Source organism: Pelecanus crispus, chromosome 9 (assembly GCF_030463565.1).
Source record: "Pelecanus crispus isolate bPelCri1 chromosome 9, bPelCri1.pri, whole genome shotgun sequence".
NCBI lineage: Eukaryota > Metazoa > Chordata > Aves > Pelecaniformes > Pelecanidae > Pelecanus > Pelecanus crispus.
In genome coordinates this window covers 15424558-15494014 of record NC_134651.1, presented here as the reverse complement: position 1 = coordinate 15494014, position 69457 = coordinate 15424558, and the positions used below count along the sequence as shown (strand labels likewise).

Here is a 69457-nt window from a genome sequence, read left to right as displayed (position 1 = left end):
GTGGGACCCCTTCTCCCCAAGCAGGGCCCGAGCCCCCTCCCGCTTAACTGAGCTGGTCCCACGTGGAGGCTGCCCTGACCTCCTTCTTCCCAGAGAACGGCCGCCCTGACCTCCGTGCCAGGCCCTTCCTGGCAATTAGCAACCAGATAAGCTAATCAACACCTCCTGGCAGAGCACCACCGCAGCCAGGAAGGCGGACCGCGCGCTTGATCCGGTGCTGGGAAGCACCACGAGCTGCGGCCAAGTTGGCCTTGGCAGAGCACGCTCCCTGCCTGCCGCAGGGTGACGTCCCAAGTGACCGAGAGCAGCGGCCGCGGGGAGGAAAGCCCTCACGGTTTGCAGCACACGTGCTTCTCAGCAGGTTACGCTCTGGGGCGCAGGGAGAGGGATTGCTACGTGGCTTCTGAGAAGCGATAAGCAGCCGTGTACGGGTCTTGCATAACGTCACGGTTTGATTTCCAGTGCTGGTGAGCTCCTCCATTGGGAAGAAGAGCCACCGAAACTGGGCTGCGGGCCAGTCTGCGCCCTGTTGCTCATGGAGCACAGAGTCTTCTGCCCTTCGAGTTTCAAAATATGCACATCGCCCTCCTGTTCCCCCAGGAACTCCCACATCTTCACGCCTGTCAGCGCTGCTCTTGCTTTCTGCTGGAGCAGGGATGAGCAGAGCCGGGCCAGGTCCCTCTGACCCTGCTTCGCCGTCCCATGGCTTCGTGGCGGGGGCAAAGCCCCGGCAGCAGTCGCTGTGGGCAGGGCACAAGCGTCCCCTCCAGCCGCTGCGTCCCCCACGCTGCCGGTGCTCAGAGCCGCAAGCTGCCCAGCCTCCTCTGCAAAACAGGCTCCTCAGCAAACCATGCTCCTCAGCTAGTGTTCCCAAGGTGGCAAATAAACGTTCTCGTGTTCCTTTGGCTGGCACGTGGCTTCACCCGCGATGCTGTGCCGGGGGACAGGGGCTGTGGCCCTTTGCCCAGCCTCCCCATGGCTGGCGGCTGGAGGTGCCTCCGGCCCCGGGCTGGCACCCTCAGTGGGGTGCTGGGGAGGTTTGCCAGCCGGGAGCGCCCAGCTGCTGGCCGGACAGGAGGCAGGGAATGCTGCAGGCTCGCTGCACCCATGGAGCTTGTCTCGGGACTGGCCACCGCTGGGAATGCCAGGGCAGTAGCCCGTGGACCGGTATCTGGGATTGCCATAATAAGCATGCCATGGCAGGCTCGTTAGGCCTTCATTAAAATGCGTGGGCATCACCGCACCACTGATGGATGCTTTGCTGCTGACCGGCAGCACGCCGCTGAGGCGCAGCCCCGAGCCGCAGGGAAGAGGTGGCCGGTGGCAGAGGGCTGTTTAGGGGGGATGTGCTGAGGCTGGAGCAGAGGGAAATGACCAGGAAGGGCAGCTGCCTGCTGGAAGGGACGAGGCGCAGCTCTGAATGCGGAGCAGGGATTATGGGCAGCCCAGCCTGCCAAGCAGTGCTGATGCGGAGAACTGAGGGGAAAAGAGGAGCGTGAATTAAATGATTGCCGGGCAATTAATTTCTGGGCACTACCTCTGCTGCCAAGAGCGCTGGGCTGAGGGACTCTCGCTCCATTCCCACAGGCTGGGTGCAGGGACCAGTGCAGCCCTGCTCAGCCATGGCCCCGGTGCATGATGACGGTGGCACAGCGCTGCCCTGCCTGAGGCCAGCACCTTCGGCATCACACCCAGGTACTTCAGAGTGATTTACAAGGAGCTGCCACATCACCAGAGAGAGAAACAACCCGACATGATGTTCCACCATGCTCCTTAGAGTGAGCTCTGAGTAATTACTCCAATTATATGCCAAATCACAGAGAAGCCGGTGGCCTCCACACAGGGACAGGTTGCAAGATCCATCTTTAATCATGGCTCAGGTGTTGTGCTCTGCTGCCTCCAATTTGAAGTGCACGTTCATTTCCTCTTGTGGGTCTCTAATCATGCTGCTTATCATCACCTTTTTATCCACTCCTCTATTTCTAGCATGCATGTCAAAGGAGACAGTATATTAATCAGCCAAGCTTTCTTTATGGCTTCTTGTCAGCAGCAAACTGTCTTCTGAAAAGGAGCAACCAGGTGTCTTCACCTGGATTTGCCTAGAAGAGGCGTCCATCAAAACCCAGCAAGTGACAAGCCCACGAGGACCACGATTTGTTGCTCCAGGTAAATGATGAAGGACGGGGCTCAGCCAGGCAGGGAGAGGCCAGCTGTAAATCCAGATCCCTCCCTGAGACTGTGTTTATGCCAATATTTATGAAAGTTCATCCATAGCTTCTCCATCTGCCCGCAGCCCCGTGCACCCCACCGAGTGGGGCTGGCATGGGGGCAAGCCCCATGGCAGAGGGCCGGTCCGTAAGCATGGATTTTGTCCATAACAGAGCTGCGGGGCTGTGTCACACTCCTTGCCCCACCTGAAATGTGTTCATCCCTAAACTCAGACTGATGAGGGCAGTCATGCTGGGGGCCACCCTGGTGCAGGGATGGGGGACCATGTCACCGGGGAGCTCATTGCTGTGCGCATCCGCTTGTTTCACACAGTCGGGCACCGTCACCTTCCCAGGGTGCCCAGGTGACAGCAGCTGCACCCGCTTCGGCCGCAGTCCTGCCCTCCGGCCGTGTGCCCTCCTTCACCTGGCATGCGGAAGCGATGCATCCCCATCCGTAAGAAAGCAGCTGTGTCCCCAGCGGAAAAAGGATTGGGCCAGAGTTTCTGTCCAAGCTGCAGTGCCTGAGCATGGCCGAGTGGGACGTCCCCCGAGGGCTGGGGCTGCTCAGGCACCGCAGGCTCCCCCTGGGGCAGAAACGGACCTGCTCCTGATTTCTGCGTAACGCATTTCTGGGGAAGACCTGCCTCATGCACAGGGACCTCGCGTGGCTTCAGAGACAAGCCAGCAGGACAGCCAGGTGTCGTGGTTTAGCCCCAGCCAGCAACTCAGCACCACGCAGCCGCTCGCTCACTCCCCCTGCCCCGATGGGATGGGGGGGAGAATCGGAGGAGTGAGAGTGAGAAACACTCCTGGGGTGAGATAAGAACAGTTTAATAATTGAAATAAAGTAAAATAGTAATGCTAATAGTAACAGTATAATAATGATAATAATAATAATGATATACAAAACAAGTGATGCACAGTGCAATTGCTCACCACCCGCCGACCGATACCCAGACAGTTCCCGAGCAGCGATCGCTGCTCCCCGGCCAACCCCCCCCAGTTTATATACTGAGCATGACGTCATATGGTATGGAATAGCCCTTTGGCCAGTTTGGATCAACTATTCTGGCTGTGCCCCCTCCCAGTTTCTTGTGCACCTGGCAGAGCATGGGAAGCTGAAAAGTCCTCGACTAGCATAAGCAGTACTGAGCAACAACTAAAACATCAGCGTGTTATCAACGTTCTTCTCCTACTAAATCCAAAACACAGCACTGTGCCTGCTACTAGGAAGAAAATTAACTCTATCCCAGCCAAAACCAGGACACCAGGTCAGGTGCACACAGGCTGAGGCTACCCAAACCTCGGTTACAGCATTGCCAGGGATGGGGAACTCACCACAGGCTTTGACAGAGCGCCCACGGCAGGGGGGTTGGAACTAGATGATCTTTAAGGTCCCTTCCAACCCAAACCATTCAATGTTTCTATGTTTCTATGCTCAATTTCAGGGGCCAGCTACCCTCACACATTGAAATCCATGCTTTATTTCCAGCCACAGCCTTCTTTCATCCTTGTCTGCCAAACAGAGGCACTGCCAAAGATTTAATCACATCAGAAAGAGCTTTAATAAGATGGGATCAAGTTAGCCCTTTAACCTTTTTTTTTTGGCCCACGCGGATGGCGTCCCGGGAATTTCTCTCCATGAAAAGTCTGTCTTCCCATCCCTCCATCACTCCTCTGCTTCCTCTTTGGGCTGTATCCAGCTTCCCTGCCTCCTCCTGAAATGTGGACCCCACACTGGGCACGGCTCTGCAGGGGGCTGCAAACCCCTCCTGGGTGGCCGTGTTCAGTCTCTTTGCTAGGGAGGCATCTTTTTTTTGGGGGGGGAGGTCCCCCCAGCCTCCCTGGGCACAGCCCCCGCTCTCCTGGGTGTCGGGTGCTGTGCTAGGGGTACAGCCTGCTCCCGGGGCTGTGCCTGCGCCGGGATCGCTTTGCCAGAGCCCAGGCATCTTCTGCCTTCGCTGAGAAACCGAGAAGGTGTTAAATAATGGAGGGCTGAGAATTAATTCCCATCAGAGGCCCCTGGAAACACCCCGGCTGAGCAGTGGTGCCGTGTTTACAGCAAGCCTCTGGGACTTCTGGAGCGTCTGGATTTCCAATGCACTAATGCCGCATGCTTGCTCCAAGCAGCTGGAATTGCCAAACACCTTATGCAAGCTTCTTACATCAGCACCGCCACAAGTTTGGCTGATAGGGGCGATCTCAAGAACATAGACGTGCCAAGATCTCTTTTCCATAAAATGGTGCTAATTGACACTAATGATATTTCCCCACTCCAAACCTTTATCGATTGAACCCGGTCACGGCCATTTCACCCCTCAGCACAGGACTGATGTCAGCTGGACGGGCCTGGGACATCCTGTTTACTCCATGGAGGTACGGGCAGCGCGCCAGCGCTGGGACCCCAGGGGAAGTCCCAGGGACCCACAGGCGCTAATTACCCGGCTCCTTACCCAGCTTCTTTACACTCACTGATGTGTCAGACCTGCTGATTTGAAAATCTAACCTCAGTAGCTATTGTTTAACATCTTCCTGAAGCCTTCATAGGATGGAAAGTGTTTTATAACAATTATATTTTATTTTATAATGTGCTGTATTGTTTGGCTTTTGCCTCTCAAACGCTGAACAGAAATATTTATCAAATATCTCTCCTTTTCTGGGTTGCTGCCTACATGATTTGTCACCCTCTGCCTTTTTGAGCCAGGCAGAGATTTCTCCTTGTGCTCACTGCTTCTTTCATCAATCTTGTAGGCTCCTGATGTACATGCAGTTTGTCATAAACTTATGCTTTTTATTCTGGTCTTTATTTTTGCAGCTGCCTCCACCTCTTGCAAAGTTTGTGACATGCAGACCGGCACCTTCTCGCAGTTGCAGCTTTGGGGAGCCAAACGACGCATGCTGGGGCAGCTGTTGGCCACCTCTCTGGGGTTTCTATTTGCACGCCCCGTTCCTGGCCAATCGTTTCCAGATTTCACGGCGTGGGGCTTTCCAACCCACCGACTGCCCCGCTGGGCTGCAGCATCTGCGGCGCCGTCCTGCTCCCCGTCCTCTCTGTGTGGGCACTGACCTGCGGGTGCTGCTCCCTTTGGGCTCTCCAGCCATGGCAACAAGGCAGCGCCCAGCAGAGCAGAGGTGGAGGTGTGTGGTTGGGCAGGTTCCTGCAGGGTGGGTGTGATGGCTGCCTTTCATCCCCAGGAGAGGCAGATAAGCCTTTCATGCTACCCCCACACATGCTTAAAAGCACAGGAGCCAACACCCAAAACCCATCCTGCATGCAAAGCACAGGGAGGGGGCTCCTCTGGGAGTGGGAATGTGGGCACCCTGCGAGGTGATGCTCCAAAGGAGCAGTCCCATGGGGGGGTGAGTGGCTCCTCGCTGCTGTGCTGTGTGGGGATGGGGCCCCTGCACGCACCTTTCCACAAAGCACTGCTGCTGGGTTGCTAGGACTTTGCACAGATAACATGTTTTGGTTCCAGCAGCAATGAGAAAATAGAAAGAAACCTGCTTTCAAAGGTGTGTCGTGGCAGCCTGAGGAGCCAAGACCTCAGCATGATCTCAAGCTGGGACATGTTCCAGCTCCCTGATGCCCCAAAAGAGAGCACGGCCGGAGCAGGCTGGTGATTCCCCAACAGGGGCTGTGGTGAAGGGAGGGGCTTTCTGCGTTCGGCATCTAGGAAGGGTCCTACCACCACTGCAGGTGGGCAGTATAGCCTGACTATCTCGAACCAGGGTGTGCCCGATGCGCAAATGTGCATGGCCATGGCTGAGGCCATAGGGCGAGCAGCATCTCTCATCGCCATGCCAGGCTCCTGCGGTTCCCTCCCCTGGTAATTACCCTTCCCCAGGAGCTCCCGAACCGGCGTGTGCACCAGTCATCACAGCAGGCAGACCGAGGCAGGGTACAGGTAGCAATTAATTTCTTCTCTACAAATTATCAAATTGCAAACTTGCTTTTTAATTGTACACTCTTTGAAGGAGACCACTGCGTGGCTGGGACATATTTCTGGCTATGGCTCACCAAATAGCTATGTGGCAGCTAGTTTTGGTGGTTGGGAAATGGTGAGCTCTCCAGCCAGGCTAAACAGCAGTATCCCCAGGCTGCCACCCTGCTCCATCCCCTCACTCCTGCCTTGGCCACCTTCACCCCACCAGACGCATGGGTTGCTCTGCACCCCAAATGCCTCTTCCCACCTCCCAGAGCAGAGCCTCATGCAGAAGCAGAGGCCAGTGCAACCCATGGGCTGCCCATCCACAGAGCAGGGACCAAATTGCGTGGCAGCACCCGGGCTGTGCATCCAGCATCATTTGTTTCCTGGCTTGCTCCCCCGCATCCCAAAAAGTCTCGCCACCCATCCCAGCCCCAAGGCACTTCCTGCAGAGCTGCAGGCCCCATGCAAGAGCTCGCGTGCCTGGTTCGCTGTCATCGCGCTGCGCTTGCACGGGGACTCAGTCATAAGAAGGGGGAAGGAAATAGGAAGATGCCCACGGGAAGGGCATCATCCCAGAGCACAGGGCGCTGCTGCCCGGCCACTGCCCCACATACCCACACCCTAGGAAGCTGCGATGACAAATGTCTGTAGGTATGAGCAGGACAAAAAGGCTAACAGAGGTATGATGGAAGGCTGATTTAGCTGGTACAGGGGCTTCTCACAGCTGCACATCAGCAGCTACCTTGGGAGGGCTCTGACGGCTGAGTAGGATTGACAGCTCTCCTGGCACCCAACCCGACCCCACAGCACAACACACCTGTGCATTGCCCTCACTTGCTTTGTTTATTGGCCGTCCACTGGCTCTGTGCACCCCAGCTGGTCCTGGTCAGCGCTATTTATGCGATGCAGGCAGGTACAGATGCTCCCTTGTGCATGAAGGAGGGCTTGTTCTTCCTCATGCTCAAGACCTGCAGCAGCAGCAGCAGGTTCCCCCAGCTCCTGGTAAGCTGGTCAGTGTTTGATCTATCTCACTGTAGAAAAACTGCTAGTGATTTTGAGGTGGCTTTTGTTGAGTGTCACATTTTAGCCCTGAGGTGCTGTTTGGTCTCCCCTTGCAGTGAGGGCTCAGTTCCCCTTCCCACGTGTCTGTGTCCACCAACTGTGCCTGCAATATCTTGCTCTTCGTACCGTTCCCTTTGAAGGCCTGTTTTGCTGGTCAGGCAGCTTTCCCCCATCTTTTTGGGCCAGGAGGCTGGTGTGGTGTTGGACCAGATCACTAGAGGAGTGGTGGTGAGGGGGTCTCTGTTCTTGGAGGTCTCCAAAACTCAAATGTCTTGATCCAGTTTGCAACAGTCCTGCTGGGAGCAGACGGTTGGACCAGAGACCTCCAGAGGTCCTTTTTAACCATTTTATTTTTCTCTGGGTGCTGTGTCCAGCACAGGACAGTCATTTATCAGTGGTCTCACCATTGCAGGGCAGCTTGGTTGCTTTCATCAGCTGTGGCCCCCAGGTCATGTCCTCAGCCATCGCTTCCCCGTACTGACTCTCTCATCCTTCATAGCACCTGCGCCCTCGGGTCCCAGCCTGACCTTGCGTTCGCGGTTTCAAGGTGTATTTGGGGCTGTGGCTGTTCCCTGAGTGATTCAGATCACTGGCACTAGCAGCACGTGCTCCTTGCTGTTTATGGCACCATCAGCCTGTGTCATCTGCTTGTCTTACCAGGAAAGATTTTTCTCGTCATTTAGGTAATTGGTTAAAATATTAAATTATGCAACACCAGGAGCTGATCCCCTAGGAGCTGCTGGTAACAGCCAAATGGCATCTCTAATTCTCTCTTGCACTTCAAACTTGGTCAGAGCATCTGTTTGCATGTGGTGTTTTTGCTCAGATTGTCAGGTGGCATTAAAAACCTTGAGGAAACTGGATTGCAAGGCAGAAGCCCAGCTTGTCAGGCAGGGCTGTAGTTTTCTTCAAAAAAAAAAAAAAAAAAAAAAAACCAAACCAAACCAAAAAAAGGGACAACAGCTCTGTTTTGCAAATCTCTCTCAAGAGCCATGCTGGCAGAGAATATAAGGTGCTTAACTGTGTTTGGATGCCACCTTGTACCTTGGTGCATTGGATGTTTGGCTGGGGGGCAGGACTGGTGGCACCAGGGTGTTCCTTGCCCTGTCCCTCTCCAAGCTGAGGCCCCAGACTGCCTGGTGCTGGGTTTGCAGCCATCCTTCCTGCAGCTCCTGGGTACCACGCTGCGTCGGCTCCTCTGTTCCACAGGCTTCGACACAGCAAAACTCAGTGGCAATCAATTAGAAGCAAGGAGAAGCAAGTTCCCTCTGGGGACTGGAAGGACTGTTTGCTGTCTGCCATCGGTTCCCGGTGGTGCCTTGCTGAGCATCCCTGTCTCGTGCGGAGCTCTGGGGGTAGGCAGTGGTGATGACGCTGTGCCAGGGCTCACCGATGGTGCCCGTGCACAGGGTCACTGCTGTGGCACTGGGAGAAGTGGTATGCACGGTGCCTCTGCCCTGCCCATGGCTGGGTCTCCCCTCCCTGATGGGTAGGTCCCGTAGCTGGACATGCTTTGCTTGGGTGAAGGTTGGAGGCTCCAGAGCTGGGGCAGTGTCGTCATTCCCAGGGCTGACAGACTCATTTCCAGGTTAAACAGCTGAGTGGGTTGATGCAGGAAGTCCTGCTCTGCCTGCAAAACTCATTGCCCCAGCGGGCTGGGGGAGAGGCAAGAGACGCCTGCCGCCCCGGCGCGAGGGAGGATGCGGGCTGGAGCCTGCCGTCCTGCCGCTGGTGGGAAGAGAGTGGCGGCTCACGGGATGAGCAGAGTTCTTGGACCCAGTGAAATCCCATGTGCCGAGGACGGGGAGCCGCAGCCGGGGCTGTGCCGCCTGCACTGGGAGCGCAGGGCAAGGCTCTGGGCAGGAGCTGAGCCAGGACCAGGCAGCGCGTGTCCTGGGACAGCCTGAGCCCTGTCCTGCTGGGGGTGGAGGAGGCGGAAACACGGCACACGTGCAGCTTGTCCCACGGGAGGTGCAGAGGCACTGCGGGCGTGCTGGCACCCAGCGCCCCTGCTTGCGTTAGCACCTTCTGGGAAACAAGCCCTTGCACCGTCATTCCTGCTGCTCTGCACAGATGTTTTCTGGCTGGTTTAGTCTGACTGTGGCTGTGAGTGTGTAACCCTCCTCTGGGAGGATGCTGCTCCAGCAAACGCTGCCTTGCTTGGCGCTGCAGCCTGTCCTGCGGCATCACAGGGGGGGCAGCGGGGAGGGTTTTACCCCTTAGTGGCTGCCCCTTTCTTGTGTCCTTGGTCAGCACTTAAGGGAGCATTGGGAAGGCAGGGGGCTGTTTGGAGAAGTCTCTGCTGATATACTGGGGTCCTTTCCGGCGCCCTGTGGTTAGAGCAGCGTGCCAGGGAGCTGTGCAAGGTCTGGCACGTGCATGGTGCCGGCAGGGATGCCACCCCTGCACCCCCATGCCAGACCAAGGTCTGCTCCGAACTTAGACCTTGGTCTCTTTGCAACTCACTTTGCTTGTGTGCTGTGAGAAAGGGTCTCTCAGACTCTGTTCTCAATTCTAAAAGCTTTTTCTAAAGTGGTGGCTGTTTGCAGACCTGCAGCACGGGGCCTCCCAAAATCAATCCTCCAATGGAGAAAGCCCCTTGTAAGCACTCCTCATCTCTCCTCCCTGGCAGCTCGAACACCCAGAGGAATAAGCTGCACAAGGATGGCCCCAATCTCGATGTAACATGATAAATTATGTAACGCTGTCACAATTACGCATTTATGAAAGAGAAGTAGGGCAGGGAGCTGCCAGAGATGGCTCTGCTCTCCGGGTGAGCAACACCCACGGGCCGCTGCCGAATGAACCGTGATCTGGTGGGGTCACCTCCCTCTGCATCCTTAACGCGGGTTCACTGCAGAATTGGTGGGAGCTTCCAAGAGCCGTTTTTTCCTTCACAGCTCGGGGGGGCGGGGAGGGGAAGCTAACAAAGGGAATAAGCAGGTAATTTCTGCAACCAGCAGCAGGCTGCCTTGCGTGATGCTTGCACAGTGCCTTGGCAGCCCTCGGTAAATCGTTTAACCAGGGCCCTGTGCTGGGTCAGGCCAGAGCCTTTCTGGATCCTCCCACCACCGTATTTGCAGAGCCTTTCTTCACAGTTTCTGTAACCATACACTGAGCACTCATGTTTCATCTTCCTCACTGCACCGGGAGAAGAGTTAATATGCTGTGATCTTTGCAGAGCTTGTCAGCAGTGAGCAAAGAAATGCGGAGACTGAACTGAGTCGACTGGTTTGGGCGATTCGGAGCCTGCAGGAAGAGTCAGCAGCCTGTGTTTCATCTCTGCTTCCTCTGCTCCAAACACAGATGGGAAAAACAGGAGGGGGAGGGAGGAGAGGTGATGAGAAAGTGAGAGACAGGAGGAGTGAGATCTGGTACAACACCGACAGTGTTGTTGGAGCAAGCTAAATATTTTAGAGCAAAACAGTGCTTTGGAGTAATGCAGGATTAGGGACACATTTTTTGGATTTGCTGTTCTGTCGTGATCTGAGGGACTGGAGTAAATTGCACAGTAAATAATTCAAATATTTCTTTTTCTTCCTCGAAGAGCAAGGAATGAGCTCTCTGGCTGGCGCTGGCTCCTGCAGCGGGCTGGCCAGGAGGCTGAGCTCCTGTGAGTGGGTGCGCGGCTGCACGGGGCTGCAGAGGTGCCAGGGAGCTGTGTGAAGGTGTCTGGAAGCCAGTGGAGCCCAGGGCAGGCTGCAGCTGCCTGGTGTACCTGCAGGCAGTGATGTCCCCCATGTTGTGCCTCAGGATGGGCATCTGGGTTATGGACCACTGAAAGTGCATTGCACAAAAGTGATGTATCTGCGATGAGAAAGGAACCAGTACCTGCACTGGGAGAAACTGGGGAACTGGATTTCCACTCCTTATTCCCAAGAGCAGCGACAAGCTCTTTCCCAGCAGTTCTGCCCTGTGCTTTTCGTTTGGACTCACCCAGGCCATTCACATCCATGTCACTGTCCCTGGGAGCTGCAGGCTGGGTCATGCATATGTGCATGGGGCTGGAGGAGCAGAGCTGAGCGCAGCACACTCACATGCCATCACATACCTCCGCCATGGGCCTCTGCACGCCTGGAAAGGAGGAAATCCTGCCAGAGCTTGCCAGACACAGAGGGGACTGACCCAGACCCTCAGCAGACGTGACCTGTTCCCATCCCGCAGAGGCGCGCAGGGCTGTGCCGTGCGCATGAGCTCCTGTGTGATGCCAGCAGAAGCGTGGAGGCACTCATGCGCGTGGGTATGTCGGATCAAGTCCTGAGAGCATTTGTTCAGGGTGGGAGAGCCTGAGCCACGCTGCTACTTTTCTGACTCCTCCAAAGGCTATCAAAGTCCTCCAGGTAAAGCAGGGAAGTCAGGACATGGCAGGTCTAATGTAAAACTGCGGCAGGAGGAGACAGCTGCTTTCAAAAACAACCTTTGCAAGGTCGTCTCTGAGCAAGGCGAAGCAGCAGCAGAGGGCTCGAGCACTTTTCTGCAATTCAGCTCAGAAAGACTGGATCTCTTGCCCTTTCTTTATGGGAAGGAAAGCATGTGATGATGGGTCCCCAGAGCTTTTATTTTGAAGCCAAATGCTTAGAGTGCATGAAGACAGCAAAAGCATTTTTCCTTCAGGCGATAAAAATCAAATAAATGGAGACAGCGTGCTGCAATTCAGTGCCACAGTCAGGACGAGCTGCACTCGTATGTCGGCACCGCGAAGGCATCGATGACAGGAGGTGCCTGGGCCTGGCGGTGTCGGCAGCCCTTCTGCCCCAGACGTTTCCTACCTGATGGGTCAGCATCTCTGCCCTCATGTGCTGGAGCTTTAGCAGCCAGGTTTTCCTGCCTCTTTGTTAAAGATGGGTGTGTAAAGCTGTTGGTAGTGTTTAATTACACCGTACAGAATAAACTCCAGGAGAGGCTGTCTGGTTTAATTGACCCCCCCCATTCAATGTGCAAAGCTGAGTGGAGTTCCTATGGGAATATATATATTTTTTTATTGTCCCTGTGGGAGAAAGGACTAGGATTGGGATGGGGCACTGCCCCACTCTTCCCACCCCCAGTGCTATTTGATAGCACGTGCACCAGTGCTTGCAGCAGGGAGAGGCTGTGTGCTGGCCCTGTCCTGGCAGGGAGGTCACAGCTGCACCCCGTGGGTCATGCAGACGGGCTTTTGGGAGAACGCGGTTGTGCCTTGGGAGTGAAGGAGTGCTGGATGCAGTTAACTTGCCTTTGCTGTACTAATGTCTGCTAAACAAATGATCCTCAGTGCAAATTGAATTGTGAGCAACACTAAAGGCAAGAAATGAGCCAGTGGATTTCGTAACATCTCTGGAGCCCTCATCCTCTCATTAATAGGGTTTTACAGCTGTCATAAGTGAGCCGTCTCCCTGGAAATAAAACATTTTCTTTACAAACAGCCCTTTAAGTGTTGCAGGCTATTTAATAGATGGGGCTTCTCGCTAATTAAAAGAATCATTCCCTTAGCTTGTGTGGTTTGTGGCTGCACTACCTGCCACGGATGCAAACTGGGGCAGGCCAGTGGAGGCCACCAGGTGTTCTGCAATCCTGCTGGGTGACGGGGACCGGAGCTCCCCTCCCACACTGGTTTGGAGTAGCTCACCCCGATCTCTTCCCCGTTTCACAGAAGGTGGTGCGCAGTGCGGATGCGCGGTGCTGCCTTCCCCATCCCTCCGGCCAGGAGTTGGTGCTTTGTTTACCCACATCACAAACAGTGCAGGGAAGACGCTTTTATTTAAAGCCCCTAGAAATGAGAGCGAGATGAAGCAAGGCTTGATGGCATTGGCATAATACCAGTGAGAAATCCATTTAATCCCACCGTGATGAGTTTACTACATCTCCCCATCTGATTTATAGGGCCAGTGCAATGTAGACTTTGAAACAACCAGCAGCTCTGCTCTCCATCCTGGCCAGCTCCTGTCACAGCTCCTGGAGCTTCTGCCAGAGGCTGTAAACCAGCTCCCCGCATCTCCTGGCCCAGCTGGCTTTGCTGGAAGGCTCCCTGCATCTCCTGACTGATCTCAGCTCTGCCTTATGCAGGGGCGAGGATGCAGCTGTCCCACAAGTGGCTGTGACCATGCCGCCCTGCCTGACGCCGTCTCCAGGTGTAAAGGCAAGGGGCAGCGTGCTCCAGGGTGGCCCCTACCCAAGCTGGGGTCCTACGAGCTCATCTCAGCACCTTGGGACTGAGAGCCATGGGTTTGTTTGTGAACCTCTCACTTCCTTAATATGTCTCCCTTTGCACTGGGTTGGACTGTGTCCAGGCAAATGCTTATCTTCCTTCCCACTGGAAGCTGTGCAGGCTCACGCCGGCTGCTGTCTGAGGAACTGCTCTCCATTTCAAAAGAAATCAAGCCAGCTTTGTTTCCAAGCCTCTATTAATCATCTTTTCCAACTCTTCTTGTGTTCTAGCAGTGGGCTCTGCTTGGCCACTTGAGCTGGAGGATATGGGAACCTTGGCTGGGGTTAGCCCTGGTCAAGCCCTGCAGTTTAAGCTCCCTCCTCCTGGCCCTGGCCCTCTACAGAAAACCCTGCCGGGCAGGATGGGTGGCACTGGTCTGGCCAGTTTGCTGATGGTAGGAGTGGGCACCGGGCACTTGCTCTGCTTCAAATATGCTTCTAGGTCGGAAGGTTTCCCATGTATATGAGCTTGCCAAATGAATCATCACTGCAGAAGGACCCGGGGTCTCTCCAAATCATTCACAATGTGAGTTTAAAGGCTACAGTCAACCCCAAATCTGTACCTGGCTATCTGCCATGGCTGCCATGCCGCATCATGGGTGTGATCTGTTCCTGTGTGGGGACCAGGGGAGTCTTTTAAAAAGCAGAAGTGACCATCCTTCCCTTGTTAAGCAGGCATGGCCCCCACAGCTGCCAGTGCTCACAGCGAGAGCTCGTGTGGCACCTCTGCCTGGTCACTGGGGATGCATCTGTGCAAGGAGTGCTCCAGACTCAGAAAAGTCACCAGTCCGAGCCCTGGAGCTGATGCACCAGAAAGGCTGATGTAGCTGTAAGAAACTGATGTTAATTATTGAAGGCACTTGTGGCTCAGCTGTACCTTGTGGAGATGAGATCTGTTCAGTCCCCACAAGCTTGTTGGCTGCAGAACAACCCCTGCCACATCCCCTCCTGCAGCAACACCTGCAATACATCTGGTCTCATTGAGAAATAGCCTTGCTCTCTACACAGCCCTATGGCTCTGCTCCTTGAAGCCCCTTCCCTCGTGCTGACAGATGTCCTGCCCTGCTCCAGCCTGCGATAGCAGTGGTGTTGGTCTTGTTGCCTTGTGTCCTGGGACGCTCAGCAGCGCCCTGTGTGCCGATGGCATCCATGTCAGCAGTCCTGGTTAACAGGGGAGGTCCCTGATGACTGGAGGCTTGCCAATGTGATGCCCATCTACAAGAAGGGCCGGAAGGAGGATCCGGGGAACTACAGGCCTGTCAGCCTGACCTCGGTGCCGGGGAAGATTATGGAGAGGTTCATATTGAGCAAACTCCACAGGCAAGTACAGGTCAACCAGGGGATCAGACCCAGCCAGCATGGGTTCACGAAAGGCAGGTCCTGCTTGACCAACCTGATCTCCTTCTATGACCTGGTGACCCGCCTGGTAGATGATGGAAAGGCTGTGGATGTCATCTACCTGGACTTTAGCAAAGCTTTTGACACCGTCTCGCATAATATTCTCCTCGGGAAGCTGGCAGCTTACGGCTTGGACAGGCATACTCTTCGCTGGGTAAAGAACTGGTTGGGTGGCCGAGCCCAGAGAGTAGTGGTAAATGGTGTTAAGTCCAGTTGGCAGCCAGTCACGAGCGGTGTTCCCCAGGGCTCTGTTTTAGGGCCAGCCTTGTTCAATATCTTTATCAATGATCTGGATGAGGGGATCGAGTGTGCCCTCAGTAAGTTTGCAGACGACACCAAATTGGGTGGGAGTGTCGATCTGCTCGAGGGTAGGATGGCCCTGCAGAGGGATCTGGACAGGCTGGATCGATGGGCCATGGCCAACTGTATGAGGTTCAACAAGGCCAAGTGCCGGGTCCTGCACTTCGGTCACAACAACCCCATGCAACACTACAGGCTTGGGGAGGAGCGGCTGGAAAGCTGCCTGGCCGAAAAGGATCTGGGGGTGTTGGTAGATAGCCGGCTGAACATGAGCCAGCAGTGTGCCCAGGTGGCCAAGAAGGCCAACAGCATCCTGGCTTGTATCAGGAATGCTGTGGCCAGCAGGAGCAGGGAGGTGATTGTCCCCCTGTACTCGGCACTGGTGAGGCCGCACCTGGAATACTGTGTCCAGTTTTGGGCCCCTCAATGCAAGAAAGACATTGAGGTGCTGGAGCGTGTTCAGAGACGGGCAACAAGGCTGGTGAAGGGTCTGGAGAACAAGTCTTATGAGGAGTGGCTGAGGGAACCGGGGTTGTTTAGCCTGGAGAAGAGGAGGCTGAGGGGAGACCTTATCGCTCTCTACAACTACCTGAAAGGAGGTTGTAGTGAGGTGGGTGTTGGTCTCTTCTCCCAAGTAGCTAGCGATAGGACGAGAGGAAATGGGCTCAAGCTGCGCCAGGGGAGGTTTAGACTGGAAATTAGGAAAAATTTCTTTACGGAAAGGGTGGTCAAGCATTGGAAGAGGCTGCCCAGAGAGGTGGTGGAGTCACCATCCCTGGAAGTGTTCAAAAAACGGGTAGATGTGGCACTTTGGGATACGGTTTAGTCTAGTCTGCCCTTGATTGGTTTAGGTGGACTTGGTAGTGTAGGTTAATGGTTGGACTGGATGATCTTAAAGGTCTTTTCCAACCTAGACGATTCTATGTGCTGCTTTGTGCAGTAGAGCTGCACATCATGCCATCATGCAGTAGAGCATATACCTGCATACAGCCACCGTCTGCCCACATCCCAAGTGCTGTGAGCAGTCCCAAGGAGGACCAAGGGGAGTCAGAGAGGATCCAGCAAAGGGTAACTGAAACGAGCCTCTCCTAGAGGCCACGGACTTGGCACGCTCGCCTGGAGTTGCCAGACCCGACATGCTTTGCACCATGGAGCTGAGAGGGCAGGTGTCCTTCAAAAGGGCCTGGCCCTGGACATGAAGAGTTAAATCGGGGTTGACATCCAGTCCTGCTGTGATTTGTCAGCCTGGACACATGTAGTCTATGGAGAAAAACAGGCAGGATAATTTCCTGGTTTAAATGAATTTCAGAGACCACCGCAGGAAGGAACTTGGGATGTGTCCAAAGGGTAACCAGGCCATGGAAAAATACCAGGCAGGGGAAGGGGCCAAGGGAATTGGGGCTTGAATTTTCCCCTTTGTCACTACAGAGGAGGTAACCATCATTGCATTTTCCAGTTACGAGGCCAGTTTAAGGAATTTAGGACACTTTAAATGTCAGTTTGTTAAAGAATCAGCTCTTCCTAAGGGGAAGCTTCCTGGGGAGCCTGAGCCCTTCCCAGCTGGCATTTAATTTTATGTACTGAATTGCTTATTGTACCTGTGTCCCGAGTATAAATCAGAAAAGCTCTTTGCCGCTGCCTTTCCTGTCCATAGGCAAGACACTGTATTTAGGCGATGCTTTGTTTGAGTCACCTCTGCACTCCTGCAGCAGTGCCAGGGACCAGTCTACCCTGTTCCTCCTCTCCATGGTATGCCACAGACACAGAGGACAGTGGCTTTCTGCTTCTCCTCACCTATTATCTCCTGTGGCCCTGGTCTCGCAATACATTGCTGCTAAGGCAATTCTTAGTCTCCACAGGGTCCCCCCGCTATGTCTCCCCTTGCACCTCTTTTGGAGGAGGATGGCTCTGCTTGGTGGAGATGAGCTGTAGATGAGACACATGCTTTTTTCCCTAACCAGATCATTTCCCAAATCAGCACATTGGGTTGGAGAAGCATCCCGGGAACACTGGGAGCAGATGCGCTGCTGTGGCCTGTGCTGGGGGGTGGGGAGTCCATGACGTGCTTGGCTCCCGTCCAGAGCTTGTCCAAAAACATGACTGCCTGCCTTCCTCAGCTTCTCAGTGCCTTACCGTGGTGTCGCTTGCTGACACGGGGACTGCATTCCTGGAGAGGCTTTGCTGTTTGCAAAAGACACATTGGGGGCAAAAGGACCTTGGTTGGTGTCCCTCATGGGGGCTGAACGCCAGAGGCAGGCAGCTGACACTGCTGTCTGCTGGAGGCTATAAAGACAAGATATCGCCTGGTTCCGGAAGTCCCAGGGCCACAAATTCTTGATGACTGCGACATACCATTAAACTTACCCTCTTCTCACACCCTTCTTTGGGAGTCTGCTGTGTGCCACAGCTGGAGCTGGGATGCTGGGTGAGACAGGATCCTGAGCAAGGTAGTCCCTTGCTGCAACCCAGGGCAGCAGCTCCTCTGCTAAGTATTTTTTATTTCATTGTAGCTCACAGCAGTGAGTCATTCTCTTTTATTTCGTAGTAGCTTCCAAGGGTCCCAGACGGAGGAGGGTCCTCAGGATGCTGGTGGCTGTGCAATGAAGCAAGGTCTCGTGGTGCCTACTCTCAGTGGCCTCACTTGTCAGCATGTGTCCTTGTCACCCTTGCAGCAATCCTGGCACAAACTTGGTGACAGACTAGGTGTGGGATATAAATGACAGTTCAGGGGGTCAAGATATTCCTAAAAAATGTGAGGGGGTCTGAACCTAGAGAGGAGAAATGAAGCTGAACCACGTTGCAGAGACCAGAGGGCTGGGGTTACGAATGTGCTGGTCCACGTCCTGGGGACTCGTGTGATATTTCTGCACAAAAAAGAACTGGCAAACTGCAGAGTAGTGAGACGTAAAGGCATGTCCCATTTATTTTCATCCCAGGGACCAAAACTTCCCCAGCAGCAAAGCTTCTCAGTCATTAAAAGTCAGTTGAATAGAAAGGCTTTTTGCAAGTGCTCTCTGCACCAGCACAGGCTGGATTGCAGAGACGGTATCTGCAGAAAATACAAGCTATAAGAAAAAGTGCTAATTGACCACTACTGAGTAAATTTATCATCCTACTCGAGATGCAGGAGTTAATAGAATAAAAGCCTTGTAGACAGTATGGAGGTTATTATTTCAGGCTATCATCAACCTTCATTCAAAATTCTCATTCCAAGGATGCCTGAGTGAACATTTGTGCTACATTAAAAGCTGAGTGAGCCTGGCTTTTTTTTATAAATTCTTTTGCTATTTTCCTGTCTCTCATGATGTAATTGCATGGTTATTATTTAAATAGCGTCATAATCAATTGGGTTTTTTAGGTTCAGAAATCTGTATGAAATTTAGCACCATGGTAAAGGGTTCAATTTGCTGGTCTGGGCTTGGATTTTTAAAGAAACTGTGAAATACATGTGAGAGTCCTTCAGCACAGAAGGTACCTCAGCCTTAGGGAACTGTATCTCCCAGTATTTGCTGTGCTGGAGTCCTCGGGTCTCCCAGACTGTGAGTTAGAGAGCAGGGTCACATACAGGGGAAAAGGAGGAATAGGTGGTGTTGCGAGCAGTATGCTGCAGACCCCTTGTTCCTGTTCCAGCAGTGGAAGTCATGGGGACCAGCAGGTTTTGGGATGAGACCTGCAGGCATGTCCCCATCCACAAGGTCCAAGTCTCGTGGCAGCAGCACGGGAGCATCCTGAGCATGCTGCAGCAGGTTTCTGCTGGAAGGGCCTGCAGCCCCTCTGGCAGTGCGGTACCAAGCTGGGACATGCAAGCATTCGTCCTGCATGCAAAATAAATCTGCATTTGTAAAGTGTGGAAATGGGTGTTCATAGGCTCTCCTACAAAGCCCATATTCATGAGTGTGCTTTTCATGTTAGCATCACACTGCAGTCTCCCCATTTCTTCCCAAGTCGACTCCTTCTTTCATATGGAAATCCTTCCCTCCCTCCCAATATATCTTCACCCATGCTGGGCTCCTGGGGCTGGAGCAGGGTTTTCTCAGAGGTCTGGGCCCTTAGCTGGAGGAAGCAAATGTCCTCTGGTGACCTGGGGAGTCTGAAGTGGCTGCCCGAATGCTGGGAACTCTCTGTGCTGATCCACATCAAAGTGTTTGGTTGCCTTTTCCACTTTCTTTATGGCTCTGCCTAGAGATAAAACCTATGAAAGACACAACAGTAGATTCTCATGCCTGTCACAGGGCTAAAAGTGGTGATCCATCATGTGCCAGCCAGCCACCCCTCCCTCAGCACGGGCCTGGGGATGTGGCTGCCGGGGCACTTTCCAGGCTGAACTTCAGAGGGAGCAGTGCGTTACGGGTAGCGCTGGTCACAACTGGTGGTTCTGTCGTCTCCTTGCAAAAGCTGGGAAGCTCACAAGAGGTCTTTTGGGGGGCATTTTAGGCTGCGAGCAGGCTGGGAGCAGGAGTGGCAGCAGTGCCCTGCACTGGATGGGATGCTATGGTGGGAAGGTGGCTTGGGCTGGGGAGGATGCAGAAAAGGACGCGTGCAAGTGTCGAATCACTTGGCTGGAAGTGATGTTTCTTGTGTCAAAATAAAACATTAATTTGCTTTGCTTTGACTTTGCAATGCCTGTGTGCTTCAGGTGGTGTGTGTCCCAGCAAAGTTAAAGAGCAAACTAAAGGTTGATGCTGTAGAAATAAATATTCCTAAAAGTAAAGAGGGAGTCTGCGAGCAAGCCCTGCTCCAAGGCAGGCAGGTCCAGGAAGGGACACGGTGTTCCTGCCCCGTGGGAGTGTGTTTGGAAATGCCATGATGCTGGCGGCACTCATTGAGTTAACGGAGCGTGGGGAGGGAAACGACCGTGTGTGCGGGCCAAAGCTGGGTGAACATCCCTCACCCAGGGTCCTCTCTCGGGCAGATGCACAGCCTGAACTGGAGAGTTCAGGTTGTTGCCACACCAAAAATAAACGTGTAGGAACACAAGACCTGGGAGGGAGACAGGCAGCAAGGCTTTTCTCATGGTGCCGCAGAGAAAAGAAGAGCAGATACCTGCTATAACTTGCCGTATTAAGCTTAAGGGCAGCTTCAGCATCTTGGAAGCAAGTGAAGTAATTTGTGGTATCCCATTACTGCCAATACGCTTCTCTTCAACCAGAAGGGACGAGTCATTAGTGACACTGAGAAACCACTTGAGGAAAATCTGTGTGGATTGATCCGCTGTTGTGAATGAGATATATTCTGCTGTCTTTTAGCAAGAGGACACATTTGTGACAGACTCCTATTTAGTGTGTATTAAAGATCCCACTGAAACCTCCAGATTTATTTATGAAAACACTCCTGGGGCACCAACTGCACTCTGTGCAATTTCGTTCAGGCTTTTCAGTGGGTAGAGCTTGAATTAAGCGTGTAACTGCCCACAAAAAGCCCGTTCGTTTTATCGCTCTCCTGATGAGAGGGAGCAGAAGCCGTGCCTGGGGTTTAGAGGGCTGCATGTCAAATCCACTAGTGTCTAGACAGAAAATAAATACGGTGCTGAGAGGGACGTGGTGGCCTGACCCTTCGTCGTGCGGTCTGGGGAGAACGGCGAGGACGGAGGGATGGGCTGGGGGGAGGAACACAGCCCTGGGGGTGGCTGAGGACAGGGGGGTCTGGTGGCCGTGGAGGGCTGCTCTGCCGGGACGGCTTCACACTGGGGACTTCCCTCTGGCCCGGCTGTGACACTGTGAGGGTTTAGAGCAGTTTAAACATTTACCTGCTTTAAGCTTTTAAGCCCTCTTTGATGGCCTTAAGTGTTCATCTGTATGAAGAGCTTAGGGTGTCCTAAGCAGCCTTACGTCCTTTGGGAGGCTCAGGGCTGGGAGCTGTTCCTCAGCACCGTGGAGCATTTAACAGGATTTGTGCTTGGCGGCACGGATCTGCTGCCGCCCTGCCCCGCGCGGGAGGGGAGGCTGGAGCGGGTGCCCCCCCCCAACACCCCCGGCACAGCCACCCTATGATGGCCGGAGAGTGAGGGGGTGGGTAGTGCTGCCTGTCAGCTTGTCTTTGGGGTACATGAAGGTCCCCAAGAAGAGCCAGAGACTACCAGGAGCAAGGGCCAAGAATGCTCCTGAAGGTTTGCATTGGCCTGGCAGGGCTGGTCCGGCTGCGGTGCAGCGGGGACGCAGCCCGGACACGGCACAGCCCCCAGGGCCCCTGACTCTGTCTTTGCTGCCCACAGCTCCAGCAGTGCCCCTGCTAACGCTGCGTCCCCGCTGCCAGGGAAATAGTTAAGTAGCTGATAGGAAACAGCCAGAGCCGGGGCTGAGCTCCATGATCAAAAAGGCTTGTGAGCAGTGAGGTTGGTGCGCATCAATCGCCCGCGCGAGTGGCGTGCCTGGAAGTGAGCAGGTCTCCATCACGAGTTTCACGGAAACCACTGTGTTTCATGGCAGGCGTTTAACAAAATCCCCACCACCACCCTTCAGCCCCAGCTGCAGCCTTCCCCGCCCCAGCCCGGCTGATGGTTCCCGGCAGCCCGGCCGGGCATGCGTGGCGTGGCCGTGTGCCGGCGGCAGGACAGAGAAACCCGCTGTCCCTCCTGCCCTTTGCTCATCAGAGGTGTAAAGCCGGCTGGTGGCCAGCACACACTGTGCTTAGCGCTTCCAGTCACTGCCTGCCGCAGCCACCAGCAGCACGGTGGGGATGGGTAAATGAGCAGCAGAGCTGTCAGCACAACCCAGCATTTACCGCTCCAGCCACTTTTGGGAAGAGCTGCCAGCCCCCTCCTTGCAGGCAGGAGCAGGCAGGGGTAGGCAGGGGTTGCGGTGCAGCACAGCCATCCCCCAGCTGTGTTCACAGGGACCGAGCCTGGCTAGTGCAAGCCTGCGGAGCGTGGCACCGCTGCTGCAGCCGTTGCAGGGCTGTCCTCTCCCAGCCGGTCTGGGTGACCGTCTCTGGCACTGCTCCCCATCTCCTCCATCCCTACTTTCATCTGCTTGGGCAGAAATAGGGCTGCTGTTGTCCTGGTTTCCTAAGGAAACAAGGGTTGTGCAACTGCGGGTGCCCACCTGGTCATCTCCTCCCCTTCCAGGGATGTCTACTGGCAAGTTTCATTTCGGGGCCCCAGAGGCGAGCAGGAGCAGGCACCGCGTGAGGGTCCCCCGCCTGGCCGGGCTGCAGCAAGAGCTCGGACTGCCCAGGGCACCAGCAGCCCCCCACCCAGCCTGTGGTTTGGGGGGCAGGAGGCAGCTGAGGGCAGTGACATGGGGCTTTTGCGGGCATTGCAGCAGTGGAGGGTCCGTGGGGAAGAGGTGTGGTTGTTGCGGGGGTGTAAGATGTTTGTCACATTCGTGGGACACCCTTTGGGGCAGAACAAGCAAAACCATCCTTGGTTCTGCATGGAGACACCCTGGTGGTTCGCTGTGTCTCCCTGCTCCACCCAGGACAGGCCAGCTGCCGCTGGGAGGGGAGCGGAGCGGGTCCGAGCTTTCCCTTCCCCAGCTGCACACATACTGCGCAAGGGAAGGAGACCTATGGCACGACGTATCATCTGAGCCCTGTTCCCTTTCCCTGCCGCAGCGAGCGGAGATTGCCTTCCCAGCTTGGCCCTCATATCTCCAAGGACCTGAAGCCCTCATTGCCCCCAGACCAACCTGTGCCTGCTGAGTGCACCCGACGCAGCGAGCTCCCCACTCCCCTGCCTCCACCACTGCCTTGTTCCCAGGGCTGCCTGACGGTCTTCCAGACCATGCTGACCTACAGAGATTGCCTTGGCTCTAATGGCACATCTCTGCTGATCAGCACTAAATGAACAGCCCGGGGAAAAAGCCCTCCCTATCATTAGAGGTAGCCACCTGCATTGCGTGCTCTTGCCACCCTGCGTTTTACGGGAGTCATGGCTAAAGTCAGCTCTTGAGCAACAGTGAGTCCTTGGCTGTGCTGGAGCAGGCTGGCTTAGAAATCCTACTCCGGAGGGCGAAGACACCAGTGTATTAATAGAGATGGCTCCATCTTTAGCCCTTGGGCTGAATGTTATTAGCATTTCTTTTTAGCAGTAAGGCTCAAATCTAATTTTACATTGTCTGAGTGTCTTGGACAAAACTAGAAAAGCCCCGAAACAGCCCTGGCTGACAGCAACGTGCCGGCTGTTATCAAGGCTATTTGGGTGCTCCCATGCCGGCAGCCCGTGCCGGTGCTGCACGGTGGCAGAGCCTCGCAGCGGGGGCTGAGGGGCCATGGGGGAGAGGGGCTGGGGCAGGGGGCTGGGGTCTCGTGGGAGCAGCTTGTCCCTCTTTGCTGTCAGGAGAAGTCACTGCCAGGGCTTTTCAAACCTGAGGCTTGCAGTGCAGCAGCCAGGGTCAGTGCTGATACTGCTGTTGCTTCTTGAAAACAAGAATTATCTGGTTAAAGATAATGGTTCCTGTGTCCCTTCCCAAGGCCAGCGTCCTGCCCGCTGTCCTTCCCTGCACCAGGGCGTCTTCTTGGGAGGAACCCAGCCTGGCTGCCCCTGTGCCGGGGGGTACCCTCCTCTTCCCAAAGGCACAACCCCTCACCTCATGAGCAGCTGCAGGTATGAAGCCAGTCTTGCCTGCCCAGATTACCTGCCCACTTGGCAGGATAAGACAACTGGCAAAAGCACAGAGAAGAAATCACATCCCTGTGCTGGAAGTCAAAAACATTAATTAAACCTGCGGTATCATTGATTGCTATCTCAGGGGAGAGGCAGAGGGTGAGAAAAAGCCTGGGGGAAGGAAACCCAGGGGAGGATTTGTGAGGAACCTTCCTAACCTTTAAAAATAGGCTGATTATTTCTGGGATGTTGGCGTCTTCCTATGGGGAGGCCCTTGGAGCACGTCAGGCTCGTGCCAGGGGTGTGCAGGGCACACAGCCCCCTTAGGGCAGGGGGGACACATGGCCCGGTGTCCCAGGACCCTTTCCAGCTAAATATTTGATGCTGCCCAGGTAGGAGCCTTGCCCACACCAGAGGACCTGGCCGGTACTCCTGCAGCAGGCACCCTAGCAGGGACAGTGGGACGCCCACTGCTCCGTGCCCAGGGAAAGCAGCCCTTTTTGTCTGGGGGTGGAAACTGGGCACCCCCTGAGAGCTGGGCCAGGAGCAGTGTTACTGGGCACTTAGCTCTCTGCTCCCCATATAATGGGATAGTGACAGACCCATTTAGACTGCCTGTGTTATCAGGCAAAGCTGCAATTACTCCAGAAATACTCATCCAGCTAAACTCCCTCATTACGAGCCATTTGCACCTAGTGGCTTTATCTGAGCACAGTTGCTCCGGCTGGATTAAGCCATGCCAATGCCAGAGGCTTTCCTCTTAGACTGCAAATATCCAGCCCTCAAATGGCATGCTAGGTCTGCGGCTTGTGAGCCTCCAGCAGCCTCTCCTTCTCTATGGATCCTGCCCATCTCCCTGCTCTCGAAGAGGGTGGCTGTGTTGGGGCTGAGTCCCCTTTTTCCAAATGCTCTGCGTGCGCCTGGCCCGGGGCTGCGGGCACAGCCCTGCCTACCTGCCCATGCCCAGGACAACGTCCTGCTTTACCAGCTGGGACCAGCTAACCTGCTTTACCAACGCCCGCCGACACCCCTGGCCTCGCAGGGTGTCCTGTGGTGACAGTGCCTTTGGGGAGGGGGTGCTGTCCCCGTGCCCCAGCACGCTCTCTGGGGCACCCAGAGGGGAGCTGGGCACTCCCACACCGGGGAGCGGTGGCTGTGGTCCCTTCTCCTGGGGACAGGCAGCGGCCTGGTGCTTGTGGTGGCCACTTGGCATGCACCACGCCCTCCCCTGCCAGCTCTTTCGCTGGCCGTCCCTCTGCTGCTGTCCCTCTCCCTCCCGTTGCCCGCTGCGCTGCCCTGCTGCATCCCTCCCAGGGACCTGCTTTCCAGCTCTTTGTGCTTATTCATCTGGCAGGGGCTGCAATGAGCTACTCGGAGCTGGCTTTGCTCTTTTAGTGGAGAGGATGGAAGCAGATGCAGGAGCAGGATGAGGAGACAGGACTGAGCATGAGGCTGTGGAGCAGGATTAGGTGTTGGGCAACGGGCTGGGTGGCTGCTGGGTGCAGGGTTGCACAGCGCCCAGGTGATGCCAGCAGCTGCCCAGCCGGCTGGGCAGCATGCACCACGCTGGTGTCTGCTGCAGAAAGTGCTGCAATTAATGGGAGTTTGTTCTGGTGGCACCAACAGCTCAGGCAGCCAGGCAGGAGCCAGGCTGAGGAGGAAGGCAGGTCATCTGCCAGAGCCAGCATGAAGGGCCCCGGCTCGCTCCAGCCCTGTACCTGTGTCAGCACGATCAGCACAGGAGCGGCAAAAACACGGTGGCATTTGCAGGCAGCGGTTCCTGCCAGCCGGTCCTTTCATCCCAGCTTGTCTGACATGGAACAGTGCGAACAAACCTCCCTGCTTGCTTTGATAGCTTCCCAGGGATTCCTCCATTTGCATTATAATGAAGTGATATTTTGTTGTATAAATAAGCCTGAGAGTTGACATAGAAAGGATTTATCAGCTCTAGAGGTATTTGCATGCTCGCCAGAAGGAGGGAAAGAGCCACACAGGGATTAAGTAGGGACAGACTCCAAGTGCTGGTGAGGACAGTGAAGATTTACAGCAAGATGCTCTCCTGGTGCTTTGTAAGAGAAGTTGTACCCAGGGATGTCACAGAGCAGCAAGATGGGGGTTGCTCCTGGGATAAATGTCTTAAATACTGGCCTGAGCTACCCCTTTTAGCAGTGGTGCTCCTCCGGGTGGGTCTGCTCCTGTCTGCACCCAAGGGTGGGATGAGGCGGTAAAAAATGTGGTTTAGTCTAGGTGAGCAGTGTCAGAGTTTTTCTCTTGGCACAATCTCAATTTCCTACTGACAACCCGGCTAGGTTTAGAGAGGGAATATGAGCGAAGCATCGACCATGCTGGTGCTTTGCCATGAGTTGAGGTATGGTTCAGATGCTCTGGGCACGCAGGTATCGATGTTTCTGCTTTTATTACCTGAGCTCTTTGCTTTCTGCCAACACTAAGGAGAGCAGAGGAGCCAGATGTGGGGGTCAGGTCAAGCTGTGTTGCCTGGGGCGGGGGGGAGACCCACCCCTTGCCTTGCAGATGTGTGTGTTCACCCCTCCTGCATCCCTAGTGCAGGTCAGGTTGCTGCTCGCTGGATGTGACAGTCACGCCAGCCTGCTCTGGACCCTTTTCAGGACCCTTGCCCAACTCCCACCAAGGAGTGACACCAGTGGCTTTGTGGTCAGGTTGACACAGTGGTACATCAAAATCCACAAATACCTGAGTGGTTGGCACTTGCCTGTGCTGAGCCACGTCTCCAAGTGATTTTTTTTTTTTTTAGCCTCTCTGCAAGGAAAACAGAGTGCCGGGCATGATGTCTCGCAGGCATGCAGCTCCGCAGCTCTGGCTGGTGTCTGCAAAAGCCACTTCCCTGACCCACTTACCCTGCAGCCACGCGTCTCACCACAGACCAGCTCCTGCTGGTGCCGACGGACCTGCGTTTAATCCATAAAAAAGCAGAATCCAGCTTTTGCTATAACACTTGACAGGACCATGGTATTGCAAAGCAATTTGCAAGCGAATCGGCAAAGCGCAGCAGCACACCAGCTGCAAAATCAGGCACATCGACAGCTTGCAGGGTGAGGACATCGGCACAGCTGCCCTGGCACAGCCACGGGTCCAGCCCGCCTGGCTCCTGCTGCTGCCAACCTGGCTGCTGGAGAGCGGCCCACGCTCTTTCCCTTGTTAATCTCACGGTTTTGCAGACAAGCAGTAGGGGAAAACGTCCCTGTGCAGAGCAGGGTGCAGCGGGGAGTGTCTCCTCTCCTGGGCAGCGGTGAGGCTGCTCCTGGCCAGTTTTTGGGTTTTCCAGCTCAGGGGGAGGCAGGGGAGCTGGAGAGCATCCAGAGGAGGTCTGGCATAGTGGCTGGAGCATGGGGAGGACAGGCTGCAGGACCTGCGCTGCTCCGGGAAGGGTAGGCTGATGGGACATATGCACAGCCACCGGTACTTCACTGCAGAGAGGTGGCAGAGGATGGAGCCGGCTGTTCCCGGTAGTTGGGCAGCAAGGAGCAGCAGCCCCAGACTGGGGCTTTGGGGGGCTCCAGGTGGCCATTAGGAGAGTGGCTGGGACACCCCTCCTCTTCCCTGGGGACCGCTGCTGCCCAGCCCCATGCTGGGCTGTGCCCGGGTGACCCACATCCCCGCAGCGGCCCCGCCATAGCCGGGAGAGCCAGCCCATGCTGGCTGGCACCATTACACAACCCTGCCGCAGCCCGCTGCCTGCACGCTACAATAGGCGCTATTTTTATTCCCTTTCTGGTTGTCACAGGCAGCACAAAAGTCCTTGGGGCGGAGGCTTCCTCCCCCGTGCCATTACGTAGGACATTTCAGCCACTTGTCCTCGTGCCCTGCTTGTGCCTGTCCCCGCCAGCCCAGCACACCGGGACCAGCAGGGACAGGACGCGGGGTCGGTGTCCTGCGGGGAGCGAAGCCCCAGGCTTGGGCACCTCTCAGAGCCTGGCCTGCCTGCTCAGCCTGCAGACACCAGCCCAAGGCGGCATGTATTTTTGGGGAGACAGTGCTTTTGCCCCTACACCGCTCCTGGGACGGCATCGCTCCCCAGAGTGGCAGGGCGCAGGAGAGCACCAAGATGCTGTGCCTGCCCAGCTGCGGGCCCTGCTGGTCCAGACCTGCAGGTGGGCTTCCCACCTTGACCTCAACCGTAGGGCTGCCCGGGGCTGGGGCTACTGCCAGTGCCCTGCTCCGGGGTGGTGGGACGGGCCCGCTGCGAGGTCCTGCCCTGCCGCCCCGGCGGGTACAGCCCCCGGCCCCTGCAGCACCCTTACGCTGCCTGGTGCTCCCGGGAAACTGCTGGCAGTGGTGGGTCTGGCCACTGGTGACAGCCAGTTACTCAGAGCAGAAATTCCTCATGGGCATGATGTGGATGGAGCAATTTTCTGCACAATTACTCCAGTTTATTCAGGGTGATAAACCAGTATTAAAGAAGGAGGAGATGAGGCATGGGAGCGATGTATCTTCCTTCTGTACCTATTTCTTGCCATATAACACAGCCTGGACATTTCCTAATGGGGCTGGAAGAACTGGGGACCTGCAGCATAGGGATTGCATCAGACTAGAAATGAAATTCCCACACTTCCTACATTAGAGATACATGTACTGTGGTTTCAGACTTCTTGGGCTTAACAAAATTATCTCTTCCTGTGTGCTTCATGCAAGTACCAGGTGGGAGAAAAACAAAAGGTGCCGCCACACAAATAGCTTTGCTAAGGAGGAGGACGGGGAAAATGAATCTCTTCCGGCAGACGGTAGCGATGCCGTGCAGTAAGCGGGAGAAGGTGCCAGGGGATGAAAGTGCAGTGTGAGCGGGGACGGTGGCACATGGCCAGAGTGAGCAGGCAGGCAGGCAGCGTCGACGCAGTGCCCTCCCGCTGCACGCCTGTCGCGAAGCCTCCTCCCAGCGATGCGGATCTCCCCTGAGGAAGAGCCGATGAGGCTGTAATTCCCGCTGGCTGACATGACATCAAAGCACTCCTCCCCACCAGCGCTGCCTGCCAAATCATGTTTTGTACGGTGTGATCCTGCACCACCACATTCATGTGGTCTGGGCAGGTTCTGGGGTGCTTCTTGCATCCCTGGCACGCTGCCAGGTGTGTCCCCTCGGCGATGCAGTTTCCCAAACCTGGGGCTTGCAGCACCCCTTGGAATAGTCCTGCTCCCCCTGGGGCTTCCCTGCTCCCTGTGGAGTCTCATGTTTTCTACCTCCTTGGGCTGAACAATGGGGCCAACGTGCCCCTTGGAGCGGGCACCCCCCAGTTTCCTGGGGGGAGCCTGCGGTAAAATGCCTGGCAGGGCGTGCTGAGGGAGAAACATGGCTACGATTTCATCGCCAGCTGGATGGACACCTTGTTGGCGAGGGAGCCAAGCAGAGGTTGAGGATGAGGAGAAGGGCTGCTAAAGACAAACCCCACTGGCTTAGTGTCTTGTGGCTGCAGAAGCACAAGGCATGCTCTCGGAGGCATGCTGCCAGCCTCCTGCCTGGCTTTCCCACCACTGCCTCCTCGCTCTGCTCCTCTCCCTGGACCCTCTTCCCTGGTTTTTCTCCTCAAGCCTGCATCTGCCCCGCAGCTCCTCGGAGCCACTCAGAGCCTCCCCTCCCTGCGGCAGCGGCTCCCTGTGCCTTGCCCTTCCCAGGGGCCTGTTACACTCTCTGGTGGCACGGAGCCTTGCTGCGCTCAGCAGGAGTTATCCCTCTTTGCCCTTTGATGTGCTGCATTCCATCACTTGGGACCGCTGATGGGGACGAGCCCTGGCTGACAATCAAAGTCTCCCCGTCAAGCTCTGCCGCTGCGGCCTGGCCCGCTCCTTGGGACTTCCAGGTGGGAAATCCCTCAGTGTTGTTCTGGGCGGTGGCACAAAGCATGGCACGGTGAGCGCTGGGAGCTGCCTGCGTGCCACTGGGACCGGAGCCAGCAATGGCACAGCACCCGGCCACTGATAACTGGGCACAGAACGGAAAAAAGGCTTACTCAAAACAAATCACAAGCTAGTGCAGCCAAACCCAGCCACTGGGAAAAGTCCCAATATGTCAATATGTTACATTGGCATCTACCAGGCAACCCGGCCAGGAACGGTGCGATCAGCACTTGGTTGTTTGCCGGCGCGTGCTGCTTGCCGAGGCTGGCTGCCCCGTGCAAACCCGGCTGCGCTGCAGGCTGTTGCAGGGGCGTGGGCGCTGTGCAGGTCACGGCCTTCTCGCTGAAGGCCAGGTTAAACGACGACCCCGCTAAATCGTTCTAGCGCTGTGTTCAGAGCCACCTGAGAGCGACCTGCTCTAGAAACCCAATCCTGCTGTATTTCTGGGAGAAGCAACCCCTTCGCCTGCCCTCGCTGCTGGGGCTGGGCTGGCGGGGGCCGATGCTGCAGCGTGGGTGCTGGCCCTGGCTCACGGGCTCTGGGGCTTCCCGAGCACTGAGGGCAGGCACTCCCTGCGCTCCTGGGAAGATGGCTGCACCGCCCTGCGGGCTGCCTTTGAGCCCAGGAGGTCCCTGGGTCCCCAAGGGGTCCCCAAGGGTCCCCGAGGCTGGCGTAGGGAGCAGCACATGGCAGCTCCATGGCAGTGGCGGGGCTGGTGGGACCCATGGATAGGCTCACATCCCACTCAGTATCTCATGCTTTTCCAATGGGATAAACCACCTGCCTAATTAAACAGCAGTAACGAGCTTGGCATCGCCAGCCATGCCTGAGCACACTGCAAACTCCAATGACACTTAGAAGAGGAAACGTACTGCCTTCTGGGTCTCTGCTAATATTTAGAAGGCTGACAGCTGTGTCCCGAGCCCAGTCAGTACAAGGTATAATTAGAAAAGCTGCTTGAATAGTGTTGTTATAAAAGTGATGTTAAAATAATGGTGTAGAAGGAAAAACCGGGTCCGTATGTTTCTGGGGTGTGCATGCTACTCCAGGCAGTGTGCCCAGTACGCTGCAGTGATACATTTAAGGCAGGCTCTGCTGAGGGAAATTAGCATCTCTGTGCTGCACACAAGGTACACTCTGTTCTTTGGATGCAAGTTGAGAGTCACATTTAAAACCATCCAATAGAACATTTTCCAATTTTTATTTATCAACAAGCATCTACGCATATTCCTAGAGAATGAAATATTTATCTATAGACACATGCATGCAGAATGTGAGAGTGCCAATGTATTATTTATCACCGCTTCCCTCCCGGAGCTTATAAATAACTCATGCAGCCTGTTTGCCCAGCACAGCCTGTGGCCAGCTACCTACAGCAGCTCTTGCTGCCACCGCATGCCAGCTCCGGGCATCTCGCCCCAGGCAGGGCATCCCCTGCCTCCAGGCCCTGCCAAGGAGAGGGCTGGCAGAGGGTGGCAACGGAGGGTGGCATCGGCCTCGCCGTCGGACACCTCCACGCACGCCCCTGCAAGTCCCGCCGGCTCTGCCCACGGTGGCTGGCGCGGGACATGGCTCCCTGCCCGCAGCGGGGTGACGGGGCCCAGGAGCCAAAGGGGACGTGCACGAGCAGCAGGGTCTTTGCTGCACTCCCGTGGAGGGAGCACAGAGGGGTGTGGGTGCTGGCTCCTGGCTCAGCCACCAAGAAGGGAAACTGAGGCAGTGCCAGCGGTGAGCCAAACGCGCCGTGCTGGGCTCTATGGAAAAGCTGTCATCTCACTGCAGATGCCAGATGATGAGAGCTGCTGTGTAAATAACATCCTCCCTGATACGAGATACATCATTTGTAATGAAGCTATGAGAGCTGCAACCGAGCAAGACACGCTGTCTGGGAGGGAGGGATCAGATAGTGGCAACTCAATTAAGTCCCCAAACAGGAGGCTGAGGCAGGGAGCCCTGCCGCGGGGCTGGAGCCTGGGTCGGAAGCCGGGCTGCTCCAACTCAGCCTTCACCTCCCCGCCCTCTGGGAGCAACGCGCTAAGCCTCGTGTACGGCGCACCGGGGAGGGGAAAGCACTATTCTGGTGTCTCCAGGGATCTGTGGGTGCAAATTGGGCCCCCATGGTGCTGATCTGGGACCCTGTATTTGAAAGATACTGTGGGTGAACAAGAGCAGACGGGTGTCAGACACAGTTTATGGCTTTGCATATATAACTCTAGTTTCAATCATGTAAAAAAACCCAACCCCTTCTGCTGAGCTCGAATAACACCTTTCTTCAGTGCTTAAGATGGACACAGATAAAGCAGACACCAAGGAGCTTTTTGCTTCACCAGTAGAGTGACTGCAGACAAATCAGTGCTGCTGCGTGAGCCCGGGGCTGTGAGCTGGGGCGGGTTACGGAGGTTGGGCTGTTCCTGCTGCGCTGCAGGGGACAGGTCGGGGTCTGGTGCTGAAGGAAGAAGGGGAGAGGGACCCCTCGGCAAGGCCACACAGCAGCTGAGGAGCTCATGTGTCTCACAAGTGGTGCTAACGTGGTGCACCGCTCTGACTCTCTGGGATAGCATGAGTCAGAGCAGGGGAGAGATTACACAAGACCCAAAAGAAATAGAAAGCACAGTATTAATAACTAAGAATTGCACTAAATGACTTGATAAGTGAATTATCCTCCCTACATTACCTGCTGGCAGCAGGAGCATCCCTGCCTTCTCTGCAGAGAGAGGATGGATGGATGGGAGCACAGCTTTCTTGACTTTGACCCTCCAGCGCTGCTGGTTGCTTGCTCCATGAGGAAATGCTTGTGAATGATGCTCGCATGGGCAAGGGCTTGCTTCGTTCACCGATAAATAGTGGCCACTTGAGAAATGAAGTGCAGCAGCTATTCAGCTTCGCACAGTGATCCTGCACAGCAGCTGAGAGCGTGGACCTGGCTGGGCTGGCAGGAGGAACTCGCTTGGCAGATTGCGTAAAATTACCTTTGCTGTCCTCTATCCAGGGCCGGCAACCAGCCCACTCCTGGCAGGCATCAGGGCTTCTCCAGCTGGCGCCGGGTGCAGGAGAAGCCGGGGGGGGTGCTCGGGGGGCAGCCACTCCACAGGCAGCTCAGGGGAGTAGCAGCAGCGAAGGGGGTATGTGGAGGTGTCGTGGTTTAGCCCCAGCCAGCAACTCAGCACCACGCAGCCACCCGCTCACTCCCCCTACCCCGATGGGATGGGGGAGAGAATCGGAGGAGTAAGAGTGAGAAACACTCCTGGGTTGAGATAAGAACAGTTTAATAATTGAAATAAAATAAAGTAAAATGATAATAATAACAATATAATAATAATTGTAATAATAATATACAAAGCAAGTGATGCACAATGCAATTGCTCACCACCTGCCGACCGATACCCAGACAGTTCCCGAGCAGCAATTGCTGCTCCCTGGCCAATCCCCCCCAGTTTCTATACTGAGCATGACGTCATATGGTATGGAATAGCCCTTTGGGCAGTTTGGATCAACTCTTCTGGCTGTGCCCCCTCCCAGTTTCTTGTGCACCTGGCAGAGCATGGGAAGCTGCAAAGTCCTTGACTAGCATAAGCAGTACTGAGCAACAACTAAAACATCAGTGTGTTATCAACATTCTTCTCCTACTAAATCCAAAACACAGCACTGTGCCTGCTACTAGGAAGAAAATTAACTCTATCCCAGCCAAAACCAGGACAGGAGGGCTGGGAATGGGGCTGGAGTGGCCTCGGGTCTCACTGCTGGAGCACCCCCGGCCCCGCGGTCCCACGGGGTGTGCAACCCAAGGCTGAGCAGGACCCAGTGACACTGGGAGGGAACCAGCGGGCGTTGCCAGGATGCTCCAGCCAAGCACCGGTGTTTCCCCAGCTGGAGGAGCTGCCAGAGCTCAGTCCCCTCCCAGGGCCACATCTCCAAAGAGAAATGGAAACGCTACCCTGGCAGCTCTGTGTGCTGGATTTGCTCACAGAGGCTGAGCCCCCGAGGAGGCCAACATGCCTGCAATGTTTGCAGGACCAGAGATGTCTTCCCTCTGTCCCAGGAGAGGAGCTGCTCGCCTGGCCAGCAGAGCAAAGTGCAACGCTCGTCAGACATGGGTGCTGCAGGTCCTGGAGCCAGGCCCTCAGTGCCGGTGAGCCGAGGGGCGGCCGGCCGGGTGGGAGCCAGCTGCTGGGCTGCTGCAGAAAGTCAGCAACATCCATCAGCCTCCTAAGAGCACCAGCTAGCACCGAGTTATTTCTAGGCCCCGGGGGTTGTTGGGCAGGCAGTGCCGGGCTGTGAGGTACAGCATGTCTCTCAGCTGGAGGTGCACTCGTCGGCTGGGGAGCAGCACACACCAGCTGTCCTTCGGGGCCTCAATGGCTTTTGACTTCACTCCACTTCAAAGCCTGGGCTCCTTAGGTGCGTTTTTGCAACGTTCACACTCTTCAGGTTTCTAGGCCAAGTGAGAGCTTTGATTCCGTGCTGCACTCAGCAGCTCTGCGTGAAGGTAGCCTGCGGTTAAGTAAGGTGAGAGGCTGAAAGTGGTTCAATTTTGCAACAATAGCTGAGAACAAAGTACAGATTTTACCATTTAAATCTGGGACAAAACAGAGCTGGAAGGTTTTTTCTGGGGTTATTTTTTTCATTTTCCTTTTAACACCCAGTAGCCTTTTTTAGTTGAATTAAATATATGGTGTCCGTAGCCTTTGCCTCACACGGGAGCATTCCCATTCGCATCCGAATGGCAAAGCCAGGACGGGGCAGCAGCACCTGGGGAGGGAAGGAAACAGAAGAAGGGGAGGAGAGGGGCTCAGCTCGGGCTTGCTCGCCTGGCCAGGGCTCATCCTGGTCTCTGCTGCTGGCTCCTCTCAGCACTACTGTTTTTTTCTTCTTTTTTTGTCCTGCACCTAGCACCTCCAGCTCACATCTGGGCCTGGGGTACATAGGAGTGACACCAAGACAAGCAATTAATCCTAACTGAGCTGCCCTGGTGGCTTTTGTTCTTGCCGTGGTTTAACCCCAGTTGGCAACTAAGCACCACACAGCCGCTCGCTCACCCTTCCCCGCCCCCGGGTGAGATGGGGGAGAGAATCGGGGGGGAAAAAAGTAAAACCCATGGGTTGAGATAAAGATAGTTTAATAGGACAGCAGAGGAAGAGAAAATAATAATAATAATAATAACAACGATAAAAGAATATACAAACAAGTGATGCACAATGCAATTGCTCACCACCTGCTGACTGATGCCCAGCCAGGCCCTGAGCAGCGATTGCTGCCCCCCGGCCAACCCCCCCCAGTTTCTATACTGCGCATGACGTCATATGGTATGGAATAGCCCTTGGCCAGTTTGGGTCAGCTGTCCTGGCTGTGCCCCCTCCCAGTTTCTTGTGCACCTGGCAGAGGATGGGAAGCTGAAAAGTCCTTGACTAGCATAAATAGTACTCAGCAACAGCTAAAACATCAGTGTGTTATCAGCATTATTCTCAGACTAAATCCAAAACACAGCACTGTGCCTGCTACTAGGAAGAAAATTAACTCTATCCCAGCCGAAACCAGGACAGTTCTCCTTTCACCCTGGGCTGACCTGCAGAGCATCTCTTCACCATGCCAAAGAGTATTTTTATGTGAAATGGCTAAAGTCATCATCACCATAACGGTTCTTATGGCAACCCAGCAAACTGAGCTCTTAAAAGCTCACGTTGCTTAATGCATGTCTTGTATGTGGGCCGTTATGCTTACCTTACCCCTGGGAACACGGGCAAGCCCTGGGGCTGAGCCAGCTCCTCTCTGAGCTGCCCCCCGAAACGGGAGAGGAGGGGTCCCCCATGCCCGCGGAGGGCACCTGAATAGAAAAGCAAGCGCAATCACTGCCACCTCAATCACCCACCACTACGTTCCATATGGATACCATACAATGCATAACAGCCTCAAAATCATTTCCCTCCTTACAGTCTGAATTTTAAATCACCTCCGCCTGAAAACCTGCCGACCTGAAGCCGCTGCAGGTCACATTGTGCAATTTGCTGTTGCAAGACAAAGAAAACAAGTTCTTCTTTTTCACAATTACCAAACCACTTCATCGAGCAATTTCCCTGCCTCTGCACTCCGGTTTCAGTTAACAGTATTCCTCGGGGAGGGAAAGACTAACTGCACCTCTGAGTGACTTACTGCTGGTTCTGCCATTACAGACAGTTCTGAAAAGTTGCTTAAGTGCCGTAACTGCCGGCAGCAGCTTTTCCGTGCCCTGTACTGGAGTTGAACTCGGAGGAGGCTCACTGGGATTGCAGGCAGACGCTGGCCAGAGGGGCCCGCGCAGCCTCGCCTCGGGCGCCAGCTCTCCAGCTTTCGGCTGCCTCTCCCCGGGGTTGAACCCCGTCTGCCTGTCTCAGCATGGCTCTCGCTGGGGGCTCTGCCCTCACGTGCGAAAGCCCTGGTCCTGATGAAACGGCTCCCACCGGGGTCCCAGCACAGCCCCGGGTGCTTGGCGGGGGCTCGGCGCGAGCCTGGGAGGGGGAATGTCACCCCTGCTTTGGGGCAGAGGGCAGGGAGGGGGCTGTCCCCGCGGCGCACAGCCGTTACAGGGGAACCGCAAGCCTCCATATGAAGCAACTCCCCGCGGCAGCTACTCACGGCCCGGGGCGTCCCCGTCACCCCATGCAGGGCGCAGCGGGAGGAGCATGGCTCCCCACGCTGGGGCAGGCACCGGTGCCAGCCGTGAAGCTTGGCTGCACCGAACCGGGGGGTGCTGGTTTCCTCCCCATCGCCCCACGGCAGGAGCCGGCACCGGGGCTGTTCAGGCCGGCGGGTGCTCCTGGGTGGGCTGCCACTGCGCCGGGAGCAAGCAGGCCAGCCCACCGCCACCAGTTTTTAGGACTGAGCCACGCCGGGGCATGGGGGCTGTGTCTCTGCTGCAGCCTTTCCCACGCTCCAGGGCTGCCCCTGGGGCAGGGGGGCAGCACCGGGGTCAGGCATGGGGACCGAGGGCCAGGACCCACCGTATCAGCTCTTTTGCAGTGCACCCCCCATTTTGTGGAGGGCAGGACCCTGGGTCTTGGTCACCGCAGCTCAGCTGCCAGCCCTTTGAAGCCCCAGCAGCCCTGAGGAGCCCACAGGGCTGCCCGGGCGCCCGGCCGGCCGCAGCTCTGCTCGGACCCCTCCAAACTTCCTGCATTTGTTTCGCTTGAGCTATTTGGGGGAAGTAGGGTGTTGTTATGTCTTCAGCTCAGCGTCTATTTAGAGAAGGATAATGCCATTGTGGGTGAGGACAATGAGAATATTAAATGCCTAAAATACTCTGCCTCTCACTATCTTCACTAATTTCTTTTTTTTTTTTTTTTTTTTTTTGTGGGTATTTCCTTGGAAAACTACAGCGAGATTTGATGGGCCCCAGTCGGGGGGTAAAGCATGAGTCAAGCCCACCAAGATGAGCATAGACTGATCCCTGCTTTATTCCTGCTGCAGGCAGGTGAATCCTGCCCGCTGCCTGTTCAGGGGCAGGTCAGAGGAAGGTCAGGTTATGAAAAAGAAGGGATGGCCAGCACAGGAGCAGACCTCTCCAGGAGACCTTGGTGCAGAGGACAACAGCCACCCCCTCCTGCCATTTTCTCAGGGCTATGTTTAGCTCCTGGTTTGCTCGGGGAACCCAGATGAGCACCTGGGATGTCATAACGTCATTGTCCCACCAGAGCTGGCTTTAGGGGACTTTTTTCCCTTGCAGGATATAACTAATTGGACCTGACATCAGGGAGAGTCATGCTGGGTCCTGAAATAGCTTTCTGCTAAAGGTGCCATGAGGAAGTGTGGGTGTAAGCGTCCACGGAGCCGCTTTTGCAGGCGCTGGGATGTTGCGTGGCAATGGAGCGCACCTGAGTTCAGGTCACGTCTCAAGTCCTGGCAGCCCAAACTGGGGAGCAGAACTAACGACCGTCTATGGCCTGGCTGATGAACCCGAAGTCTGGCTTAGCCCAGAGGTGCAGTAAGGACTCTCAGTCTCTACTGCTGTGCAGCCAGTCCCGTGTCTGCAGCAGTCCTCACTCTTCTGCCTCGCTCACTGGCAGCAGCCTGGGGGGTCTGGTTTCCTTGGTATTTCTCTCTTCAGTAACAGCAATGAAAGCCAGGCAGAGGCAGCGGGTTCAGCTCACTCCAAAGCAGCAGTAATTGAAAGGTCTTTATGGGATTGGGCTGGGAGTCCAAAATGGGAGAAGGCAGATCTTCCGATGGCCTTTCCTAGCAATGGCTGCGTACCTCCTGGCCACCATCTCCAGCAGATCCTGCTGGACCTAAGGGTCTCCTGCACAGCTGTACCATGCTGTATGCTCTGCTAGAACTCTGCTGAGACTTTGCTCCAGCCAGCGCTGGGGCCAGAGGATTTTTGCAGCAAAGTCATCCATGCGGGATAACTGCTGTAGTGGTGCAGGGACTCCCCTCCTTGCCATGCAGAGTCTTTGCATTACAAGACGCTCTCTAAGCCTGGACATTGCTTAAAAAAGTAAAATTAGATCAGAGCAGCACTAAAGCTAAGCAGCTCAGTTCTCATCCCACAACTTGCCGGAGCAGTGCGGCAGGTGGCAGGCGGACGGGACACAGTGTCACCTGCAGGGACAGTGGCAGACTGCCCCGGGGGTGCCCGAGCTCACAGACCTGCCCCAGCCCTGCACTGGTCAGAGCTGCATGTGCGGAGGTATTGGGGATGCAGGACATGGACACAGGATGTTGTCGCTACTGCTGGGCCAGGGCAGAGCAGGGCAGGGACCTGTGTGTTGTTCCTCCACTGGCGATCCCTCCAGGCAGGTCAGGCTATGTCCCAGATGAAGGCAAATGGTGGGATGGGGAAGGAATTCCCATGGCCCTGGCTGTTCCTCAGGGGTCTGTGCATGATGGAGATGCAGCACATACCCTACTGTCTGCAGCTGCATCCTCCCCTTGCTCATTTGCCTCCAGGCCATGGTTCCTGTCGCTGCTGGGGCCCAGGAAATCTGCCTTCAGTTCAGGCTCTCCTGGGACCCCCAGAGAAGGTGGTGGGCAGAGCACAGACCCCAGACCCTGCCCCTGCTGCCAGAAGCAGGAGGGCGAAGGCAGAAGCAGGCTGCAGGGCAAACACAGTCCTGTCCATGTTCAGAAGTCATCATCACTAACGCTCAGCTTTAATTAGCTATTGCCAGTGAATATTCCTGCCAGCAGCTGCCTGGGGCCGGCTCTCCACTTGCACAGGTCTCATCTCCTGGGCCACCACAGAGGTGGACAGAGCTGCCCCTGGGAGTCAGCAACCACAGCGTGCAGAGGCAGAGAAAGCGCAGGCCTCCCTGCTCAGAAACAAGTATTTCTAGACTATTCTCCTCCACTGTCAGGAGAATATGTTTTTGCACTGAAGTGGGCTGCTCTCAGACGATCCCATTGCTGATCCTGGAGCTCAAGTTAAAATCCTTGTTGCAGGCAGAGGGGAATGAGGCTTCCCAAAGCCCCAAACAAGGTGCTGGGGAAATACTGCATCCCTACCTGCCATCCCTGCTGGATGCCTCGCCTTCCCCATGGACCTGCTTCATGCAGCAGAATGAGAAGTCGCTGATTGGGAAAGCAGGCGGCTGCATGCACATTTGGGTCTATTGTTTCATAATTATTAGCAGAGAGATTGAAAATGTAATTATGATAATTAGGCTAAATTGCAATCTTCCTACAGGAACTACCGAATTACTTATATCAACTTTTCATCCTAATTTCCTTAACCGCTCCCTGCCCAGAGGAGGAGGAGCCCTCACCGCTCCGGGCTGCCCACACTGTGTGCCAATGCAGGCGATCCTCTCCGGCACTTGCTGAAACAGCAGCAAGTGGCAGCTCTTACTCAGCATGAAATTGGGATGGGAAAGGAGCTGTGTGAGAGACAGCGTCCCTGAGGGCTGGAGTGCTCCAGGGGCCAGGAGCCACAGCAAGGAGGGGGAGCTGGAGGGGAGCGTGCAGGGCTGGGAAAGGCAGCGCCCGGCTGCAGGCAGGGCTGGCTGGAAAGGGCAGAGTGATGCTGCGCAGATGCTCAGCAGGAGGTGGCTGCCAGGGCTGGATTCGGGCACCATGTCTCCTGTCCCTTGGGGCTGAGGATATACCTGCCACCCTGATTTTTGGAGCCAGAGTGAGCACAGAGCTCAGCGTAGCAGGACTCAAGGGCCATGCATGCCCAGGCCAGCCTGCAGCAGAGCCTGGCTCTGCACACAGAATGGGTGATCTCCGTCCCCCAGCAGCAGCGGCTTTGGCGCTGTCGCTCTGCCAGCTCCCTCCAGGAACGCTGTCAGCTCTAATTAATGTCACAGTTTAGCTTGCTCATGCATCCGAGCAGACTGTGCAACTTCATGGTGCTGCAGGAAGAGCGATGAATCCCGTCCCACAGCCTTTCCCTTGCCTCCCCTGGGGTCTGCAGAGCACCCACACCGGAGCAGCAGGGATTTCCAGATCTGGATGTGATGCCCAGCGTGTCACCCCTCTGTGCGGGCTGGCAGCAGGACCAGCTGCAGGAGGCAGGCTGGCCAGCCACCCCCCATTTTGGAGCGGGAGAGCATGGGAGGAGCTCTATAGGCACAGCCCTTTGCTGGGGCCAGTTCTCCAGGGGAGAGCTCACATCCTTCCCACACAGCTGAGGACATGTTCAGGGTGTGGGCACAGATGATGTGTACCATGATGTGCCACCACCAGGTTCAGGGCACCTGGGATGGAGCTGCAGGGCAGTAGCATGAAAGCCCAGATGCTTGCAGCAAGTAGCCCCTGCCCCTTGGCAGTCCTGGGCTATCCTGTCTCAGACCTTGCCCAGCTCCTGCCACCAATGGGGCCTGGTTTAATCCCACAGATGGGAGCTGGGCTCTGGCTTACCAACACTGAGCATGCAGTGCATCTCCCAGCTTGGGAGAAGGCATTTTGCAGCCTTTCTCCTGCTTCCACCCCTCGGTAGCAGCATGGACCGCAGTGACCAAGGCCAGATCCTGGAGGGTGCTGGGCAGCTGCAGCCTGGAGCTCAGCTCCTTGCAGAACTGCCGTGTCAAGCCGAGGGCAGGATTTGGCCCATGTCCTTCATTATGTAACTGTTTCTCCGAGTGTTTTCGTAGCACTCAGCCCTCCCGCCGGGCAGAGCCCCCACCGGCGAGGGGGAATGTCATGTTTTTTTGAATGCATGGCTTTGATTTCCCGCCGGGTCGTAGCAGCAGCCAATTTCGCGTCCTGTCCCGTCCCCCCCAGCTCATGCACCTTGCAGGGCATTAACCAAGGTGCAGCCCCCTATGAGCCACCAGCCAGCAAGCTGGAGGTGTCCTCTTGCCTGGGGTGGGTGATGGAGCTGTGGGGAGAAGCAGAACTGTGGATGAACCGACCTGACCTGGCCTCTGGGACCCCACGCTGTCCGTGCCCTGCCCCAGCTGCCTGCCCTCGCATTCCTGTCCCCGCACATCATCCCTCTCCAGCTGCTGGGGAAAACAGGCCCCGCTGCCACCAGTGCCTGGGGTGCGGAGGGGGAGCCGCCTTCGCAACACGCAGGCTCTGCGGGAGCTGGGGCTGCTGCTGCCCTTGGAAATGCAGGGTTTTTTTTCCTCCCAACTCCAAGAGAAGCAGGAGGTGAGGCACAGCTGCCTGGCACTGTGCACCGCTTACAGCCCTGCAGATTTTTTCCATCACCAATAGGACCCTCGCTCAGGGAACAGGTCCTTACCAGGGGCTGTGCATTGCTGTCACACACACCCCCTTGGAAGGCATGAAGGCAGGAGATCTGGCCCCATGCCTCCTTTGCAGGCTGAGATTTGTGGGTTTTCCCCCTAATTAATGGGGAGTTTTGGTGTGATGGCTAAAAATTGGGCAATAGGACAGTTGTGGTATCTTGGGGATGACTAATAGCAGTGGGACAGGCCAGCTGCTCTTCTCCAACACATCCCTGAGGAGGAAATCCTGATGCCTTCCTGCTTCCCCATGAGAGTCGCAGTGTGTGTGCTGAAGGTGACTTGGAACTGCCCCAGGGGCTGGAGCTGTACTTAATACTGGGTATTGCCTGTAGTCCCCAAAAAGCAAGAGGTTTTCACCACTGGCTTGGTGACATGCAACCAGACCTTGCACCAGCCCCTCAGCCAGCAATTCTCGCAGCACCACCCCTCCACAGACAAACTGGATGTCACCCGTACCAGCATGTCACCAGACTGACTGCAAATAATTCTGGATCTAAATCAGTACTGCAGTCTAGGCTAAAAGTCATTTTGTGACCTGGCTTGCTCCACTTGGCCACTGGCTAATTTTTCTGGTTGTAAATGATATTTTTTCCTGTTGTGGATGAGGAAGACCTAAGGACAGGAGAAGGGCATGCTAAGGGCGGAGAAAAACAAGAAGCTGCATGTGGGATCCTGCAAACACTCCCACATTTGTGTGTTCCCCCCCCCCCCCCCCCCAGCCTCATTACCTATGTGCAGGAGCAAGTCTGGAGTACACCAGCATATACACAAAGTCAACAAATAGTATTAGCAACAAGTGCTCTTTTTTCCCTTAATCTCTTCATATTCAGGGAATCATCATTGTTGCCTGGAATAATTTCATGCTCTGTTTAGCCATAACATGCTCTGGAAATCTCAGGCACCTGGTGGGGTACCTGAGCTGACTTGCCAAAGCATCAGCCCCATGTGCCGGATTCGAACCACCAGCTGAAGCCTTTGGAGCAGGATCATTGCCCTTCCTGGTGGTGTATCATTTGTTATGGGCATTTTCTGGCCAGTTCATCACATACTGTCTGCTAGGTCAGTGCTGTGTGGAGCTCAGTGTTCAACCTTGCTGTGCTGGCAACCTGTGAGGGCTGCCTGAGCCCAGGCAGGAGCATGGCCCGCCGAGCCCCGGGTGATGTGTCGGTGAGCAGGGCAGTGATTGCACCAGTGGCAGATAGCAAGGCTTGACTTGTAATTCTGCAAACATCTGCATTCACATTTGACTTCTCCCCACACAGTCCAAACCTGCTGGCAGAGCAATCAGGCTGCCTGTGCTCTCCCTTTGCAGGTCCGTCTCTGGGAAAGCGGCGGTGGGATGGGGCTGCTGGCTGGTGTGGAGCAGCGTTTCGGAGGCTGCGCTGCTCTTTGCGCAGCCCACGCGCCTCAGCTGCGTCAGGGGCTGATTCACCGTCCCCGGCTGTAGAGCTGAGTTAGCGCTGATGGATGGAGCCCGATCAACAGGGGAACGCGCGTCTCTGCCGACAGCCTGAGCAGGGGCTGTGCCGTGCTCGGGGGGATGCTGCACCTCGTCTGAGCGGAGCAAGCCCTGGCACAGGGGCTGGCATCAGCCCCAGCGCTGAGCAGAGGCCACAGAACAGTTTGTCCTTTACCGATGGGAGCACAGCCTGAGACAGGAACGGCCTCAACGGCAGTCAGCAGAGACCCACAGAGGCCTTTCCCCAAACCTTGCTCTTCTCCCGGGCTGCTGCCCCATCAGCCGGCAGCAGGCTTTTCAGCTCAGCAAGAAGCTACTCGTTTCAAAGGCAAATCATTTAGCAGCTCAGCCCTTTGCTCAAACCTACTGCGGAGAAGGTCTCTCTCTCGCCTCCTCTCCTTATCCTAGGGAGATGCTCTTTCAAACTTGCTGTGCGGAAAATATAATGACCTTTTTCTCCTCACATGCACTTGTTCTCATTTGCAGGCCCATGCATGCTGCTATGGGGAGGGCACAGCAGTTAAGCACACATGAATAACCTCGCACTAGCACTGCAGACATCCATATGATTTTTTTTTTCAGTGGTTCTAGTACCAAAATATCCCAGGCACAAAGGGATTTGGACCCTACATTTACAGCTAATGATCTGTACAGGCCTCTAAGGAAACTGCACAGTAGCCCTGCTAATGGCTTCGAGGGGAAATGCCTCAGGGCCTGGCTGCTGCTGGTGCTACTCCGGTGATTCTGCTTTCAGCTCTGGCCTGCGATAAAAACCTTTCCTTACTGTCGCAGACATGATGGCTCTTCTGGTGAGAGGAAAGGCATTGACTGAGCTAATGCCATTAACCACCTTTAAGCACACACAGAGGATGTAAAAGCAAACACCACCGGGTCATTCAGCATCTGGGGCTAGCTCAAACCAGCCCGTGCATTCCCCGGCGTGCCTGGCGTGCCCTGCTCTCGGGGTGCCGTATCGCTGCCCTTCTCCAAGGGCTGCCTGCTCCCCCAACCCCCGGAGAGAGCAGGCAGTGACAGGGAGCCCTGGACCTAGACCTGGGGCACTTGTGATCTCCCGGGCACCGAAGGTCCCCCGCTGTGGGCAAGGCAGCCTGGCAGCCCTCGCCCTGGGGCAAGCACTGCGGGATAAACTTTCCCAAGTGTTGCACTTGCCCTTCATTGCCTGCCCCTTCCCTCCCTGGGAAAGGCAAGGGGAGCTTTGCCTGAGAAAGAGCTGCAAGACACACTTTTTCTTTTGCAAGGTGTGTCTCAGCAGTACCAGCCTGAGCGTGCTCAAATCGAGCCGTGGCCACTGTCACCTGCGGCATCTTGCTGCCCGGCACGGGCTGAGCGTGACCTGGGCAAGAAGGTGCCCGCTCTGAGGGGGGCTCCACCCTCTCGCTGTTACCCCTTCCCATGCAAACCACCCCGGCGTGCCTCCCTCCTTAGACTGACTCATACCGAGGCAATGGTGAAAACTTCTCGCCGGCGCGGTGGCAGATTTTGCAATCTGTTTTAATGAGATATTTCCAAGTTTGGAGGCTGGCTCCTTGCACAAGGATTGCGGCCTGGCCCCAGCACCTGGTTGGGTTTTTCATTGACATTCCTGCAACTCACCCGATTGCAGCACAGGCACAGTGGAAAACATTTAGATATCAGAAATGCCAGATTAATTATTTGTCTTAATTGATACCTCCACTTGGGGACAAATGAAACCGGAACATCTCTACTGCCCTGGGAGCCTGCCACTTACAAACAGATTTACAGCTAAAAATACCGCAGCAGTCCCGTGGCTAATCAACTTCGCTGCTTACCCTGGGTGAGGTTATGAAATTGTCTCGGGCTGGTGCTGCAAGTGGTGAGGGATCATCTGCAGCGGCAGCGCCCAACTGCAAACCCTGCGAGGGCTGCACGGCACTCCCAGCGCCCACGAGCGCGCTGCCAGGCGAGGGGCAGCTCGCCCCGCAGCAGCCTCAGAACCCCAGTTACCTTCTTGAGCCTCCGATCCAGCCGGAGAGCCCCGACACGAGCCTTCTCGCACGCTCCTGCCCCTGTCGTTAGGAGCTGCGGAGAGGAAAAATCTCACGCTTCTGTCTTTTATAAGAGACCTTAGTGCCCGGTACGTTTCCCCACAGTGTAAGATTTCCAGCCGGCTCAGGAATCCCGCTCGGTGCTTGCAAGGGCCTTTCTGCAGGGTGCCCTCCTGCAGCTACAACACATCCCAAGGGATTCCCCCGCCAGTCTCCTTACAGGAACGCACACACAGAGAGGCCAAATCGCCACAGAGACCCCAGTTTCTTTTAAATTACTGTCATCTTTATTTTCTTCACATATGTGCAAACAGAGGAGATCGCAATGGTGGTGTTCTTAAAAATAACAAAATGTATTTGCATACATTTCCCTATGTACAGGTGAACAGCCACAAGTAGAGTCTTCTTTTGCACAGCAAAAGATCTAGAGCATTGAGACCGGGAACGGGACCGGGGCCCAAAAAAAGGGTCTAACTTAAAAATAATAATAATAAAAAAAAAAATTCACAACAGTGCAAACCTCTCGGACACGACAGCACAATGGAGTGACTTTAATGGAGAAAACGGCGGGGGGGCCCTCTCGGATGTGAGATTTCTGACTGTAAACAAGGCGCAACACCTCCCTCCCGCCGCCCTCCCCGGGGAAAGCTATTCCAGGAATTTGGCAGATCTTCAAGGGCTGAGCCGGAGGTAAACAGCCCGCGGCCGCCTCCCCTCCTCGGGCCGCGGCGGGCTGGGGCCCGGCTCCGGCGGGCACCGGCACCGGGATGCTGCGGGACGCGGTGGCGCCGCGGGGGACCGGGGCAACCGGAGGGGTCCGAACGCTCCCGGAGGGGCCGTGCACGCCCGGAAGGGTCCCGGTGCGCCCCGACGGGGCCGTGCACGCCCGGAGGGGTCCCGGTGCGCCCCGGGGGGGGCCGTGCACGCCTGGAAAGGTCCCGGTGCGCCCCGGGGGGGCCGTGCACGCCTGGAAAGGTCCCGGTGCGCGCCGGGGGGGGCCGTGCACGCCCGGTGCGCCCCGGGGGGGGCCGTGCACGCCCGGAAGGGTCCCGGTGCGCCCTGGGGGGGGCCGTGCACGCCTGGAAGGGTCCCGGTGCGCCCCGGGGGGGGCCGTGCACGCCTGGAAAGGTCCCGGTGCGCCCCGGGGGGGGCCGTGCACGCCCGGAGGGGTCCCGGTGCGCCCCGGGGGGGTCCCGGTGCGCCCCGGGGGGGCCGTGCACGCCTGGAAAGGTCCCGGTGCGCGCCGGGGGGGCCGTGCACGCCCGGAAGGGTCCCGGTGCGCCCCGGGGGGGCCGTGCGCTGCCGGCGGGGCCGCGGAGGCGCCGTGGCCGCCCGGCGCGGCCGAGCGCTCAGCCGGTCTCGGGGTCGCCGGGGGGCGGCTGCTCGGCGCCGTTGCAGGGCGGGGCGGCGCCGTCCGCGCCGTTGCTCTCCAGGGAGGACTCGCTGCCCGTGCTCTCGCCGGAGAGCAGCCGGCGGACGCGGAGGTCGGCGCGCAGCGAGCGCAGGTCGTTGCCCAGGCTGAGCTCGCCCAGGTCGCGGAGGAGCTGGCCCAGCTCCGGGCCCTCGCCGCGGCCGGCGCCGGCGCGCAGCAGCTCGCCCTCGGGCTCGCCCAGCGCCTCCAGGATGTCCTCGCAGTCGCAGTGCATGGCCCGCTCCTCCTGCTCCTCGCCCAGCAGGTCCTCCGTGATGGAGCCCAGCTTGGGCGCGCTGCGGCTCCGCTCCACCGGCGGCTTGTAGCAGCACTGCCCGTTGAGCAGCTTGCGCAGCGGCACCAGCGGGATGCTCTGCTCGCCCACCAGCTGCTGCTGCTGGTGCCGCGCGTCGTCCCGCTTCTTCAGCCGGCGGAACTCGGCCAGCGCCGTGGCCGAGGTCTGGTAGAGCAGCAGGGCCATGGCCTTCGCCTTCTCGGGCTTGGAGACCAGCACGGCGTGGCAGCGCAGCATCACCGCCTTGTGCTTCAGCTCGTGGCGGTAGATCCAGGCGAAGACGCGGGGCAGGCGCGGGTCGGCCACGCAGTAGGTGACCCGGTGCAGCAGGTAGAGGTGGCCGGGCCGGCGCAGCCCCTTGTCCTCGGCGTGGGCCATGCGGATGCCCTGCGCGCTGATGGTCAGCTTCATCTTGGTGCCTTGCCGGCCCGCCTCGCTCTTGCTCCAGATCTTGCAGACGGCCAGGTCGGTGCAGCCCTCGCCCTTGGACTGGATGGTGGTGGCGTTGCCCAGGTAGAGCACGGTGTACGTGGGGTCCTCGCTGGTCACGCGGAATTTCCGCCGCTTGGAGCGGAACATGCTGCCCACGCGGTGCAGGGCGCTCTCGGGGCAGGCGCGGGCCAGCGAGGTGAGCGCCGAGTAGTGCACGCTCACCGCGTACCCCTTGGGCTTGCTCTGCCGCCGCGCCTCGCCCGCCACCAGCTCCACCTTGCTCCGCTTCCAGGGCAGCATCGCCCCGCGGAGCAGCCGCGGCTAGGCGCCGCGCCGACGGCTCCGGGCGCGGGGGGGCATGCCACGGCGGCGGCGGCGGCGGCGGCGGCGGCTGGGCGGCCCGCCCGCCTCACATCCTTGCGGGCGGCGGGCCGCCGCGGCCGTAGATATAGGCGGGCGCCGGCGCTCCGCGGGCGCGGAGAGGGGAGGCCCCGCGCACCGAGGGCGGAGCGCCCGCTGCCCGCGGCCCGCCGAGCCGGCGGCGCGCTGCTCGCCGCCCGCCCGCCGCCGCCGCTCTGCGCCGCCCGCCGCGGCGCCCCGGCCCCGGCCCCGGCCCCGGCCCCGCCGCGCCGCGGGGCGGGCAGGGGGCGGGCGCGGGGCGGTGCCAGCCCGGCCGGGCGGCCCCGCTCCCCCCCCCCCCCCGCCCGTCCAGCGCGGCCCCCGGGCCGTGGGCGCGGCGGGACCCGGCCCGCCGTGTGCACCCCCCCCCCCCCCCCGCGGCGTCCCCACCCGCTCCCCGCGTCCCGCCCCGGTGCCGTCCCCACGGCCACGCGCGGCCTCCAGCAGCAGGGGCGGGGAGGGCGCCGGGGGAGGCGGGGGGGGGGGGGGGGAACCGGCAGCTCAACAGCTCCCAAACTTGATAAAAATCCCAAGGCTGCTGCGGGGCCCCACGCTGCGGGAGTCCCCACGCCCGCGGAACGCAAAGCCCAGCAGCCTTCCCGGCCAGGGCGTGCCGTGCAGGAGTCCCGCTCTTGCGACATAATCTTCCCTTTGATTTGGTTAGCCCGCTCCGAGAGCTGAAGGGCCTGCAGCAAATAAAAGCCATTACGCATGAGTAATGCTTTGCTCTTTATTTATACGCAGCGGCCGAATAACAAGAAGCTGTCTTGTAATTTCTTGCTGGGGTTGCTCGAGTACAGTCACAGACATAATGAGAGCTTTGGAAAGTTGCTCTCTGTGTGGTTGCTATAGCTTCTCGTGTCGTGCATCATATCTTCCGCCAGAAAGAACAGAAATGCCGTGGTTGCAGAGAGCGGCACTTCATCAGGGTTGGAGTAAACGCTTGATAGAAGGGGAGCGGTACGTACTCATGCAGTAAAATATGTAAGCACCTGATTAAATTAGTTGACAAATCATTTCTAGAGTTCGGATCAATTAGAACAAACCCGTGTATCATTATCGTTATTATTATTATTACATTATGCCATCTAGCAGATTACTTGGGAACTGCAAGTAACCAGTGACCGGCCTCTGATTATTAAAAGCACTTGCCCATTTGCTCACATTTCAAAAATACTCCCTCATTGGAGGGCAGCGTCGTCAACGCCGGCTCCTCAGGTTTCTCAGCCACAGCTGTACCAGGGGACGCCTGACCGCATCTATGGCTTCCAGAGGCTGGTGGTGGGTGTGGAGCTGTAACGCGCTGCATTTCCTGTCTTCGGCGGCTCTAGCGCAGCACTTTCACAGCGTTAGGAAGGCTGTTGCTGGCCCTGAGACCTGAATGTGTTAATGCTCCCATTTTGCTATGGGAAAACTGCAGTCGGAAAGCTGCACGGGCCAGGCACACGCCGGTCAGCGCACACAGGGCCTTGCACGGCTGGGGCAAGCTGACCGGACCCCTTCGCGTAAAGCCCAGCGCCCATCTGGGCTCAGCGCCGTGCCAAAACGAGCCCTCTGCCTCTTGAGCAAAGTCCCGCTGGGACTCTGCGGGAGGGAGGTGGGGGGGTGCGGAGGCCTGCCCCGGCCGGCGGTGCCCAGCAGCAGCCCGCCCCAGCGGGGGGTCCCTGCTTTCGGCCCTGGCTGGCCTGACGCAGGCTGGGTGCCGGGCACCCATTGGGAGCCCCCCCAGCGCCATCGGTGGGGTGGGCAGGGGGGGCTGTGTGCCATGCTGCAGCCCGTTGCAGACAGCTCCTGCCAGCCTGCAGGACCATCCCGCTGCGTAGCAGGGAGAGAAAGACTTTGGTTTGTACAGCCCATTAATGAATGTACATTCATGTAATCTCCAGAAGCATCCAGCGTGCTTTTCCTTTGTCGTCTTTGTCTTGCAAGGTGAAAACAGAAGATGCTGCTGTGCACTTAAAATACAACCAACGGCTAAGAGTGATGTGGTACCCACACGTGGTGCGGCTCTCCCACGGTGCCCACAGAGCCGCCTTCTCCCCTCGAGGTTGTCCTGCTGAACGACTGCACCGAGAGCCTGCAGCTCCTGGCTCGCACCCCTAGACCCACGCCTGCCCTGTGCTCAGCGGCTGCCACCTCCCTGAACCGCGCCTGTGAGCTGCAAGGCCGAGAGCAACCCCGGCTGCTCCTCTGAGACGTGGGAATGGCAACCTGTCCGTGGGAGCGGGACTTGGCTTGCCAAAGCCCTGCCTGCCTGCGGCTGTGGGCAGAGGAGGGCGTCCTGGGTCTCGGGCTGCTGGCTCTGCAGGTGGGTGTTTGCTCCGGGTGGGATGGAGCAGGCAAGGAGCCCCCCGCCTCCCTGCAGCACTGCCTCCAGAGGGAGGTTAGTGGCAGGGGAGCTGGCACTGGCGCATGGATACTTGTGATAATTACTCCTACATAGCTGTTTGTAGAGCCATGCTGGGCAGGTGCCTCCATCACCCCAGTTAAAGAAACCCATGTTAGGAATGAAGACCTTAAATTTTCATGACATGGCTTGCACATGCTGCCAAGCCCTGTGTCTCTCAGACAGCCCTTGGACACACCTGTCTGCAAACCCCAGCAGCATGTAAGGTGAGGAGAAGCTCCGACCTCCTTGCCCTCCCCACCACCTCCCCAGCCCCCAAGCCAGCAGCACTTCCATTTCTGCGCTGCCTTCTCAGGGCAGAGGTCTCCTCAGCCCCTCAGAGACCCGTTGCGGGCTCCAGGTGGTGGCTGGGGAGCAGCAGCCCCCCTGGCATAGCTGCCTCCAGGTTGGCTGGAAGCGCAGCTGCAGGGAAGGTGTCTTGTGGTTACAGTCCTGCTTGAGGATGGAAACTGTCTCAGCTCAGTTCCTCACCGTGCTTGCTCACCAGTTGGTGTGCCAGAGACCACTGCATCCTTCTTTGCTTCATTAATGGGCCCAATTAACTTCAGGACCATCTCTTTCATGCTGTGCAGCAGCCGCTTCAGTCTGGGCATGGAGAACCACCACATGCTTTGGCAACAGAAAAGCACATTGCAAATCGTGGTGGCCTGTGATGGCAATTCCCAAACAAACAAAATGCTGACCCCCTCCTAGTCCCATGCTGGGCTGAGGAGCGGTGCCGCAGCTTTTGGGTGAAGTCTGGCAGCAGGGAGCAGCCCAGTTAAGCTTGGGGCACCAGCCCTAAGTGTGGGGCTATTCCTGTCACGTTGCATGTCCGTATTTCGCTGCCAGGAGGAGAAGCTGAGGCACAACGAGAGGGGAGCCTGCCCTGCAGGGCCAGGGCAAGCTGCCTGGTTCCCAGTGAGCATAAGGCTCCCTCCCTGCCTGCGAGGCCGGCAGCACCCGTGCTGTGTGGGACATGCATGCTGGGGGTTTATCTGCACGGCCCTGTAGCCCGGGGGAAGCACAGCAGCCTGCTTTCTATTTATGCAATACCCCAGCAGCTACCGAGCATCACCTGCTTGCGTGCGCCCGCCTGGAGAGCTTGTGCGAGGCGTGGGAAAGCCGGTAAGATACCATCTCTCCCCCATGGCCCAGCCTGCCCCGCGCCGGCAGCGTGGTGAGAGCTGCACTTGGCTCTTGCCAGACCCCCCTCCCTGCCCCGCTCCATCCTCCTCCTCCTCCCCTGGCCACTCCGGTCTGCGCTGCAGCCCATGGTTGCACCCCACCAAAAGCCTGTAGGCTCCGGGGTGCACGCCGCCCCGCTGCGGTGCAGGCAGGCGGGCAGCTGCCCACCGCCTCTGTTGGAGGGGGATGCCAGGCTGCCCGCGCTGGCTGCCCTGCTGCGGCATGGGGAGATGCCGGGGCCTGCCCGGTGGGAGAGCGTAAAATGCTGCAGAGAGCAGCCATGCTTCGGGGATGGCTTTTGTGCCCAGCAGCTAGAACTGGAGCTCTTGGAGGTCTCTGGTTGGGGAGAGTAGCAGGGAAAAAGATACTGGGAAAAGTTGATATGACAAGACCAAAATAACTCATGGGAATGTATTGATTTTGTTAGCGTATGAAAACATCCCAGGCTTTCTCCTCTCAGATAGCAATGGAGCTCGTTGTGCCGCAGCAGCTGAAGTGACACAGTCAAAGCGAAACATTTCAAACCGGCATTTCAGTGTTTTCCAAAACAAAGTACTTCAGAGGCTCTCTAACTGTGCTAAACGTTGAAGTTTTGGCTGACTCTTTGTTCCAAACCAGGACAAAGGAAACACTGAACTGTCAGGATTTTCCATGAAATGGAAAGGCTGAGCAGCACCCGGGCCCCATGGGCCATCGATGGGGGCAGGTGGGGTACCATGGTCCCCAGGCCCGCTGGCCATCATCCAGGGCTCACCAGCAGTGGCTGCAGATGGCTGCCTGCTGCCGGGAGCTGGGGCAGCCAGAGACGAGTCGGCAGGGCAGGGGACAGCATCTCCTGCTCAGGGAGAAGGGTCTTTAACACCCTTAGTGGATGCATCATGCCACCCCTGCTGCCCTCCTGCCTCTCTGAAGGGGAGCAGCACCCCATCGTGCCGGCAGCCTGCCCCGGCGGGGCTCCGGGGGTCAGTGCTGGGGGCACGGGTGATGCCGGGGCAGAGTGAGGACCATGGGGGGATCACGCAGCGATGGCCCGGGACACCCCTGGGTGCACCGAGCTCGGGGTGCCACAGCCTGGGGGCAGCCCCGGGGCCAGGGCTGCGCTGCTTGGTGGGGCCGGGCTGGTGGCGGCACACCTCCGCCACGGTTGTTTTTCAGTCACCGAGGGCGGCACACCCCGCTTCCTGCACAGGCGGCCCCGGCGCTTCCTGCGCCCGCAGCTATAATTAGAAGGGCAGCCGGCGGCCAGGGGTGCAGAGTCCTCCCCTGGGGGTCATGGCACCCTCGGGGGGGCTCACCGGGCCAGCGAGGCCGTGCCAGGCACCCGTCCTCCCGACATGCTGCCAGCCAAGGGGTGCGCAGGTGGTGTCAGGGCGGCATCCTCTGCTTGACGCCCCATCCTGGGGGCTGCCGTCATGGGGCCATCCATGACCATGTGGACGGGGAGCTGGTGCAGGCAGTGGCAAGCAGCGGGGACGAGCCTGTCCAGGCAGAGCCGGCACGCCAGGAGCTCGAGAAATCCCCTGCCGGCTTCCTGCCCAGCGCTTTGCGCCTTCAAAGACACAGGCAGCTCTCTCTAATTAACCTTCCCCCCACCCTGCCAGGCGGGGAGGCGATTTTATCTTCATAGGGCTGGTGGAAGAAGCGGAGTCTAAAATACTCGCCCCAGGGCCCCGGCGGGGTCGGTGCCTTCTCAGGGCTCAGCCTTGGCCAGGCAGCCCTGCTTCAGAGCCTCCCCGGGGTGCTGCTCTTCCTGGAGGGGATCGAGACCTTCACCAAAAGATGGGGGAGCGTGGGGAGTGGGCTCCCCCTGTTCCTACAGTCCTGGCACGCTTCTGAGTATGGCTGGAAAGAAGGGGTTCAAGCAGCTGCAGCTGTGCACAGAGCAAAATTGTCTCGGTGTTCTTGCAGGGGTGCTTTGTGGGGGGGTTTCTTAATGGGTCTGCTTGTCAGGCTGAGGCTGGCAGTACCGCTGAATCGAGCATTGTGAGTCTACATGAATAATGAATAGCTATCACATGAATATTTTAGAGACACAGTCCTGAGATCTCCCAGTGCTGCCTTAGAGGAAAATGGAGGAAAAGTTGTCCAGAAAGAACAATGTTTCCTTTAGGCAAAAATGCACTGGTGGTGTTGGCTTTTGAAAAAGAGCTGCTGCTGCTAAATAATTTTCAGGATTTGCATCAAAAACTGGAGCAGTGGTTTGGCTCCAAGGCAGAAGAAGTTGGGAGGGAAGCCAGCCCTTTTGACACAAGTCGATGATTACAGTGCGCTAGAAGGGCAGCAGATTTTACTTGGTCTGTGCAATGGTTTTGTGAGAAGTCCCAAAGCCATGGCCACCCTCCAAAGAGCCGGCAGTGCTGGGCACTCAGTTAACGCACTTCAAAGGAGCAGCGAGAGGTTTGGTGATGCACAGCGGGTGCTTGCTCTCGTGGAACAGCATTGCACTCCAGCCCGAGCACCGCTGTCAGAGAGCTGAGTTGTAAAAACAAGGCCCAGCAGCAAAAATCCTGTTCATTTTGCACGCCGTGGTAGCTGCTGCATTGTACGGGAGCGGGCTGCACATCAACAGGTTTACGGGACTTCACAGCAGCACGCCCCTCTCCTCCATGCTCTTCTTGGCTGTCTGCACTCTTGGCATGCACGCATGGGTGCCATGCCGCCTCTGTACAGCTCTTGTGACAGCATCTCTTCCTCGGTGGCCCTTTTCACTGCGTGCGATTAATCCATACATAAATGTCTTTAGGAGAAGCAGGCAGTCGTGTTTAGGTAAAACCAGAAGCAGCCTGTGTTGCTCAGGTAGGCACAGCAGAGCAATAGGAGTGGGATGAGAAACACTGCAATTAGAAATAGGCAATTAAGACTCTAGCTGAGACCCTGATGTCTCTGTCACTTGGATGCCCCAATCTGTATCTCCTTCAGCGTTGCTCTGCTCAAAGTGATCCTCGCTGTGCTGCTGGCATCAGCGGACAGAAATAATTCCTTAGTGTTTATGAAGCACCGAGAAATGTTATCTGTTGCAAGAATGAGGGCAATCTGGGCATTTCTTCAGCAGCTCCCACAAAGGTGGCAGGAAATATCTGCAATGACTGTCCCTGGAGTGCTTCAGTCTGGAAATGGGGAACGGTGTGGGAAAAAAGGGCAACGTGGGAAAAACATCCCAATCAAAATGCACAGATCTTTGCTCTTCAGGTTACCCTCAAACTTCACCGCCCCCAGGACGCACAGAGGGTTGCAGGCGGTGGAGCAAGCCCGAACCTCCTTTTCCCACTGCGCCAGCACTTCTGCCTGTCCCCGAGTGTCTCAGTTTCCAGTTCATGCCACCAGCCACGGCTGCCCGTGTCCCATGGAGGTCCACTGAGCTCCATGCTCCGTACCGGTTGCTGTGTCACCGGCCAAGGACCCTGGCAGTGCCGAGGCCGTGCTGCCGGGGCTGCGCTGATGGGATTATTAAAGTGTTTTGTCCCTGGTTGGGCAGCCTGGGAATGGCATCGCGCATGCCTCGGCTGTGGGGTTAGAAGTGCTGCCAGACCCAAGGCGTGGGGAAAGGCTGGGCTGGCTGGCTGCTCTGGTTGATGATTATGCAGTGTAGAAGGAAGGTAACTTTTAACTGAAGTATTAAAGAAATACAATAATGAGAGCTTATATTGCTGCCTCGGTGCCCACATAAAGACCTGAGATAGCTTTATGAAAGATGATTTGATTAAAAATGAATTTACTAAATCGCTGCATGGTGTCTGCAGCCCACCATCCTTCAACTGAAGCACCTTGTGTAAATGAAAAGACGAACACTGAGTCCCCTTTCATCTGTCGTCTTTGCCTTTAGGAAGCAAAGGAGGGGCTGGGCCAGGCTGGCGGTGGCGGCAGAGCCTGGGATGAGCGTGGCAAGGGTTCAGACGTACTTGGGAAATTTATGCCATACGGTTGCTGGCTTTGAAAAGGAGAAGAAAGGAAGAATGGCGTCTTCCTAATGAGTGTTTATCATGGGGAGGCGTCACGTAGTGCTGAGCGTGAGAAAAGACCCCTGCCCACGGGGTTTTGCACGCTGCCGTGCTGCTGGCGGCCAGCACCTGAAGTTAAGCTTTGCCTGCCTGTGTAGGCAGTGCCTGTGTTTTCCAGGGATTAGCCGGGTTATTCTCCGATTACAACTGATACACATTACAGACTTATAGTCAAAAATGTCTGGCCTTAACCCAACACCCATAAAGGAGAAATGGTTCATAAATCAGTTCACTGCGCAAGAACAGGTCAAGTTGTTTATTAATTTAACCCGGTCTCCCATCTTGACCCCGACTGGCCGCAACGGCTGCTGCCGAAACCCGTTTGATGGTTCCCTGGCTGGGTGGGCACTGTCCTCTGCCCTGCAGGGATGCCTAGGCTCTGGCTCGATTTTGGCAGCTGCCTCGTAGCACACCTTCCACCTCCGCATCCACGATCCCTCTTTGTCACCGTCGTTCCTCGTATGCACTATTGCTGTGTTGGGATGATGGAGACCTGGGACGGGGATCCGGCTTTGGGCTGGGTGTGTTACAGGGCGCAGGGGCAACCTCAGCCCCTGGGAGCTTGCGGCTTCCCCCGGAGGGATGCACGAAACCCCTGCCCCCATCGCCGGCTGCCGGGACGGGGTTTCGCACGCCTCGCTGCCAGCGTTGTTTGCTCCCCGGAGATAGCATCTGCGCCAGGCCCAACCGGCGAGCGAAAGCGGCCCCCGCAGCCGTGGGCGCTGCCGTGGGCGCTGCCGTGGGCTCTGCGGGGGCCCGCAGCCCTGCGCCTCGCCCCTCTGCCAGGGCCTCCTGCGGCAGCGCAGGCCTCAGGGCGCTGCCTTTAGACGTGCCCCGGGTTTTATTAGCGCCACGTGTTAATGGCGGGGCTGGTGGCTGCTGTGGGAGCGGGAGGGTTAGAGCTGGGCGTGGGGAGGGGAGCGTGGGAGAGGCGCCTGTCCACGCTGAGAGCCGTGGGGATGGACGGATGGACAGATGGGCAGGGCAGCGTGGGGCTGGATGGGTGGCTGGGCAGGGCAGCGTGGGGATGGACGGATGGACAGATGGGCAGGGCAGCGTGGGGATGGACGGAGGGACAGGTAGGGCAGCGTGGGGATGGACGGATGGACAGATGGGCAGGGCAGCGTGGAGATGGATGGAGGGACAGGTAGGGCAGCGAGGGGATGGACGGATGGACAGATGGGCAGGGCAGCGTGGGGCTGGACAGATGGACAGATGGGCAGGGCAGCGTGGGGCTGGACGGGTGGCTGGGCAGGGCAGCGTGGGGCTGGACAGATGGACAGATGGGCAGGGCAGCGTGGGGCTGGACGGGTGGCTGGGCAGGGCAGCGTGGGGCTGGACAGATGGACAGATGGGCAGGGCAGCGTGGGGATGGACGGAGGGACAGGTAGGGCAGCGAGGGGATGGACAGAGGGACAGATGGGCAGGGCAGCGTGGGGATGGATGGATGGACAGATGGGCAGGGCAGCGTGGGGATGGACGGAGGGACAGGCAGGGCAGCATGGGGATGGACGGATGGACAGATGGCAGGGCAGCGTGGGGATGGACGGAGGGACAGGTAGGGCAGCGAGGGGATGGACGGAGGGACAGATGGGCAGGGCAGCGTGGGGATGGATGGATGGCTGGGCAGGGCAGCGTGGGGATGGACGGAGGGACATGCGTGGGTGCGGGTGGACAGATCGACGGGCAGGGCAGCGTGTGGATGGGCAGCGTGTGGATGGGTACGGGGTGGGTGGTCCGTGAGCGCATGGAGCGGTGCAGAGGCAGGCCGGGCACGGACGGCCCCGGGGTCCGGTCGCGGGGTCGGGTCTCGGGGTCCGGTCGCGGGGGGCGGTCCCGGGGGGGCGGCGGTGCCGGTGCGGTGGCGCCGCCCGGCGGCGGGCGCGGGGAGCGCGGGGCCGCCCCGGAACCCGCCTGCCCGGAACGCTGCTCCGCGGGCGGCGGGGCGCGGCGGAGGGGTCCGGGCGCGGCCGCGGAAGCCTGGCGGCCGCCCCCGCCCCTTCCGGCTCCGGCGGCGGCATGGGCAAGAAGCGGGGCGCGGGGCTGGGCCGCTGCCTGCAGCGGCAGCGCGGTCTGGAGCGCCGCGGCGCCTCCTCATGGGTAGGGGCAGGGCTGGGGCGGCGGGGGGCGCGGCGGGAGGCCGGGGCGGCCCGGGCTGACGGCGGCGTCTTGTCCCGGCAGCTGCACGCCAGCGAGGTGGGCGGCGAGCGCGGCCCGGAGCTGCGGTCGGCGCCGGAGCAGAGCCCGCTGGAGGAGTTCCTGGCCACGGCCGAGCTGGCCGGCACCCGCTTCGTGGCCGGTGAGGGGCCGGGACGGGTCCTGGGCTGCGGCTGGGCCCGGGGAGGGGCCCAGTGCTGGGCGGGGGGAGCCGTGGGGCCCGGGGGGAGATCCAGGGGCTGGGGAAGGGGTCCCGGCGCTGGGGACCTGGGCGGGGGTCGAGGGCCGGTTCTGGCATGGGGGAGTGGGAGAAAGTCTGGGGCTGGCAATGGGGTTGGCTGGGTGGGGGTCCAGGGGACAGGGGATGGTGTCCTGAGCCAGGGTCAGCAGGAATGGGGTGGGGCGGCAGGGGCCAGCAGGGCTGGTGACAGGCAGGGATGGGGACAGCTGGCTTTGGACGACTGTCTCTCCCTTTCTGCAGAGCGGCTGAACATCCAGATCGTGTCTGCCCAGAGCCGCACTGGCCTGCTCACAGCCCAGGAGGCTCAGCGTGTCCGGCAGCTGCATGAGGAGAACCGGCAGTTCCTGCGCATCCCACGGAGGCGAGTCCTGCAGGGCCGGGCCTGGATCCCCCTCGGCTGAGTGGGCTCGGCCCCTCCGTGGCTGCATCCTGGGGACAGCTCTCTGCTTTGTCAGTACCCTATTTTTGGGGAAGCCACTACCTAGCCTGCATGAGCCTGCTGTAACCCACAGCACAGGTGCCTGCCTGCCATGCGGGTGCTGCCAGCCCCAGCCCATCTGTTCTGATTGTGTGGGCTTCCTGCTCAAAGCCTGGCACTGCTGGAGCTGGTGCATCCAGGCCACCTAGTAAGCCTTTCCAGAGCTCTGTGTGTGATGGACAGAGAGATGGATCCCTCTTCTTAAATGGCGTACAAATCTTAGCTTGAAAAAACAGCTTTGTGAGATTTGGTGTGCATAGGATGGTGTCCTTTCAGCTAGTGGAATTTAGAAGGAACAAGGGAAAAAGGTGTACTTAAAGTTGTTGGAAACTGGTGCGTGTGCATTTGAACTATAAAAATCTCCGTGTAGGTGAATGTGTGGTGCCTGTGTTCTCTGTAGATGTTTATTGCAGTAATGCAACTGATCTGCTACTTCTGACCACTCGCTCCAAAATATGCTTGTTACAGGCCACTTTGGGATAGGACAACCAGTGCGGAGGACTTGAAGCAAGCTGAGAGGGAGAGCTTTCTCGAATGGAGACGACAACTTGCCCAGTGAGTATGCCACTTGTGTTTGGGTGAGTAGCTGGTGGCATTTGGAGATGCAGGAAGCAGTGGGTTGTATTTATCCTTGCTGGACCAATAAAATTCACATCTTGTCAGTAGCTCCCTGTACTTGTTCTAGAAGGCTGGACATCCCAGCCACAGTCCAGACATGTCTTTGTGGTGAGCTCTGCAAAGCTCTCTTGTGTGTGGATGTTCCTGTACTGTTTACAGTTAAAAGTGTTCAGGATGGAGTGCGATGTTCTGCTTTTGGCTGTGGAGGAGTGGGGAATGGGTCTTCTAAGACTAACAATGCCGCTCTGAATAGAGCACAGTGCTGCCCGCCTGCATACAGCAGCTTGTGCTGGTCTGGCGCTGCATCTGCTGGCCTGGAGCATTAGGTAGTATCTGCTCACACCCTGTGAACCCATGCTTGCCCTGAATAAAGTCGTTCGGGTGGTGGTAACAGCAAGTCAGGGGTTGTACAGAGTCATTTCAGGTACCATCCCCACATTTGTTCTTTTTTCAGGTGGTATTCAATCGAGTAATAACTGCGGGCATTTGGGATAACTTCTCTGGTTTATTATTGCGGTCTCTGAAATTTCACAGGCAGACTTTTAATGAATTTTTGTTCTTTCTGTCATTTACCACTTCTCCATTGGCATGATGAGGAGCCATTGCGTCACTGCTGAACCAGTGCTACACATCAGTTTACCCAGGCACTTGATATTTTTGCAAAACTAGTAGAAATAGTACCTACTAATGAGTGTGATTTGATAGCTTTCTCTGAAACTAAAGCTTCGTGGATCTAAGGAAGAACTGATGGTGTGCTTATTGCCGGACATGGGCCAAATATGACGTCTCTTTTCTGTTTTGCCTTAGCCTTGAGGAAGAAAAAAAGTTAATTCTAACCCCATTTGAACGAAACTTGGAATTTTGGCGTCAGCTTTGGAGAGTCATTGAAAGAAGGTAAAGTATATCGCTGTCTGCTTTTTAAAAGTAACATTTAATGTGTTTTCTGGAATTGAAGCTTTTGAGTCAAGCTTCAAGTGTCTGAGCACAGGAAAAACAATTACAGTTAGTAACTTTTTATTATCAGCACTGAAGTGACTTTGTTTTGAAGTGATCAAAATGTGACGTGAAGAAGGGCAGCTGCTTAGTGGTGCACGCTAGCTCTCAGCACTGTGATTCTGCAGGCAATTTGCTGCAAGTCTCTGTGATTCTTCAGATGCTGCTGCTCTTGGCCTCTTCCAGTAACTCTGTGTGGGAGGCCTCTTTTGAGAATGTGTCTTTGAGGTCTTTTGCCAAGATTAACTCTTTCCCCTCTTTCTCAACTACACAGCTGCAGCCTGACTTTCAGGGGCAGGAGGCAAGGCAGATCAGCTAAATAACATTGGGAAAGAAAGAGCTTCTTGGTCCTTGGTCTCTTGCCATGCAGAGAAATTGCAGCAGTGCACAAAAGACAACAGTCTGTCATATCACAGAAATAGCTTTCTTTGCTCTGCCAAGCTGTAATACAATAGGAGTGCTATCTGCTATGTTAATTTAACTGGGGCATTTAATTTCACTACTAATTAAGTTTGAGATCATCTCATCTGATTTTCCTAAAATTGAAAAATACTTCACCGGTGAGGTCATGGTGAGCTGGTCCTCTCACAGAAGTGGCTTTGTACTGGGTGCTGCTGGGCATTTGGCTGGGAGAGAGCTGGGTCGGGAGCATCCACTGTAGGGTACCATGATGTGCAGTGTGACTGTGTTATGTGTTTTGAGGTGGCTGGAATGTGTTATTAAAGCATTTTTACTCTTGTTGGAGCTTTTTATTTGATGTAGAGTGAGGGTGCTGTCTCAGAATCGAATGGAAAAGTCATCCCTCCCTTACCTTGCCAGATAATTTGATCTCTTGTCAGCCTTTTCTTGTGTTTGCTTCGAACTAGCTCCCAGCAGTGTGATTCAGTAACTTCTCTGTATCCCATCCCAGTTCCGTGGTGTCAGCTTTCTCTCATCTTGATCTTTGAATTCCTGTAACTGTTTAGTAACTCTTTGTACACATGTGGCTTATTAAATGACTCCCTTGGGGGTTTTATTGTTTGGGTGGTTTTTTTAAATTTTTTTTTTTTTTAATATGTAACCAACTGCCTAGTGAGGCTTGAAATTCTTCCATTCAACCTGTGGTGTTCTGAAACTGTCCTGAGTTAACAGAAATCCCTGTCAAACAAATAGAATTGGCACGTGGTGACCAGTATTTTAAATTACCTGCCTGGAGAAGTTCTAGTGGAAGAGACTGTAGTTAAATTTTCTCCCTCCTTTTTCAAAAGAAGCACGCGTGCCTCTGGCATCTGAAGCCAGTGCATTTAATTCACCTGTAGAACTGATGAGTCTTGCTCATGTATGTCATGGCAAGCTGGTGTCTGGATTTGGAAGACATTTCCTAAAAGCATGCTTGCAAGGCGTTGCTTGCATGGGGCAGCAACATATTTTACTGCAGTCTAAGACTGTTATTCTACTCTTCTATGCTTTTTGTGATGAGAAGAACACAAAGGAAATTCTGAAAATGCCTGATAGCACACGTGTAGAATCTGCAGGTTGCTGTGGGAGACTTCGTACACCTTGCTCCATGCAAAGGGGACAACAGTGTTCCAGAATATCTTGCTGTGTAGGAAAACCACCTCTTCTTCCTCTCTGTAGCCACCCCGCTGCAGTTTGGGGATGAGACTAGACAGAAGTAAAGTTACCACAGTTTTTAGTAACATTCTAAAGGATAGAATGCTGCTACTCTGGTTCTTGCCTGCTGAGCATTTCTGAAGGGTAGATAGATTAGCAAAACTTGCATGGTTCCCTTCCCCTTGCTGGCTGTGCAGGAGAATTAGAGGCAGAAATACTGTGCAGTAGTACTGGCTTGTAGCATAAGCATGGCTCTGTTGGGGCATGGGGGATGCTGAGATGCTTTGTTAATTCAGTAAAAGTACTTTAGTAGGATAATACAATTAAAACCATTAAAATTCCAAGCAAAACCTGGAAGCAAGTAATGTGCTATGCCTTGCTGCTTTCTTTGAGGCAAGGCAGGAAAGACTGCTTTATGGGGCTTTCTTTTATTTTTGCAGTGATATTGTAGTCCAGATAGTAGATGCTAGAAACCCCCTTCTGTTTAGATGCCAAGATCTGGTAAGTAAACCACTTTCTTGAATGTTGTCTTCATTTTATTTCTTAGAGTTTATGATGTATTTCTTTTAACTCATTCAGCCACCTTGGAGCTGTTCTGCTGTTGTGCCTAACTGGTTATTTTATTTATATATCCAAGTATTCTGGCATCAAGTTATTTTTCTTCAGTGTTTTTTGGTATTTCACACGGTGTTGTGGATTTAGAAGCAGTTCTGCAAATGTTATATTGCAGACATTATATCGCTCCTCATTACCCACTAGAAGCATCTGCACTTAAAGGAATTGTGCTGTTTAAACACATAGTGGAATAAAAATGGGTGATGATTACTGCGCTGAAAGTGAAGGATCAAGAATTATTGAAGTGACATCTTTCTAATCATAGACTGTAGAACACTGCACATCAATGAGATAGGAAATTGCTCAAATAGTTGATCTTAGGAGTTCCTGCTGTGAGGTGCTGATTAATATCTTGTCGTAGCTCTAAGCAGATAAGGTGTTTGCGCACGTGGCCACAAACAACCTGTATTGCGGTAGTTGCATGCTCCAATTTGTTCTTGTAGCTGTCTGCCAAATACCAGTTCCATCTAGCCCAGGGGACGGTAAGCTTAGCTACACTCCTGTGGAGCTGGATGGGCTAACTTGTTGTGCTGCTCTTATATCACCTTGGTTGGGAGGAGGAGCCCAAACCAGAGTATGAACTGATCCTTCTCTTGTTTTTTTCAGGAAAGTTATGTTAAGGAAGTCAGCAATGACAAGGAGAACATGATCCTGATAAACAAAGCAGATTTGCTGAGTGAGGAGCAGCGGGCTGCTTGGGCACAGTTCTTTGAAAAAGAGGGCGTTAAGGTGGTGTTCTGGTCAGCTTTGGCAGAGTGCAAACGGCTATCTGGAGAAGCAAAGGTACTGTAGATGACCAGTTCCAACTGGATAGGTACTGGCTGCTTCTGATAACTTGCTTTGTACTTATACTTGTGATATACCTGGGCACCTTTCTAGGAAAGGCACAGTCCTTGTGTCAAGGAAGGATTATTCTAAGGACCCATGCAGCTGTAAAACAGCATTTTAATGGTTGATTCGGAGACAAAAGCAAGGAGAGTAAAATGGTGAACCAAAGTGGTACACTGTTCTGTTGCTGTTCATAGTGCTTGCACTTTCTCTTTCAAGCTTAATGACATGATAAATAATACTGAACTAGAATGTAAATTGGTTCCTTAAGGCTACTGATGAATAACTACAGAAACAGCCCTTGTAGATCTGTTTGGAAACTCTTTAACTCATTGACAGAATTGGAATCCTTTCGAAGAGGGATGCTGTGAGGGATGTGGTTATCTGTACAGAGGATTTTTCTCTCCCAGGGAGGGGAGGTGTTTCTTAGAGAACCTAAAGTACCCGAGAGCCTTTCTTTGTCCAGTGGAACAAACTGTGCTGCTGCCAAGTTACATGTTATCAGTAGCTGCCACTTTCAGGTTTTACTGGGTTCATCTGTTACAGGCGTCACTATTCAGCTATGGAATATCCCATATCTCCTTTCAAAAATACCTAGTCTGTTCAGCTGGTTTACAGTCCTTGGATAAACTGTTTTGTGCAGATTGATTTAAAAGTGAGACTGAAAGTGTTAGTTCTGTTTTCTTTTTTGGAAAGAAAAGTCAAAATAGTGTTATGAAAAGGTCTTCCTTTTTGAATGTGAACTGTTTGTAGGGAAGAAATGTAAAGAGCTGGACTGAAAACAAGACAGCTTGAAATTATTTTAGTGAAATATTTAGACCTGAAACAAAATGGCTTTGTGTTCTGAACATTTTGAAAAATTTACATTCATTCCTATTTCTACAAACACTTGATAATTTAAAAAAAAAAAATTGCTGGGCTCTGCTGCTGCTGTGTGTAAGGATGCTGTGGGTGTGTACGCATTCAGAGTTGTGCCTCTGGGGAGAAACCTTTAATGACTTCACAATGAAGCTAACAGTCCCTCTTGGAATACTTGTCATTCTCCTAAAGCAAGCTAGTTGTTTCTACATCCTTCTTAAGACCCCTAAAAAACCTGTGTGATGTAAACAGTGAATTGTCAGTCCTTGGGATCTGGCTGATGAAACACAGTTGACTGCACTGCAGCAACTGCAGTCAACAGCAAGACTTAGTGTTGTCTTTACATTTCACCTATGAAATACTGTTCACACAGGAACTAGACACTGAAGATGCAGCAGAGGACCTGAGTGATTCTGAAGATGAAAACTCCAGTCGAGAAGACGACGACGACACAGCACAAGATAGCGCAGAAAGCACATCCACAGACAATGCTCTGCAAACTGTAAACCAAGTTCTGGTTAGTGATGATGACAGTAGTGATGAATATGAAGACTGTGAAGATGATGAAGAGGAGGCCTGGCAAACCTGTTCTGAAGATGAAGGCGGGGACAAAGTAAATGCTGTTGCCCCAGAGAGGATGGAAAGCAGGAGTGATGGTGCTGCGGTGCAGCATGTAGTGCAGGAGCAGAATAGGAACATCAGGAACTTCAGTCATCTAGTACAGAGAACTGAGCTGCTGGAGATATTCAAAACCATGCACAATGGACCAAGGGTGAAGAATGGGGAAGTAAATGTTGGGCTGGTGAGTTAGACTTGGTGCTTACTGGAACTTGCTTAATCTAAATTTTAATTCTGTATGCCTTCCATCGGATAAATTCAGCCTGTAGCCTGGCTTCCTGTAAGGGTAAAAAAACCTAGCAACTGTAAATCGCTGAGGGTTTTGTGCAAAGAGTAATTCTGAAGTTCCTGGAGATAAGTGTTCCCCACTGCTTGCCTTTTTTTTTTTTTTTTTTTTCCCCCCAGTAAGTTTTATTAAAGTACTGCTGTGTCAGAGCTTTGCCAGACTTCTGGCATCGCCCTGCCTGATATCACTGTTACCATTCCACTTCTTTTTCATGTAGGTGGGTTACCCTAATGTTGGCAAAAGTTCAACCATCAACACAATCCTTGGAAATAAGAAGGTGTCGGTGTCTGCTACACCAGGCCGTACAAAACACTTTCAGGTATTGCTAACAAAAAGCATTGATCTTTTTATTCCCCACCCCCCCACACCACCCATCCCTAGTGGAAGAGAGCTTCATTATGAACTAGTTGTAACCAAGTGGACTCACTGAGAACTGTCTGCCAACCTGAACTCTGCCCAGCAGTTTAGGTTGGAGAGAGCTGGGCTTCATGTATATAATTTTGGAACTATAGTTCTTGCTTCCAAGCTCTTGCTACAGTTTGGGTGTCACTGATGAGAGCTGCTGTGCAGTGGGAGATATTTTCCATCTCCTGATTTTATTTAAGTAGCTTGGCCCTTCTTTTTTCAACACCAGTCATGAGGAGAGAACCTCTGAAAAGTGAGTGCTTCTCTGAATAGCTTAAGGTCAAGCTTTGAAACCATCCTTCTTGTCCACAGTCATTGCTGTGAATAAGTCTGATGCTGCCATTTTCATATTGATCAAGCTCTTAGTTTTGAGGTAACTCCAGTGCTATAATGAGCATTGTGGGTTTTGTACTTGTGCAATGTCCTACCTGTTTCAAAATGTCCAACACAGTTAAAGGTTTCTGGAGTGCGTTCTCCTCCCATCAGATTGGAGAGCTGAAGATCTTGCTGCCCCCATCTGGACACCTTATTTATGAACCTTGGAAGTGCTGCTGTCTTCCACATCAGATTTCCTTAATTCTTTGGCTGGGGCCAGCAGGGCAGATGTCTATGTTAGTAGAATTTCTGCTTATTCTCATTTGCATCCTTGTTCCATCTATGCATTTGATTTTTTTTCTTCTTTTTTTTTTTTCTTTTTTCCTCCACGGACACTGACTTGCCTTGGGGAACTCATTGGTTATTTATTGTGTAGACCCTGTATGTGGAGCCTGGTTTGTGCCTGTGTGATTGCCCTGGTCTGGTGATGCCATCTTTCATCTCTACCAAGGCAGAAATGATTTGTTCTGGAATTCTGCCTATAGACCAGATGAGGGACCATGTCCCACCCATTTCTCTAATATCCTTTGCATGGGGTTTGTGAGAGTGTCTGCAAGCATTGGATCTGTAGTATGCAATGTAGCATGTTCCAGCCCTGGTAGGTGTACGCGTGCTTATGCGTTGAGGGTGGTGGGGACGCGTACTAGATAAAACAGCCCTGCTGTGTTGGTTTTTCCCCATCTTGTTTCAAGTTTGTCTTGTTGTCAGACTTGCATCGTTTTTCTGGTTTGCGACAAACTCCAAAAGTCATTCTTTTGTGTGCTCTTGGAGCAACTAGGGCAAGATTACTTGTGTAGCTAAAAATCACAAAGTGGTTTCCTTCACTAGCTTACGTTTGCCAGCATATCCCACGAAACATTTTGGAAGCAACCTATGGAATAAATATCATAAGGCCAAGGGAAGATGAGGATCCAGATCGAAAGCCAACAGCTGAAGAGCTGCTAACAGCATACGGATGTGAGTGACGATTCCTTTAAAACCTACCACCTACGCTGTGTGCAAGGTCTTAGGAGAACTTTTTAAAGTTAGGCTCAACTTGGTTTTTTTCATGCGTTGAACCTCCCCTTTAGGACTTGACCTCCTCTCAGGAAGGGCCTTTGTTAACAGCTCATCTCATGTGTGTGTTGCAGTGGTGCTTTGCCAGTTTCGTCTGACAGATGTAGTGATTGTGTTAAGGATGTTGAAGTGCCCTGCTGGCCTGTGTAGTGTGGTGCTCTCATCCTTTTAGATACCTCCCATCAACTGTGTCTTGATTTAGACTTTGAAGAATACAGTGAAGGTCTACCTCCCTTGTCTGATTCTCTGATGCAGTTCATCTTCTCTGGCCTTAAAACACAAATAAAAAACTAGCAGGTTTTCTGGTGGTAGGGAGATGTCAGCTCTCATCATTCCTTTTGGGTTAGAGTGCTTCTGCAGTACCTCTACAGTCAGCAGCGTTCCCTTTTTCCCTGCTTTCCCCAACAGAATCCTTTTTCTAAGGGAGTTTTTTTGAGAAAGGATATGAATGTACAGTTAGGCAGCAGAGAAGAATGTATTAATTCGCTTGTTGTACTGACACAGAATGTACTTTGGATTTGTCTTCCAGATATGAGAGGCTTTATGACAGCTCATGGACAGCCAGACCAGCCGAGATCAGCTCGATATGTGTTAAAAGACTATGTCAGTGTAAGTGCTTCCTACATCTGGGTTTTCTTTCCTGCTAGGAGGTGAATCGAAGGTTTCACTGGAGCAGGAAGGGGCACAATAAAGTGAATTCTATTTCTCTGGATAAAATCAGCATATATTAAAATACTCTTTAAATCAGGCTATTTTTATGTTTTAAAGGAATAAATGAAATTTATGCTGCTGCTTACTCTTAAAAAGATGATTGCTTAAAAATAAGGTGGTAGCTAAATAAATTATCATATTTCTAAAATAAGCAGCAGATATTCAGGAAACATGCATTTTGTATAGTGGATCAGTATTTGGCACTAAGGACTGCAGTTATGAGTGGTGTAATACTGCATGTTTCTACAGCCCGTCTCAGCAACTCACTGTTCAGTATTTCTTAATAGGATCCTCCAGTACTCCTGAGAGTTTTGCACTGTATTGTTTGCAGCTGGAAATGGTGCTTTTAAGTAGAGAGAGAACGGTGCTTTAACTTAGAAGTCAAGCCAGTTGTTGCCTGGGAGGAGAAATAAATTGTACTGATAGTTAGTCTGCCAGTGTAAGCCCCCGGACTTCCAGGGCCCTTCTTAGGTTTGGACTTATTTTCTTTCCTCTTTGGGCCTCTCTTTCTGAGGTTTTTTTTTTTTTGGTCATAACTGTATCCCATTGCTTTCACAGGGAAAGCTGTTATATTGCCATCCACCTCCTGGCATTGACCCAAATGATTTTCAGCACCAGCATCAAGGATGCCCAGAGAACAGAACTGTGCAGGCCAGTGGGCAGGTGAAGCCTGAGAAGAATACCAAAGCAAAACAAATTGAAAATGTGGTGGACAAAACATTTTTCCACCAGGTAAATTCTGGAGATTTATTCTAGGAGTTTTTACAGCAGCACTGCTTTGTCATAGTTACTGGAAAAAATAGCTTAGAGGATGGAGGGATGCTGGGTTGTTTATGGTGTTAGATGCCATTGGCATCTCCACATAATTTCTACCCAAGAGCTCTCTGTTCTTTTTATGATCTCCTAAATCACTGGGAATGTCCTAGGTGACTGAAAGATGGCTAATGAGGTGCGCATAGTTGATTTCTAAAAGGTCAGCGGGGTGGCCCTCATCATTATGGGCCTAATATCAATCTTGAGCAAACAGGACAGTGACTGGGAAGAAAGACAATGCAGGAGGATGGTGTGACACAGCGACCGATCAGGAACATGGTTTTGGACTAACAGGTCCTTCAGACTAACTTTCCTTTCTTGAGATGACATATTTAGGGGACATGATAAGCTTCTTAAGACAGTTGATTTAGTACTACACAACCTGAAATCAGATGAAAAGAACGCAGAAATGGATTTAAAATCTAATTGAGAAATCTCAAAACAAAGTGGAAAATGGGAATTTCCCTTAACTTGTATGCTTCTTGTTAGGTCCCACAGGGATCTGTTTTGCCTCTACACTGCTGAAAAAATTTATTAATGACTTGTAATGAAATGTCAGTTACATAACTGATTAAGTCTGCATACCTGACAAAGATCAGAACAGGGTGTTTAGCAGTGAAGAGAGGGTAGGTCATAGATAGTGTGATCCATTCTGCTTGGTTAGCTGGATATGAACAGTATTTGTTTCAGCACAGCTAAAGATAGTCATACATTTTGAAAGCAAGAACTCGGGCCCTTTTCAAAAAAACAGTGAGCTGTTTCAGAAAGCTACAACCTGAAAAGAATTTTTGGGATTACCAGACTCTCCCTCTGGCTGCCCAAAGTGCTGGCACGAGCTGTGAGCCCTGGTGGTGCTACCCACACTCCAGACTTGAGCAAGTTATTTTAGTCTCTGGCTTTCACAGATGCCAGATTTATTTGCAAAGACAATTTGTGTGTGCAAAGCAGAGACTGTGAGAATCAGTTCTAGTGCCATAGCCGATGTCTGTCGGAGCTTGGTGTCTCGTCTGCCTCTGCTTGCAGTGGTAGACGCTGAGGACCTGGTGCAGCGAGGCATGGCTGCGGACAGAACTGGAGCGTGCTGGCAAGCTTTGGCTCAGCTGCCTGGTGTGACCTTTCCTGCAGCTCTCAAGCTGGGGGCTGAGCAGGTCTTGTAGGGTTTGAGCTTGCCCGTGTCTGGTTTTAGTAACATATCACAGTTCTTCGTGGTTAAATGCCTTCTCATCCGTCACTGGTGATTGTGTCTCCTCTTCCAGGAGAACGTTCGCGCCCTGATGAAAGGGGTCCGGGCTGCAATGGGATACCGGCCTGGCAGCGGCCTTGTGCCTGTGACTACGCCCAACCCTGGGAATGTGGTAGGAAAGCCCTGGAAAAAACATGGAAACAGGAACAAGAAGGAGAAAATTCGCAGGATCACTAAGCACCTGGAGGCTTAGTTGTGGCGCTGGTGTCTGGCCTTTCCAGGGCAGGGACTGCACTGTCCTGCAGGCCTGAACTGAGGGGGAAAAAAAGGATAAGTGGGCATCACTAGCTCACCTGGGAGCTCTGTGTTATGAATTGGCCTGGGCAGGGGATAAGAGTGGGCTCTGAGAGTTGGAGCTCATCCCTTCCGAGAACAAAAGAGACCTGGCCGTTCATGTTATCTGGAAGCCAGCCCAGATGTTTGACTGCTGCTGAAACGTCTTTTCAGTGGGAGCAGATGGAGCCATGTGGGAATGTTTTTTCCTTCCATAAAGGATGTATTTTATAGCTGTTGGGATCAAAGCAAGCCCTGTAAAACTGACTAAAATCTTTAAACAGTTGAATCTCAATGGGTGATGTTTGTTATATTTTGAGATGCTGTTGCTCATCTCTCTTCCCCCCCCCCCCCCCCCCCTTTTAGTGCTTGTTTGTTGATTTGACAGAACACTTTAGTGTGTTGAAAAATGAGGTAAAAGGATCTTTATTGCCTTATTCTGTAGAATCTGGTACTGAAACCACTCCATATTTCCCAGCTTAAGGCAGAGCAGAGCACAGCACACCGTGCAAGGAAGATGCTGCTTTTATGTCCTTCGCACTG

The 69457-nt window shown here is 55.0% G+C and overlaps 2 protein-coding genes across 2 annotated transcripts; one reads left to right on the top strand and one right to left on the bottom strand.

Moving 5' to 3' along the window:
* Window positions 1-45993: 45993 nt before the first annotated feature.
* Window positions 45994-47082, bottom strand: FAM43A (family with sequence similarity 43 member A). Its single transcript, XM_075716964.1, has one exon. The coding sequence runs from the start codon at window positions 47080-47082 to the stop codon at window positions 45994-45996; it is 1089 nt and encodes a 362-aa protein (XP_075573079.1).
* Window positions 47083-56772: 9690 nt separating this feature from the next.
* LSG1 (large 60S subunit nuclear export GTPase 1) lies at window positions 56773-69246 on the top strand. The gene is made up of 14 exons (XM_075716471.1): window positions 56773-56853; window positions 56935-57052; window positions 57392-57512; window positions 58098-58184; window positions 59055-59141; window positions 61274-61334; window positions 62055-62231; window positions 63508-63936; window positions 64256-64357; window positions 65195-65338; window positions 65652-65775; window positions 66404-66483; window positions 67144-67317; window positions 68655-69246. The coding sequence occupies exons 1-14, from the start codon at window positions 56773-56775 to the stop codon at window positions 68832-68834; spliced, it is 1965 nt and encodes a 654-aa protein (XP_075572586.1). The 3' UTR covers window positions 68835-69246.
* Window positions 69247-69457: the final 211 nt, after the last annotated feature.

Bases quoted from the DNA above. Each gene is read 5' to 3' on its own strand.
- LSG1 (XM_075716471.1), top strand. From the start codon at position 56,773: ATGGGCAAGAAGCGGGGCGCGGGGCTGGGCCGCTGCCTGCAGCGGCAG. The intron at 61,335-62,054 runs GTAAGTAAACCA...TGTTTTTTTCAG, and splicing joins TGTTTAGATGCCAAGATCTG to GAAAGTTATGTTAAGGAAGT. The intron at 65,339-65,651 runs ATATCCTTTGCA...TCACTAGCTTAC, and splicing joins ATGTCCCACCCATTTCTCTA to GTTTGCCAGCATATCCCACG.
- FAM43A (XM_075716964.1), bottom strand. From the start codon at position 47,082: ATGCTGCCCTGGAAGCGGAGCAAGGTGGAGCTGGTGGCGGGCGAGGCG.